Source organism: Populus trichocarpa, chromosome 7 (genome assembly GCF_000002775.5).
Source record: "Populus trichocarpa isolate Nisqually-1 chromosome 7, P.trichocarpa_v4.1, whole genome shotgun sequence".
In the NCBI taxonomy this organism is placed as follows: Eukaryota; Viridiplantae; Streptophyta; class Magnoliopsida; order Malpighiales; family Salicaceae; genus Populus; species Populus trichocarpa.
In genome coordinates, this window is record NC_037291.2 from 4,282,346 (window position 1) to 4,353,509 (window position 71,164).

Consider the following 71,164-nt stretch of genomic DNA (forward strand, 5'->3'; position numbering starts at 1 on the left):
TGAAGAAAGGTGTCTTTGATAGGAGGACAGATAAACATGGAGATGCAGGAGCTTAACAATTCTTAAAAATTATGGGATATGGATTGTGGAGTACAGAGAAAAATGAGAGAGAAAAGAGAGTGGGAGACGCAGAGAGCAAACCAAGGGGAGGGGGCGGCTGTCTTTAGAATGTTACTTTAGGTTTAGGGTTACGAAAAGAACATCTTATTTATACTTGTTTTTTTTTTTAATATTGGCTTGGTTGAACCGGTTCGGTTCGGTTCAATCGGTTTCAGACTTTGAAAACCAAAACCGAACCGAACCAGATTTTTTTTTTATGATTTTTCAATAGGTTAATTCAGTTTTTTTTTCGGTTCGGTTTTTTTTGTTTTTTTTTTTTGGTTTTTTCGTTTTAATTATTCAGTTTTTTTACTCACTCCTATTCGGTAGTTTACTTTATAAACATGTTACAAGGACCAAACAACCTCTAACAACGCTAAAAATTTTCTTAAATGCCATAAAATGTTTTCTTCTTCTCAATGAGTAAGTTATTTTTAAATCCTTTAAGTTGATAAGCAATCTTTTAAGTGTATTAATTTTAAACATTAAATAAATAAAAAATTAAATTAAATTCAAAATTAATTAATTTAATAATAATATCAAATAATTTCTGAGTTAAATATTTTTCTCACCGTAAAAAAAAAAAAATGCAGGCTAATAAACAAAGTATAGACTATGGCTGATGTTTCAATTTCAAAGTATCTCTACTAGGAGAATTGAACGGTATCAATTATGTCGATGTTGCCTTCCAATTAAGGAAAGAATTCGGTGGACCTCTCAATCGATCTAAAATGGAAGTCAGTCAATCCATCATCATTAACAAAATCTGACCACCGAACTCTTTAGAAAGCACAACATTTGTAGTTTTGTGCCGATTAGCCTCCTCCCTTGAATCCTAATCATGATCGTTTTAGGACAAGATGAGGTTGATTTTGATGTTGTGGTGCGGACCGAACACAACACTAACAACTAAGATCATGTTAAACATAAGAACTAACCATGTAATTAAGTCAAGATGGGTACTGTTTGAAATCATATTTACGGGTGGGGGCCTTCTTATGGTTCCTTAGCTAGCATCCAAGCTAACGGTCGAATTAATGAAGTCCAAGAATTCATAATTAGGTAAAGAAAACGAAACTTCAAGGTTGAGATTTAAGCAATTTCTCTCCTAACATTTCTTACAGTCAAAGATGTTGCAAGTAATTGTTCTATCCGGCAGTTTGCTTATATTGTACCATATTAATCAATTTGATTTTACGTTTTAAAAATATTTTTTAAAAAAGTAAATTTTTTATGTTTTTTTTTATCTCAAATTAATATAATTTTTTATATTTTCAGATTATTTTGATATATTGATATCAAAAATAATTTTTAAAAATAAAAAAAAATTATTTTGATGCACTTCCGAGTAAAAAATACTTTAAAAAATAACTGCTATTACATTTCTAAATACCCTCTAAAAATGATCAAGCAATGTATATAGATTTTTTTTTTTAGATTCGAGGAAACCCCACCTCCCGGAAAGCGCACTTTGTGGGCCCAAATGAGCGAGTAAAACCACGGCTGTCCCAGGTTCTTATAAGAGGTGCACGCCCTGACTCTAACAATGTATATAGATGATAACATACAAATTGACATAACATTTCTTCTAATAGGTGTAACCTTATTTGAAAGGGGAAAAAAAGACAAGAAAAACACTTTATATTTCCCATACAAATTGATATTAAAGAGGTTTGCTTATTTTCTTTATTTTTTATATTCAAGCTTTAAGGCTAGATTTTTTTTTATTAAACTCATTCAAATACAATGTATATGGGAAATATATCTTTTATCAAAGAACCTAAAAGAAATCATGTATTGAAGTAGTAAGAGCATCTCTAATGACAAAACCATTTAGAAAAACTAAATTATTGAAATAATATTTTGAATAGGATAAATATGATTTTTTTATGTGCACTGCACTAAAAAAAATCTATTTTAACAATTTATTTGTATTTTAATATATTTAATATTGATTTTTTTGATTTTTTTTATAAAAGCATTGAGAAAAGTTGTAGAGATGGAAGAATTGATATTTAAATAATGTCTTTTAATGCTTTTGAATATTAAGAAATGATTTTTCTTCATTAAAAAGTAAAAAAAAATAGTTTTTTTCTTCTTATAGCTTTCCATTTGGATCCCCCGGGAAGAAAGGAATAAACCAGCCAAGCTCAAAAAGTTACTTTTAACTCTCAGTGCCATTTGCCAACCAAAACGATGAAGAAAAAAAGACAGCTGGCATTGAGAAATGTAAGCGAATGTAACGAAAGTGGGATTAGTGGATCCAGCCAGCTATAAGGCTTGGTGAAGTTATTAGCACGTGACGGAGGCCCCAGAAAGCTGTTTGTTCCTTCGTCTTACGTTTTGGTTTTGATCCTGGCCGTTGCTTTCGGCTCTTTAGGCCTTCCTTTACTATATAAAAATATATATACTTAAAGACTAGTGCAGGTCTCTCGCTTACCGTGATGTTTAAGTGTTTTTTAAATGTATTTTTAATTTTATTCATATTTTTTTAATATTTTTTTGTTAATTAAATAAAAATAAAAAAGAAGAAGAAGGGCGGTACTCTTCTTCGATACCAGTCTAGGAGTGGAGCGTCTACACGTACGAACACCAAGCAGCAGATACAGACAGCCAGAGGGGGTGGGGTTACCTTTTATTGGTCGAAGTAAGCTGTTGTACTCGCTCGCTCGCTCCAACTCACTCCGACTCACTGCTCCTGCTTTTACTGGTAGTAGTAATATAATATTTGTCTGTCTGCGGCTCAGGAGCAGTGAAGAAAATGAAGCTGCAACAACTTGTTCACACAACAAACAAAAGAGGGAAGAATAATTAATGAGTGTTATTAATTGAGTTTAACAGTGATTACCCCATCCGAACAAATATCCCAACCCCGCATTCCTCTTGTCTTCGTTGCTGCTCTATCATTTTCCTCGCCATAATTTCTCTCTAACTAACTAATCTATCTTCCAAGGAAAGTATTTACCTCCTAGCTCCTCTCTCTTCTTCTTCTTAACTGCTTATGGAAATGACACCGTCATCGGAGATTTGTAGTGTTAAGGTTGCGCTTCATATACGACCCCTTATTGCCGACGAGCGTCTTCAAGGCTGTAAAGATTGTGTTTCTGTTGTTCCTCGACTACCTCAGGTGTCTATGTAGTTCTCTAGTTCCCCACTCTCTCTCTCTCTCTCTCTTGTTGTTGTATGAGCTGAATTAAGAATTTAATGTAATCTTTGTTGAGTTTCTTGTCTTCTTTCTTGATTATTAATGACCTGAATCTGCTTACTACTTACCTTATTACCATACCTGTACTGCATGCCATTTTCTTTTTCTGTTTATTGATTTTTTTCCTTCTCTGGCTTTGTTGATAATTCGTTATATTGTTGGACGTGCATTGTCTCTTTATCAATTGTTAGGAAGTTGGATTTTCGGATATTTTAAGAAACAAGGGGTAAGAATGTTGAGGGTTTTGATGATGTCTTAGGTACAAATTGGGACACATTCATTTACATTTGATCATGTCTATGGAAATGGTGGCGCAGAGTCATCTGCCATGTTTGAACAATGTGTTGCTCCACTTGTTGATGGATTGTTCCAAGGATACAATGCCACGGTTCTTGCGTATGGTCAGGTAATGCCTACCCCGCCCCAAATATTACCTCCAATATAATGCCACGGCTCTTGCATATGATTTCTCACGAATGCTGGGTTTTCTAATTGGAGATTGATAATGATACACACACACACACACACACACACGCTGCTGCAGACGGGATCGGGGAAAACATATACTATGGGAACTGGCTTCAAAGATGGTTGCCAGACCGGACTGATTCCTCAAGTTATGGGTGCATTATTCAACAAGATTGAAACACTGAAGCATCAAACGGAATTCCAATTGCATGTGTCCTTCATAGAGGTAGGTATTTCATAGAGAAACTGTCAGTCTCAGATGATTAAGGACCTAAAGATATGCCCTGAGTCGTGCACCATAAATGGTGCTAACTATCTAGTTCAATGCATCATATTTGGTATGTAAAAAGATATTAATCTTCAAAGCTTCCTCTACAGAACTCTGCAGAACTATGTAATTATATGAAAAGGGGAAAATCAAATTTTAAATTAAAATGATATTGACTAACATGTGGTAGGTTAAAATATCTTTCTTGTGTTAATGCCATGGACACTGAGAAGAACTTTTGGACAGAAATCCAGTTTTATATAGTGTATAAATTGGCAACTGATGGATAGGCTGCTATTCTTTTGTCATAGAATGTTCATTAATACATGATTTCCTCCATGTTGAGCATTTAATTATTGGGTTTCCAATTTGAAGATCTTAAGGGAAGAAGTGAGAGACTTGCTGGATTCTGCATCTGAGAGTAAATCAGTGGTTGCTAATGGACACGCTGGGAAAGTTGCAGTTCCTGGGAAGTCTCCAATACAAATTCGTGAAGCATCGAATGGAGTTATAACTCTAGCAGGATCAACTGAAGTAGCTGTCAGTACATTGCAAGAAATGGCAGCGTGCTTGGAGCAAGGATCATTATGTAGGGCAACAGGAAGTACAAATATGAATAACCAGTCCAGGTAAACTGTGAACATCAAAAGATCCATTCTGCCTAATTTAAGATTTCATTCTGACAAACTTTCCATGCCTTCCTTTTGAAGCAATTAAAACTTTTGGTTGAGAAACACTCTTCAATTACTTTTGCTATTTGAAAGTTGATATTAACTATGAAACTTCACTTTACAATTGGGGGTAATCCTTTCTATTTAATAGGTAACTAAATTTCTCAAATATGCATAGCTGTATTTGACAGAAAAACAAGTATTGAATGGAAGATGAGGCTTCAAAAAGAAAAGGATAGTAAGAAAGTAAAATATGGCAAACGATGGAAAATTCACTTAAGGAGTTTGGTAATCATATGGTAATCTTTGTGTGCTGAGTTCATAAAATAATTAGTATTTTTTTTTGTCCATCTACGTTCCATTTTAGCTGCAAAAACGGGGTTCTCTCCTTTTTGCTAGAGATAGGTATATTGAAGTTATAAATGTAGATGCTATGAAGGCTTATTTCATCATTATAACTTGGCAATGTATTTTCATAGTCTAATGTCATGTCGTTCCCTTCTTCATGTTCATAAAAGTCGGTCGCATGCCATATTCACGATCACATTAGAACAGATGCGCAAACTCCATTCAGTTTCTCCTGTTAATGACACTCCAGATGAGGATATGGGTGAAGAGTATTTCTGTGCAAAGCTCCATTTGGTAGATCTAGCTGGATCTGAACGAGCAAAAAGAACTGGTACTGACGGTCTTCGTTTGAAAGAAGGTAGGTAAATGAACTTTAGCTAACACACTCTAGCTTTTCCTCTCACTACTACTCTCTCTCTCTCTCACACACACACACATGGCTGACCTCATCAAGTCTGGGATTGAGGCTTGGTTGTTGTTGTGACAAAGTATCAATTATGTTTACACGAGCAGGTATTCACATTAATAAGGGGCTTCTTGCACTTGGTAATGTCATCAGTGCTTTGGGGGATGAAAAAAAGCGAAAAGAAGGCATGCATGTTCCCTACCGAGACAGTAAACTGACCCGACTCTTACAGGTTAGGCTAACAAAGAAAACTGTTTGTTCATGTTACTAATTTGTGTAGCTAATGTTGACGTGATTCATGCAATTCCCTAATATCTATGCAACCAATGGTTACGCTAATTTCCCATGTTACTGACATCTCATCAGCATATTTTACTATGTTATTACAAACTAAAAAGGTCAATGCAAATTAAATGAACCATTTGCCTTATAAAGCATATGACTTGGTAATTCTCATTACGCATTTGTCTTACAACAAGTTCCATTCAGATAGGTCACGTTACAAAGCTCTCAGTAACTGTTTTTTTTTTTTTTTTTTTTTTTTTTTTTTTTTTTTATGGATGTTGAGTAATTCTTAAGTGGTCAAATGCAAAGTCTGATATTTATGGGCCTCTCCACTTGGTATTTTAAGCTTCAGATGTCTCAATTGTTTTAAGTAGTGAAAAACGTTTTTGCACATAGTATACATTAAAGCTACACATTAAGACTAAATAGGTGCTAATTAGTATTAGCAAAAATGCCAGTAAGATGCTTAAATTTAATACGAGTCTACTTTCTGATGATTAAAATTTTGGGCTGAAGGCTTGAACATGGTATAGGAGAGGCCAATATTATCTTGGTTTGTTATTGTTGTTTCTCCAGGTGCTGTGCACCTCTGTTAGGCTCCACTTACTGTTTTTGTTTCAGCTGTTAAGCATTATGCTGCAAACAACAAGGGATTTAGGATATTAACAAACCATGTAGTTTCATATGGCTGTTCATAGTGTAGGAAACTTTTCACCTACTAGTTAGTCATTTGGTAACTGGCGGGTTAATAATGGGTGTAGTTATGTATGTTAAAATTTAGTTGTTGGGGCTTTAGACATTAGGTATCAGTTGATAATGGTTCTGCATTTTTGGTTTTAAAATTTAATGGAACACAATATCAGAGTGGTGGATTTGTTGGCATCAGAAATGACAAACAAGATCTATTCCAGGTCTTACAAGAATTTAGGAAGTGTTAAAGAGTTTCCTTTTGCCAATTCAATTTCTCTTCTTAATGTTTCTGATTATTCTTTGGCAGGATTCTCTTGGTGGAAACAGCAAAACTGTTATGATAGGTAATCAATAGTCATGCTTAAATTTTCTGTAAAAGCGCCTTTTGGTGACAAGATGCAGATATTTTCAAGATATCTTGATTTAGATTACTATCTATAATGTAATTAGAAACTTATATTGTTCTTCAATTTCTGAAAGTTTTCTTTCTTCCAGCTTGCATCAGTCCTGCTGACATCAATGCTGAGGAGACTCTCAACACTCTCAAATACGCAAACCGTGCACGCAATATTCAAAATAAGCCAGTTGTAAGTTTCTTCTATCACTTAAATATTGTGTGGCCTGCCATACATATCTTGTAGATTGTAAAATTGATCAGGTCTCAACTGCCACCTATCGTGATGCAATGAATCTCTTTTTGTTATACAGGCTAATAGAGATTTAATATCCAATGAGATGCAACAGATGCGCCAACAGTTAAAGTACTTGCAGGCAGAACTTTGTGCTCGCGGGGTTAGAGCTGCTTCAGATGAAGTACAGGTATATGCAATCTTCTAAAACCATGATTCGATCAAGTTAGTTCATTTTGTTTTTAGGGAAATATATGCATTTAGTTGTGGTATGCTTAATGAGTTAAAACCTTTGCTTCAACAGGTTCTCAGGGAAAGGATTGCTTGGCTTGAGGCTACAAATGAGGACCTTTCTCGAAAACTTCATGAATACCGGAGCCGATGTGCTATTACAGAGAAGTGTGAAATTGATGCTTATGTATGTCAAAGGAAATTCTAATTTTTATCTATTCTCTTTTCTTTTTCTGGTTTTGTTTTCCCCAAAATAATATTTCCTTATTGGTACCTTATGGTTTTATTTACATTTTTTTCACTAATGTAGTGACATCTAATTTTAATTATTAGATTCATAGTAATGCATTTTGGTTTTAAACCTCAGGAGGGGCATGCCACTTCTGCAAAAAGTGATGGACTTAAGAGGAACTTTCAGAGTATGGACTCATCTGAGTATTATATGGATGAAGACATATCAGGTAAATTTCTTGTTTACTAATATTGTCCAGCCTGTTGTAGAAGAATAATTTAGGGAGTAGATCAAAGGAGCTGCCACACCTATTAGGGTTATATTATGCAAGTCATGTGTTCCATTTGCCACTTCTCTTACATCTTGATTGCAACTGCATTCTGCAGGTGATAGCTCTGGGGAAATTGATGAAGCAGCAAAAGAATGGGAGCACACACTTATACAAAGCACAATGGATAAAGAATTAAATGAGCTGAACAAACGTTTGGAGCAAAAAGAGGTTCTGTTTGTGGCCTTGTTCTATAAATCTCATACATTGATGATAAGAAATGATTTTGTTAGTTTAACGATTGGAAAAATAAGTACTTTAGATTGAAATTAATTTTTCATCCAAAAAAATAATAATAAAAACTTTCGATCCAGATAATATATATTCACACACACCCATGCATTTAAAATAAAGGTGCGTGTCTTTCTATTTCCATTTTCCATTGCACATCATCCATTTTATTGTGGCTGGTTTGATCTTTTGTGGGACCTACAACCTTTGATGTTTGGAGATGTTAGAGTTTCTAAAGTCTGAGTGCTTACATCTCCTTTTTGTTTTCTTGGAGCATCTTTGTGTGTGTGTTGCCCTGCAGCGCCAATGCTCCTAATAAAACTCTTGGTGCCTCCTGAAACTATCCATGCTGTTTCTTCTATGAAAATATCGGTTATTTGAAACATTCTACAAAATAGGAAGGTGATGCTTTTGGAACTTATTCTATTTTTTGTTGTTTGAAGAACTGGATATGCAGATTTTTGCTGACTTTTTAATAACCTTCTTTTGGGTGGACAGGAATGTAACAATGCAGGCTGGCATATTTTTTAAGTTAGTTGATTTTTAGTTTTAACTTATCCAAGGAACCTATTTTTGCGTTGCTTCTTAGTCAAACTAACTTGATGCTGATGTATAAACATGTTATCTTATAATAGCCAAGCATGTCCAATTCTAGTTGCCATATGAAGTCATACTCCCACAAGTAACCTTAAATGTTGATTATCGATTAAACTTCATTTTTCCCCCCAAGAAATTCTTACATTTTAGTGATCAAAATCACAAAGGAAAAACTTTTGATATCTGTCCAGCATGTTGAGTTTGGGCTCAGTTTACTCTTTTTTTATGCAGTCTGAGATGAAACTTTTTGGAGGGGTTGACACTGAAGTTCTGAAGCAGCAGTTCAGGAAGAAAATCTTGGAACTCGAGGAAGAGAAAAGAACTGTTCAGGTAAATTGTACATGATTGAATATTTGCTGTTTACTTCAGCTTCACTGTTATGGCTGATGATAAGTAAAATTAACACAGCAAGAGAGGGATCATTTATTGGTTGAAATTGAGAACCTTGCTGCCAATTCTGATGGACAAGCACAGAAAACACAAGATATTCACTCTCAGAAATTAAAAGCACTTGAGGCACAGGTGACATTATGCTTCATCTGGTCGTCATTCTGTTGGCATGACATGTTCTTTTGTGTGATTGTAAGCTATATTCCATCATACATATTCAGATTTTAGATCTTAAAAAGAAACAAGAAAGCCACTTCGAGCTTTTGAAGCAAAAACAAAGAAGTGATGAAGCAGCGAATAGGTTGCAAGCTGAAATACAATATATCAAGGCTCAAAAGGTTGGTTTCCACTCAGCTTTTGCAAATTTTTTGATTACCTTAATCATATCTTATGTTTTTGATATTTGTCCAACTCGTGCATTCTTCAATTTTTAGGTTCAGTTGCAACACAAGATAAAACAAGAAGCAGAACAATTTCGACAATGGAAGGCCAGTCAAGAGAAGGAATTGCTGCAGGTGATTCACTATCCAAAAGAAGAAGAAGAAAAAAAAGAAACGACAATGTTGGGCTATGCTTTGTTGCAAAATCATTTTTTTAATCCATCACTTTGATGTTTTCAAACATGGTGTTGGCAAGTTCTGTCATACTTTATTCTTTTTTTTTATAATTGTGTGCTTCTGTGGTTTTGATTTTGGTTTTGCTCAAGCAGCTAAGAAAGGAGGGCAGGAGAAATGAGCATGAGAGGCATAAGCTTGAAGCCCTGCATCAACGTCAGAAAATGGTAAGGAACTATATCTGGCAAGGCATAGTATAAGCATTAGTATCATGAATAACATCTTACCGTTGCTTCTGTTTTCCATATATTTTTTCATGTTTGTGCAGTGCCTGTTTCTTATAGCAGTTCTATAGGCCAAACTAGGTCATGTGCTGGGGTGTGGCAACTAATACCGAGTATTGACTAGGCTTTGTAGTTGATTTGTTTTATTAATATTTAAGGAAGGTTGCATCGGTGTTCTCTTGTTTCAGGTTCTTCAAAGGAAGACAGAGGAGGCGGCAATGGCTAGCAAAAGGCTAAAGGAGTTGTTGGAAGCCCGCAAGTCTTCACCACGTGAGAGCTCAGGTAAATATTTCTTCATTGAATTAGTTTCTTTAAAATTTATGATACACTGATTGTTTTATTGTCCCTTACAGCTAATTCCAATGGACATTTATCGCCTGGGCAGGTAATGATCTAGACTTCTCCAGTTGATTATAGTGTAATAAGTTGATAGAGTCAGCATCTTTTGTTCAAATCAGAGCAACCTCTGAACGGACTGATTGGGTTCAGTTTAGGCTCTAAGTCATAATCAACATGTTCCTTCTCTGTGTTTGTTTTGAAAATATTATATGTTTAACATGATTAGGTTCATATGCTGGATGCCTTTGTCTGCCTTTTAAAACATTATAAGAAGTGTGCTTATTTCAATTTCTTCCGGTGTCTTTTAAAACATTATGAGCTACCTCATAAGGACTATGAAGCATTAAGCTTGACATATTGAAATGACCCATCAGTGAATTGGATCATATTTTAGCCTACAAAATCATTATGAGAAATAAGTTAATTTGAGTTTGATTTTTAGGGCAATGAAAAATCCTTAAGAAGATGGCTTGATCACGAGCTTGAAGTCATGGTGAAAGTGCATGAAGTTCGTCTTCAACATGAGAAGCAAAAACAAGAGTATGTAGTCAATAAATCACTTTTCTTTGTTGCTATCTGTACATGCTTTCTTCAACATGCTATGGTTATTTTATTAATTAGAACAACTCAACAGACATGCTGCACTAGCGGAGGAGTTAGCCTTGTTGAAACAAGTGAACCAGCTCTCTCTAAATGGGGGTAGTCCACAAGAAGGAAAGAATGGACATAGACATACTAGGTATATTTCTAATTAATTGCTCTCATTTGTAACCTGCAAATATGATTGTTCAACCAGCTTCAAACCTGAATATGATTGATGAAACAATCGATGGATGTATTTGGGATTATGCATGAAGAAAATCTCTTATGATGTAAGAAGATGGAAATACAGATATCCTTTTCTTTATTGGATTAATTTAGAGGTTTGTGTTTCTTTCACCCAACCAGATTGATGTTGATGTCACCAAATGCAAGAATGGCTAGAATTGCTTTTTTGGAGAACATGCTGAGAGTATCTGCAAGTGCCCTAGCAACAATGGCTTCACAACTTTCAGAAGCAGGAGAAAGAGAGCGTACCTTTATTGGTCGTGGACATTGGAACCAAATACGCTCAATGGGAGAAGCTAAGAACCTGCTTCAGTATATGTTTACTGCAGCTGCAGATGATAGGTAATGCAGTGAAAACATGGACCTTTTCTTTTGGCAATCAGATTTTGTTGTGATATACCTTCCCAAAGAATTTCAGTCAGTTTTGATTCACGAACTTCTAATTTCAGCCAGTTTGATATACGGAAAATGTAAGGCTAATCTGTGCCCAGTTAAGTAAAAGATTATATAAGCTAAGTGATTAGAAGTAGAAAAGAGCCACTTTTAGATTCACTTTTACATGGACATTCTCCTTTACCAATTTACACTGACATAATTTTCCGTGAAACAAACAAACAGGAGAAGAAAAGAAGATGAAAGTTGATGGTGGTTTACATGGACAAGGATCAAATGTTTTACTAGGATTATTCATTATTTAGACTCTGTACTTCCAATTTTACTTACCCAAATTACCTTCTTCCCTCTGTAATTGGATTAACTGATGACAGTGTCAATTGTAGCTTATATAGTGATAAAATTTGGTGGATGTCTGTTAGAACTGACTATTGTAGCATCCATTTGTCAACAGATGCCGATTGTGGGAAAAGGATATGGAAATCAAGGAAACTAAAGATGAATTGAATGATCTTTTGATCTTACTAAGACAAAGTGAGATCCAGAGGAAGGAACTTCTGAAGGAGCAAAAGATGAGAGAACAAGCTGTTGCAATTGCCTTTGCCTCATCAGCTTCGGTGAGAATGCCTACTCAACATTTCATAGTTTTCATCATCATACGTGCTACATTTGTTCTTCTAATTCTAAGTCATGAATTGTAATATCATAGATTTTGGTCAACTTTAAGCATAGAGATTTGTAAGAGATGATCCATTAACCCCTCAACATAGGCTGAAGAATTTGCCTGGCGACAACATTTTGTAAAGACTTTGTGTAACATTTTGCTTCAATTGTCCATTCATGTGATATCGTAAATGGGTTTCTATTACTTGTGATTCAACAATATTCTGGAATTTGTGATGAAAACACCATTTCTTTCCTGATTCCTGGCTTCTAACCCTAGCACCAATGAATGAGGACCCTAGTCCCTTTTTTATTTTTTGGGAGGAAGGTGTAATTTTCTTACTCTTATGTATCAAAATCAACAGGATAGCTCACGCAGTTCTTCGAAGCATTATGCAGACGACATGAGTGGTCATTTGTCTCCAATGTTGCTTCCAGCGCCAAAGCAACTAAAATTTACACCTGGGATTGTTAATGGGCCTGCTAGAGAATCGGTGGCATTTCTAGACCAAACGGGAAAGGTAATTCCCCTGCTTCTAGCTGTATTTGAGAGTGTGGCTTCCCCTTTGATTAATAAAGGCAATTATGCTGCGAGTTCAGATAGTACCAGTTGGACATTTGTCAATGAAGAAATTGGCAGCTTTAGGGCAAACTGGAAAACTCTGGCGATGGAAGAGGAGTCATCATCAGTGGCTGCTTCAGTTCAAATGGAAGTGGCAGAAACCATGGAAGCTCTCAGAGTGGATCAAACACAGTGATGAAACAATCATGAGGTCAAGGCCTCGCTCACAGGCTCTGGTTGCTATGATATGACCACGACATGCTGTACATATATCTTGCTTGCTTATATGATCTGACTCATGGTTGAGTGAAACTCGTGCGAGTAGAGGTAAGTCTTGCTCTTGTTTTTCATATATTTTTACCATCATACCAGGTGGATTGAAAATTTTGTTAATTTTTAGTATTTGAACATAATGTTCTATACACTGTGCAACCCCATGGTAGAGTTGCAGTGGGCAGATTATTCTTAATACCAAAATTATCATAGAATCATTAAACTTTGGATTTAAACTCGCATAAAACTGTCATCTTTAAACTACCATGAGATCGGTGTGGACAACTTGAGATTCCAATAAATCGTGGCAGCAGATCTGATGATGCCCATTCTGCAGGAAAAGATTGTCTTAATTTTTTCCTTTTACTCTGGTGATTTAAAGCATCAAGAGCCCTTGAATATGGACTGTGGCCCTCTTTTCCTGAGTAACTTTCTGCATGCCCTGTGCTTAAAACGGCTCCACAGATCTGTTATTATGTTGTCATTCTGCCAAGGAATCAAACCCTTGTCATCTTGAGTGATTGGTTTAGCTTTACTACCCTTTAAATTCTTATTTCTCCCTGCAAGAATGCATGACATCTATTTTCCTTGCAACAATACAGGCTGTTGTACATTGGCAAAGAGGTTACTATAGAGAGAGAATGCGAAATTACTGATGCCGTCTTAAATCATGACATCTGCATCTTCTCATGCCGATGGGTTAACCGAAATTTTGGAAAATGGCTGAAGGTTTGAGCAACTGAGCATGTGTGTATGATAAGATTTTGATGCTGTGCTTCAGGATGTGGATTTTTCCTGTTAATCTATTGAGTTTATTGCTATTAAAAAATAATAAGAGGAAATGTTTCCTTTCATTGTAGGTTGTTTCCAGTTTGCCTGTACATGTTACGATTTAGTTAAAGAGATATAAATAAAGAGTAGTTTTTCGTCCAGCAGCTAGCCCTGTTCCTTAGTTCATTCGGGGATCCTAGCGTGGCTTCAAGTCTTGACACATTTTGTTGACTTTGATATAATTCTGGAGCACAAAACACTGTGAAATGGAGGGTTATTGAATTAGAGGCGATTGCCAAAGGGCTGCCATGTAAAAATAAAGCATGGCCCCTGTATGTAACTAAAGTGACCGTCGTATTCTATTATTTCTCCACACTCTATCAGTCCCAGAGACTTTCCATTGTCAGTTTTCGTGAATGCTTACACAGGGAAATCAAATGGAACTGCCTTGAGTTGAATTATTCAAATCAGATCAGTGCTTTTCTTACAGTCTGGGCCCAGTGGGGGTCTGGCTAGACAAAAACTGGAGTTGCAGGCTTCATTGCCTCTGAAAACTGAAAGGGATCCAATTATGAAAATATCACCGATAATGTACTCAGAAGTAGAGCAGGATGCAGCCCGCAGGGCCATCTCATGAAGATGATACTATCTGAAAAGGAGCCACTTTACCATTGTAGGGGTGAAAGCCAACTCGCTAAATGACAGCCTTTGCAGCGCTGCTATGGCATGTTGTGTGCATCTTTGTAGGGCGTGGGATACATTGGGGACAAGTTTCTCATCAACAAAATTATTAGATAAAACCATTGTAGCTATCACAAATACTGTTGATTACTTGGTTATAGTTTATGGTTTAGGTAGGACCACTCCTTTACAGTGAAGATGCCCTTTATGAGGTGGCTTTAGTGGGATGTTTGGATAGAAAAATGAAAGGATGATTCATTAGAGAGGTTGACCTTTATCGTATTCTCACCTCCGATTAGGTCTTGTGAGTGGAGGAGGTCATCTAGGATTCCCAAACGCATTGGTCTAGAGATTGATTCATCTTCGGTTAGCCCAGCTGCATAGTCGTTAACTGTTGAATCCTCCATGGCTGCTATAAGCTAGTGTCTTTACTGATGAGAAAGAATTCAGGTATGATGGCATGGTTACTCGTTTTATTGATGAGATTGATTCATCTTCAGTTAGCTAGCTCCATCTCCACCGTTTTTTTCAACATTGTCTTCACTTCAGTTTCAACTTCTATATCATGAAAATCATGTTACTCGTGCAATCTCCAATTCTCTATCTCTCCACACATCAAATCCATGCCCATGTATGCTTCTGTTCTTTGGCAATAGATGGTGCTTTTTATGTTGCTATTCATCGAGAGTGCTTTGGGCTCTCCTGCTTGAAAATATGTGGACATTTATCTTAAAAAGGACTTTGTATCGACTCGGTCCGAACCTTCATTGGTAGATTTGGCAAGAAAAACAGATACTGCGTAATCATGAAGTAAACCTCAAAAATCAAAATGATCATAAACACTCCATAAGGGGGGGAAAAGAGAGAGGAAAAAAAGAAGCAGCCTTTACAAAATCATGATCTATATCCCACATCCGTGACATCGAGAACGGTGGTTTCAGTAACTTCTGCAGGGGAAGTCTGGAGAAATGAAAATTTTCCCATTTCACGCATAGCTCGCATTGATCATTCCATTCTATAATTCTTCAATGGGGTACATACCTTCCAAAAGGATAGTTCTGATAGCCCGAGTTCAATTCTCCTATGCTTTCAATTGTGTGAAAACAGACAAAGGAGCTATGAATATCCATCAGCTGCATTATCTTCTACCATGACATTGTCCTTTATCTCTTGTATCATCTTTAACACTTGCCACATTGCCGGCCTCTGTTCCGGTGAGGTCAAGCTACAAACACTAGCAACTTCAGTAAGCATTCCAAGCTGGTTGTCATCCCCACTACCGTCATCTCTCACTGTTCTGACCCAGTCCAACATATCAGCAGGCACAAGGTATGGATGTTGTGATGGATGTTTACCAGTCAAAAGCTCCAGTAATAGCACACCAAATGCATAGACATCAGATTTGGAAGTGGCTCGACGGCTAGCCTTGCGAGTCTCAGGTGCTTTACAAGCTGCAGAATCAGGATTTTCACTAGAAGAAGTGTCTGCAAGCATGGCAAGGCAGTAGTCTGTGATGCAGGCCTCAAAATCAGCTCCAAGTAGAACATTGGCGGATTTCAGGTTTCCATGGACAAGGTTTGACGTTTGATGGATGTAAGCAAGACCCTGTGCCACATCTTCTGCTATCTTCAAGCACGATGTCCAATGAAGTGGCTTTGCCCTTGTTGATCTTGAACCTGCACAAATTATTTTCTGTTATAAACTATGTATGAAAAAATTCTTTGATAGCAGTAACAAGGATTGAAAAGGATACAAAATCTGTTCAAACATAAAACAAATTGATGACATTTGATTGGAAGATGAGAACCACATTGACGAAAAGTGATCATGCCATGCATATCCATCACAGGCATCCAAAAAATAAATGATAAAATCCAGACCTTTTTTATTTTTATTTTAACAAAGGCCTTTCATAATCTCAGCTAAAGTTATGACAGCGCCACCATCACAAAATTGTTTTAATATAAGAGTTTTTCAAATACAATTTCTAGAAAACATGCAATTAGAATGGCAATGCAATACATGCAGTATTAACAATTGGGAAAACATAAGCATCCTATGCAATCTACAGATGAGGATCAATTAAGGCAGAACAATAACTTTTTCTTTTATGAAAGTTAAATTGTATTAAGAAAAGCACTAGCCACTACGCTTATGCTTATGCTTGGAAGTGCAGTAGCTTACGCTTTTGGGTGTGTTTCTCTTGAAAAAGCATCAAATTGATGTTTTTAGAAGATGGCTAACACTGCCAACAGAAGGTACCATTACACCCAGGCTTTATATTCAACATTTCTATCTACGCTTAATTCATATGCTAAACAATTATGAGCCAGTCGAAAGATAAGCACCATTAATTCCTCCCAATCATTTGGATAAACAATAAGATCAGTCAACAAATGAATGAACTCTCTGATTTTGTCACTAGAGTGTTGACCATGAAGAATGGCATCATGGTCTCAAAAGATGATAATCATGCGTCTTCCTTACATGATTTTCTTGGTACATTTACTATGAAGATCGTACGTTGATACCAAGAACAAAGACTAAGATTTAAACTTCAAAACACTAACAGCAGAGCAGCATGTAAATGTACCATTCAGTGATTAATGTTAATGTTGATCAGTTGCGGAACCACCCATGCTTTGAGATTGTTTCATTACATCAACAGAGCTGTAAGGACAAAATTTTCTATTCACTTTGACTTGCTGTCTAGCCAACAATATGATTAAAGCCACTACATTTCTTTATAAATAATTGGTTCATTTTGAAAACAACACCGTGATTGTCGGCAGTGGAACATGAACATTAGAATCCAAATTCTAAAAAAGCTGCAACAGTTTAGAGGTTACGAGCCATCCAATGCTAAATAGCACACACGTCCAGACATTACCAAACAGTGACATAACACATCAGGACACTACTCGCAGGTGGGTCCAACTGGATTATTTATTTCTCTTATCTAGGTACATTATAAATGAAATGAACTCTTGGTTGAACTTTCCTTTTCATGTATTCATTGAATTTAACTGAAATGCCAGAATTTTATCTGAGCAAAATTGCCATTGGTTTGCTCTCTCTACGTTGTCATTCTAGCGTTCGCATCATATGCGAGACCTAGAGAAATATAATTTCTCATGAATGTACCGGTTTGGATAAATACTTGTTGCTTAAGGCCTGCCTGTGACCTGAGATGGATTTAGCATCGGTGCTAAAAGCTAGCCCGAAAATACCTTAAATGTTAAAATTAAGAAGAAAAACCATGTAGTGGAGAGGTGGTCCTAACTCAAAAAGTGACGTAATCAGAAACAGAAACAAGAGAAATGTAGTTCTGCCAAGGCAAACTTCAAGAAAGAAAGGGGAAAAAAACAAAGTAATACCATGAATGAGATTGAAGAGGCTGCCATTGGGTTGATAATCAAAGATAACAAGCCTTTCTCCTTTAGCTTGAAAATAAGCAGCGATTGGCACCAAATTTGGGTGTCTAAGCGCACCGACAACATCCATGTGCCTCTCAAACACATCACTACTAGTAATTGCAGTCTTACTAGCATCAAGCCTTTTCACTGTAACAATCAATTGATTATCAAGAACAGCTTTATAAGTAGTTCCAATCGTACCCCTCCCCAGCAACTCGGCAGATGCCCTCATTAACTGCTCTAATGTATAAACCTGTGTTTTCCCTCCACAAAACACTAAACTCCCACTCTTCTCTGCTTTCCTAACTTGTTGAACCAGCCCTTCTTTCGCCTTCGTATTTATAATCTCATGACCCTTCTCTCCAACTTGACTTTGCATTGCCGGATTGTTCGAAGGTGTCCTAACCGGAGAAGTCGTCCCGGTCACCACTTGTTCTTTCTCTTCTTCAGCATGTCTTTCTTGCTTCTGTTTCTTGACCAAAACCAAAACAAAGCACAGCAAAGAAAGTACTAAAACCGAAACCCCAACAGTAAATCCCAAAACAACACCACTTCTACTAGGCTTCTGCTTCGAAGGAGGAGTTATAGATACTACAACCCCACCTCCAGCTTGAGCGCTTTGTCCAAACGGCACTCCTGCCGGCGAACTAGCAGTAGGAGAAGCCGAAGAATCAAAAAATGGAGACCGTGGCTTGCAAGCCTTATTAATAATCTCTCCACAAAGAAAAGGATTTAAGGAGAAAGAGGAAGTGTCAAAACGTGACAATGTAGGGGTCAAAGGAATGGGGCCGGTAAGGTTATTACCAGAAACATTAAAGAAAACAAGAAGTCGGAGGTCTAAAGAAGGGAGTGTCCCGTTAAACTGATTAAACTCGAGTTGGAGCGAGTTTAACCGGTCCAAAGAAGATAAATTTACGGGAAGCTGTCCAGCGAGATTGTTGTACGAAAGATCAAGAATTGTTAATCTATGGAGCAATAAAATGGAAGGAGGGAAAGAAGCAGAGAAAGAGTTATGGTTTAAAAACAGAGATTTTAGGTTAAAGAGTGGGGACAAGTCAGGAATGGGACCGGAGAGGGAGTTGTTTTGGAGAGAAAGGACACGAAGTTGGTCGAGCCGGGAAAGAGTGAAGGGAGGGAAAGTCCCACGCAGACCGAAACCTTGAAGGACAACACGGACAACACGGCCTTGAGCACATTTGATGCCTTGCCATTGACAGTAGTCAAAACGTTCGTTGAGGGTGTAGAAGAGTTTGTTGTCTAAGTCAGCTTTGGATTTGAAAGAGAGGATGGAAACTGCGTCTAGTGGGGGAAGGTAGGTTGTTTGCTCAAGCTGAGAGGTGGTGAGGGTGGTGAGGAGGAGGAGGAGGAAGAAGAGGAGGAGAGGGTTGCTTAGTGGCATTGTGAAGTGGGAAGTGGAGGATGTTTGTGGTTGCTTCATATGGCCGAGTGTTGGTGGGCAGCTGGCTGGGTTTTTAGCGAGTGGGATATTCAGAAAGTCACGTGGAAGTACAGAATGGAGAAAGAAATTGAGCGATTTTTGAGGGTGCATTGTCTAGTACGAGGGTTCTTTATTATTGCGTTCGAAACATGCTTTTTTTAATATTTTTTCTAACTTTAAATTAATAATTTTTTTAATAATTCTAATATGCTAATATTAAATTAACATGATAAAGTTTTTTTACATAGTTAATTTGTTTAATTTAATATGTCATCCATAGTGATCTCACAGGTTAGATGTTGTAGATCTTTGTCTTAATTTTAATTTTTTTTATTATATTAACTTTTATAATGAACTTATTTTATTGTTAAATATTTATTTCTCCAAATGTGTTTTAAATTGCGTAAGCAATATCAAACATTTAAATTATATGTTGCGAGTTTATTTGATATTATAATAATAGTTATTTTTTAAGAAATATATTAATTTTTTTAATATTAATATATAAAAACATAAAAATATAATTTAAAAAAAATTAAATTCTTTTAAAACATGAAAACAAACAATTTTAAAAGTCGCGCGTAGCTCCTGTAGGTTGCAGCAAAGTCCATCTGGCAACACTGCAATGCAGTATCTGTGAATTTTCAGACAGTATTATACCCAATGAAACGCACCCTTTACACTCTGTATGGCTTCGATTTGTAAAATCCACAGTGGCACCCATTTGTCATGGTTCTGTCATGTGTGGACCTATGGTTCTGTGCTCTTTCTGCTCCAAGTTAGTGGTCATGATAAGTGGTGCGTTATACGGTTAGCATCCGTGAGCCCTCAAGCTCGTGACCTGCAGAACGAGGGTGCATCGTCATTGGTGGACACATCATATGATATATATTGTTTTTTATTATATCATAAAAATATATTCTTAAATTAGTTTTCACGTAAATTAAAACAAGTTTTATTTTTCTTGAGGGACTTAAAATGCACTCACATATCACATATCAGTAAGTGTATTTAAATAGTTCTCATAAATGTTTAAGATTTAAACTTAGTAAATCAAGAAAAGGAATATACTTTTTTCTTTTTTTAATTTCCAGACCAATCCTTGAAGTCATGGGAAACTGGTCCCACTTAGTTTTGTGTAAAATATTTTTCACATGTTTTTATATTTGTTTCCAAAGACTATTTTCTAGAAGTCGGTTTTTTTATATTTGTTTTCTGTAAAATATTTTATATAAAAATTGATCCATAAAAAAATATTTTACGATTACTCTTCAACTTAATTCATTTATTAAAAAAAAATTATAACTCATGAAGTTTCATGAGATATTTTATAAATAACAACTCAATTACTATATCATCAAACCATTTCAATCATCACCTTTTTTTTTATTGTTATCATGACCACTTTACTTTCATTTTCATTATCATCACCGTTATCTCACCACCACTACTATTTTACCGTTATCTCCTTCTCTACCAACACCTCCTTTCTTGTTATTATCATGATCTTTTCACCAATATCTCTTTTTTTTTCATTATTATCTCACCAAATCATCACAACAACTATTATTATTATTAAAAAATATTTTACAAGAAAATATAAAATATTTTCCTGAAAAAGAAAAGAAAAGAAAAGAAAAGGATGAGGTAACTTGATTAATAATAGCCAGCTGCTTGGGACAGGAACAGCAGCAAACAAGCATGCTACGATAGCAAATTATTGGTTTGGGAAGCTTCAAGTGTGCGCCAAGACAATCTAATTTGGATTGAGATCAGAAGATTACACGGCAACGAAGGCACTGCTCAATTTGACCAAGTAATGTAATGATGTGGGTTTTGGGCTCTACTGTCCTTTTCGCTCAACACATTTTGGGCACGTCCAGATATATATAATATATGATCATGATAATCGTTGGAAATTTAGTTTCTGAATAACTCTAACTATTTAAGCATTTTCTTAACTAAAATCAGATCTTCATCGGTCGGAGTTATTTATGTCAAAAATTAGACCACAAAATATTTTTTCTCGACAAGTAATTACATCAAAAAACCTGTCGGGCTGATCAATAATTGTTTGATGTTGTAAGAAAAATTGCTCTTGAAACATAAAATTCTAGCAAATCATGAACTTTGGAGTATAGTTTTCAATGAGGTGGGACTTGTAATTTGTCTCAACTACAAGAATTTGGCGTGGGATTTCACTGATTAGCAAATTCTTGGGAGGTAGTTTGATTGAAGATAGCGTCGTGTCATCTTTTTGAAAAGCAAAGCCCATCTGCCCCGTTTTTCAAAGCGAACGCACTTACGTAACATGTCACAAACAATTTGCCCTCTTGCCTTTCTTCTTCTTTCAATGCTCACTTTCCTTGGCAATATTTCAATGAGCAAAGTTGATGCTTTCTTGACCACAAAAGAGGGCATGTTAACAAACTAAAAACACCACAAAATGTCACGTCAGGTGGGTTTTTTAGGCAAATCATGACGCTGATTGGGTCACTAAGCAGTGACAAAGCCCAAAGCATATCGAGGAAAGGCCTTCAACCATCTGAAAACAGTATGTCTTGGTAAAAAAAGCAAACTTGAGAGGTTCTTTATAATTATATACCTCGTTCCACTATACAACTTCTTTTCTCCCCCTCAAAAAAAAAAAAACATTCAGATTTCAAAACAGGATTTCGAATCTACAAAGAACCCACGTATATCCCATTGTTTACACGCACATAAATTCTGATTTGGGCTTTATGCCCATGATTGGATTTAGAGGCATCATTATGTATTATGCTATAGCTATCAACTAGATAGGTGGTCCGTGCTTCGCTGTAAAGTAAACTTGTTTTTTCCTTGTAATATAAAAAAATGATATTCAAATATTACTGGCGTGTGTTTTTTTTTCAAACAAAAATTAATGACTCGAGTTATAGACCATATTGATTTAATAAGATAGTTTCATTCAATAATATGATAGAAAAAACAATGACAGTAAATAGATCAAATTTTAAAAGAAAAGGTGAGAAGAATAGTTAGAGAAAAACAAACGCTTGTTTAAAGGAAAAACTACAAAGTTGAATTCAAAGATAACTCAATATTAAATGATGAAATTAGAAGAAAAAAAATACTCAAGTTACCCGACCAAAGTTGTTGCCTAGGTTATGATCGTGATAACTTGATCAAAAGGAAACAAAATAAAACTACAAAGCTTATTTTTCAAAATATACAATGTGAAATAAAAAAAAAAGTGCAAAAAAAATATTATATTAACTTTTATTAACTTTTCAAACTCGTGATGTAATACACTAAATATAAAGCACTCCATCTCGAAAAACCATGAATCCTAACACTCAACAAATCAAATGCCGAAGAAAAAAGTTGAAAAAATATCAATTACACAAAGGATCAAAAATAAAAAAAAATTGCAATTAAGAGAATTATGATCTAATTTTAAAACTTGAAAGTTAGGGTTTTAGAGGGATTGGAAGAAGGAAGGGAAAAGTGAAGAGAACTTGGGTTATTCTTGCATTCTTCACTTGAATTATCATCCATTTAAGGTAAGAAACTCATTTAAAAAGATTAGTTTCAATGATTGTACTATATATGGAATGTTGAATGCATTAGTGATATGTAAAAATTGAATTATAAAAATTTGTCTACAATGTTTTCTCTATTTTGGTTGAATGTTAGCAAATTTGCTGTTTGATTGTGTGTAATATATATGTTGTTTGCTGAGATTTTAAATGTGTTTGATGGTGAGTTGTTGTAGTACTCAGAAGGTGTGTGGAAATTGGCAGAGTGTGGCTGGAATTATTGCTCGTGGCTAGAAATGGCAAGGGTTTATAAAAGAATTTAATGTTTGATTGTGTGTGGAAATGGTGAGGCATTGAAGATAAATTAATTGTTAAATATTAGTATAGGTGGCATTTTGATTATTTTAAAGGCAATTGAACAAGGGCTATTTTTTTTTAAAAAAAAAGTAAGCAATAATCAAATTTATAGTATTTTTATTATTTTAACACAACACAAACTTTCTAGTTATTAAATAAAAAATAATAACAATTCTATAAACAATCAGATATTTTTATTGATTTTTTCTTTGGCATGAGAATATAAAATGTAGCATGCCCTATAAAATTCAAAATATAAACTGTAATTTTTTAAAACATAATAGACAAGTATAGAAACTAATTTTTCGTAAAACATATTGCAACCATTGCTACCAAAACAAGTATGCTTGTTTGACTAAATTTAATTTATTAATCCTTAATCATATGTGAATCTCAAAACACTACATACCAAAGTTTAGGTTTTTTTTTTTTTTTTTTGTAATTTTCAGGTTTTTAATCTTTAGTATATTTTTTAAGGATGTTTAGAATGCAATGTAGGTGATTTTGGATCAAAAAAGAAAAAGAAAAAAGAGAGGAAGAATGTCTGGCAGTGAGGGTACAGTCACCAAAACTTTGAAATTTCATTAATTCATGAATTAAAACCTAATTGAGAAAAATTTCTATAGTTTGAAACAATAGATAATATAATCTTTTGGTTAAGTATACAGTTGTTTAGCCTCTTACCAAATATTTAGGGGAAATCCATATGTTTTAGTTCTTTTTTCTCCTTCTTGTTTTAAGGATATGTTTTTGTTATAATCACATGATCCACATTTAAGCAGTAATAACTTAGATAAAATGCAATTCAAATAGTATTTTTTAAAAATTTTAATTATTTTTATTTAAAATTATTATTTTTTATAATTTTAAATCATTTTAATGTGCTGATATCAAATATAATTTTTTTTTAAAAAAAACATATTATTTTAATATATTTTTAAATAAAAAATATTTTAAATTATAATTATACCCAATTCTCATCACTTATATTGGAATTAGGATGTCTAATGTCAATGGTTTCGAACTTTTGAGGGACATTATCTTGAACATAGGACAAGATCGGACAAATCTCGTGGCTACTTCAGAATCTGCTCACTATCTTTCCTGTTCTCTTACATAGAAGCTACAGTTCATCGGCTGCCCTGTGTTCTTGTTGCAATACTCTCTCACGAACAAATTTTTTTCCTTGACTACAATGATCTCCCATTTATACATGCACAGGCTTCAACTCTTCAACACAACTAGAGAATATTAGAGAAAATCTTCAATAATTGCAGTGCTTTAAACAGCAATTTCTGTCCTTAATCTCCTACTTCTTTCAAGTAATAATCCATGTAGGTGTGGCATCCTCCAATGGTTGCTTTTGTGTTATAATCTTCTCAGGTCATAGGTCTCTCTCTCCTCTTTGAAGCAATGACATTATATAATTTTAAATTATACAATAGAGGTTCCTTGAGAACCAAAACTAACATGAATAAGGAAAAGCGACTCCTGACTTGTAATTAATTATTTGGTCGCTAGCTAGAGATATACTGCTGCTTTGAGCTAGCTAATCCATCTTTAAATCATTCCCTCTTTACTCGTTTCCATCAAGATTCAAAATCTTTACCATCACAGCACAACAAGAGAGATTTCACCCTTCACCTCTCTCTCAAATTTCTCTGTTTCACTCAAAAGATGAAGAACAGTAGCAATAGCAACAGCAACAGCAACACTAAGCTTATTCTTCTTCATCCTTATATCCAAAAACAAGGAGGCTCCAATCGGTTATGGCTCCTTGCCTTTGTATCATTCTTCACTATTGCTTTCCTTCTTACACTAATCTACACAAGAGAGATCTTACCTATCAAATCCACTACGACCACCACCATGGTCACAGCTGGCTCGGCTTCTAGCTCTACCTTTGGCAATATTAATGCACCACTGCCAACATCAGTAATCAATACTCTCCTCCACTATGCCTCAAGATCCAATGACAGTTTCCATATGTCGCATGCCGAAATCAAACCAATCTCTGATGTACTTAGAAAGTGCTCATCTCCTTGTAACTTTCTTGTTTTTGGTCTAACACACGAGACCCTACTCTGGAAAGCTCTAAACCACAATGGACGCACAGTTTTCATCGAAGAAAATCGCTACTACGCAGCTTATTATGAAGAGTTACATCCTGAGATTGATGTCTTTGATGTCCAATACACAACCAAGATGAAAGAAATGAGAGAACTTATAGCCTCCACCAACAAACAGATAAAAAATGAATGCAGGCCAGTGCAGAATTTACTCTTCTCGGAGTGTAAGCTTGGGATTAATGACTTGCCTAATCATGTCTATGAGGTTGACTGGGATCTGATATTGGTTGATGGGCCTAGAGGGGATGGACCAGATGGTCCAGGAAGGATGACACCAATCTTCACAGCTGGTGTTCTAGCTAGGAGCAGGAAGGCTAGCAATGCCAAGACTCACATATTTGTGCACGATTACTACAGAAATGTGGAGAAAATTTATGGTGATGAGTTCTTGTGCAGAGAGAACTTGGTGGAGTCTAATGACATGCTTGCTCATTTTATAGTAGAGAAAATGGACGAGAATAGCTTCCATTTCTGTCGCAACCATACATCAACTTCACCATCCTAATTGTTTTGATGATCCTCTTGATCATGATAAGCAAAGTGCCGATGGGTCAATGGTGGTGTAAAGAAGGTAAAAAAAAATCGTGGTTTATTTATGATCATTTGAAATTCTTATACCCTCCTTTTCCTTTTTTCTTTTTTCTTCTTTCTTTTTGTTTGGTGGGGAGTCTAAAAGTTATTCTTTTTTGGCAATGCAAGTTGTAATTTCATGGAATTGGAAGTCTCCATTGTCATTTTTGTGTTACTTACTTCTCCTTGTTCATTGTTATAGCAGCATCACGTTTAAATGTCAGAGATAAGTCAATATTGCAGATGGAACAATTTAGTGCAGAAATTGATCTCATATTGCACATGGTTTCAAAACCAGAAAAACAGACATGGGATTTTCTGCAGAGGCAATCACAATATTGCCTCCAGGCAAAATCATGAATGAGAAGCACAGTCAAAGTATTGTATAATTAATTGTTTGATAACGTGGTTGAAATTAAAAAGATATTAAATTAATATTTTTTTAATATTTTTATCTAGAATATAAAAAACATGTAAAAAAACTATCCAAAATAATCAATATATATATATTTTTTTAACTCAAAAACACTTCCAACCACGTAGAAAAAATACAGCTTCTGGTATCCAAAGAAGCATAGTGCCGAAGTGCTAAATATTCGATATAATCTTCCTCCCTCAACGTCATAGTGGGATCATACATAATTATATTTCCAAATTATTGAGCTCAATAATGCATGATCAAGGTCATCAATGGACAATTTGGAACGACTAGATTCCTTTAGTACGGCTTAGAGTCAACAATGTGACTTGCCCTGCGCATAGCGATGCCTTATCCACTAAAAAACAAGAGAGCCATCAAGCCGGCTTGGCTCTTGTTAACCATTAAACAGGAGGGTCTTTCACAAATTTAAACGAGTAAATATGTTTACTGAGTGATATCATGAAGTTTATTTATTTTTGAAGAATGGGAAAAAACTAAAAAAAATATTCTTATCAAGACAAACAAAATGTATATATAGTACGTAGTTCGTTTTAAATAATTTATTCTAACCAAAGGATATTCATTAAATTAACTGAATAAATGTAAATTATTTTCTAGCTAAATTTGTTTAAATTAAATGTGAGTGGTTAGCAAGGATTTTTTTGCATATTTACACTCTCTTTTTTTATCGTCATATATCTTCGAATGATATTCCATAACAAGTTCATGTCATGTGGGATTGTGGGAACATTTTAGGGATTTTTTATTTTATTTTTTATCTAATAATCTATTTTATAAATAAGAACTTTAAGATACATTTGTGTAGTGTGTGTGAGATTTAATAAATTTGAAAAATACAAAAAATATATATATAAATTTAAAATTCAATTGTTCTTGGTATATTAATTTCAAGATTAAACCAAATTTAAAACAAACAGTTATTGGTTTAGTTTGGTCCTCTTTTCTATTTAAAAAACCAAATTAGTCCGCCTTTTTGAGTTTTACCTAGAGGTTATAATGTAGAGCTCGTTTATTTTTGTATTTCAAAAATATTTTTGAAAAAATTAAAATTTTTTATTATACTTCAAATTAAGTTTTTAGGTGTTTTCAGATCGTTTTGATGTGTTGATGTCAAAAATAAATTTTAAAAAATAAAAAATATATTATTTCTATATATTTCAAAGCAAAAACATACTTTGAAAAACAATCACTACTATAACACCAATATAACACCAAACAGGTTCATAATGGACCTTACTGTTTTTTTTAAAAAAATATTTCTTTTGTTTAGTTTAGTTTTTTGTGTTTCTCAAATCTAAAACTAAATCCGAATTAAATTATTTTTAAAATTTTCTTAATTAGCTTTTTTGGTTTGATATCCCAGTTTAGTTTTTTTCTATTAATTTATGTAATGTTTGTTTTTGAATAATTTGATTATTTAGTTATTTTGCTCACTCATAATTCTTAGACTACTCACCCTAACTCATTAGCACAGTTAGTGATGGTGTTCTTGAAATTCATGTGAGTTTTAAGGATTAATAAAGATAGGGTATGGGTCAATTGTGCAATTAAGTCTTTTTCAGTGTCCATACTTTAATTTTATTACATTTCAATCTCTAAATATAAAAAGAAAAAAGAAGCGACGAGAGAAAGCATTTATTAATGATGGTTAAGGGTCCTTACATGGTGGGTAAATGAGATTAGATGTAACATAATACCTTGAACAAATTAATAATATCATTAATCATTTCATAATGGCATAACGTGTAAAATAAGAATTTTTTTCACATTGTTGAGGTTTTAAAAATATTTATATTTTCTTGTTTTAAAAGTAATGTTGCCATCATAGATAACTTTGCTTCTTGAAAGCAATTGACTAGATAACTAGAATAGTAACTTAGATGAGTATTGACAAGGCATTTTTAAACCCAACAATATAAATTTATAAAAATAAAGAGTCTTGTAAAAGTATGTTTAAGAATCTCATACTAATTACTTCCATTGCCCGTTAAACAATGTTCAAAAGAGAAGGCTTGACATCGGACCATATTATTATGGGTTGATCGATGGATAATAGAAACAATTTACTCATAAATACATGTTTAAGATCTCATATTGAAAATGATTGTGTATTAACTGACCTATTATATACTAAGCAACATTTAAAGGATATGGCCTGATATTAGACCATACAATTATGGGTTATTCAACTGATAATAAAAATAATGAACATATGAAAACAAGTTTAAAACTTACACATTAAAAAGGAATGTGTACAAATTGACTTTATTATCTACTAAGCAACACCTGAAAGACATGACCTAATATCAAACCATACAATCTTGGGTAGATCAATGAATAATAAAAACAATTAACACTTAAAAACAAGTTTAAAATCATATATTAAAAAGGATTATGTACTAATCAATTGCATTATTTGCTAAGCGACATCCAAAGAATAGAGTCCAGCCATACCTTCCTGAGTTGATTAATAAATAAAGAAAACAATTAATATACAATCATAAAAATGGCATATATATATATATATATATATATATATATATAACCATATTTCTTGAGGATTTTTATACACACGTAAAACAAATAAAAACAATATTTTTATTTTTTATATAAAAATAATTTATCACTACTTTATTAACACAAACTCATAATAAACAAGCATACATAAGATTTTCAATGTCAAGACTAAACCATTTACAAACAACATCTACACATAAAATATAAATTCTAAAAAATATCAATATATAAATTTTATACCAAGACCAAACCATTACGCTTAGAGAAACCTATCACAACCGAATCCTACCAACCCCATAGCAGAGTATTGATTCTGGTCTTATACCACCTTAAGAATAAATTTCTAAGTGGCATTATGGGGGGTTTGGTCACATTTTGGTATGGACCCCAACATTTCAGGTATTTCTCAATAATAACAATAATATGCAATAAATTAAAAATTATAAAAAATAATCAATATTTTTATCACAAACATTCAATACCATGTTGAAAATTATTTAAGAATCCATTTGGGATTTGAAAATCAACCTTCTAGAGTAAATAAAGTCGAGTTGAAGCTACTTGAATAAAGGGAGGTAGTGTCGGCATGTGCAGTTCACACACTGCCATGATTAGTGGCGCATGGATCAACATTTTAATGGCTTGAGAGGCACGTGATTGACTGGATTGGGTAGCCCTCTTTCTCTTCTTTCTTTCCACGCCAACAATGTCGCTAACAATGACTTGAAATGAGAGATTAAGCATGAGAAGTTTCAATTTGGTTTTTTTTTCTCTTCCTTTCTCTGGGTTGTCGGGTCGGTTAGACTATAGTTGTCTTGTATATTGCTACTGCTAGAGAAGAGGAGGCTAGTAGGTGGTGAGTTGGCTTGGTCACTCTACTTAAGTGAAAAAAAGATTGTGATAATAGAGGGTTCGGTTCTAATCTACTAGGGAGAATAAAATGGTATTCTTAATGTGAATTGGCTTGGTTTTGGAAGGAGAAAGGGTTGTGGTGGTTGGATTGGTTTGTTCGGTGGTAATGCTAGTTTGTTGAGTCTAGTAATTGACAACATTAAAAGCAATTATGATTGTGTGACAACCTGTTATTAGCATTGGTTAGGTTAGGCCTCGTTGTTGGTTGTTGGGCTATGGTGGAGGTAGCAACGATGGTATGGGGGAAGGCATGGTGGCAAGGGTTGGTCTTGGGTTTTTGGTTCATAGGAAAGAGTAGGAGGAAGACGAATATGGTTTTTCCTCTCTTTTTTTTCTCTCTCTCTCTCTACTTTATTGTTCTCTTTTTCTTTGCATGTTTTTAACCTTTTCTTTTCTTTTCCTCTTCTCTAGTATTCACCCCTTTTTATACCGTTTAATTTTTTTTCCTCCCATGTATCCCCCATTTTATTCCTTGTTCTCTCATATTTCATCTCCTTGTAAAAATTTTCATACATTTCTCATCGTATCACCTTTTTTTTTTCCATATTCATGTTTGTCTCTTACCCCTTCTTCAACTATCATTATGCTCACTAAACTTTTTATTTACTTTTCTTTTTCTTTTATAATTTTTTTCAAAATCTTTTATTTTTTTGAAAATACATCAATATGAAAACAATAAAAGAAAAGATTGAGAATTATAAAAAGGCCAAAAATTAGCTTTAAAATATATTGAAAAACAGGGGGTAAAAACGAGAGATGACAAATTAAAAAGAAAAGTCAAGCTTAAATATTTGTCCAATCATCTGTCTTTTGCTTTTTGAAAAAATATTAGCCTTTTTATTTTAGTATTTAATTAGCATTAACATTTTTTTCAATTTATTGGTTGATATATTTTTTAAAAAAATTATTTCATTAAGCGTAAATAACATTTTTATATTTTTTAATTAAAAAAATCATGATTCAATAAAATACATTCATAACATTGGTACTTTTTTCTAATGCATTAAGAATTAACTTGTAATTTTTTTTATGGCATAGTGTCGGTTATAATACTAGTGATTAACTAAAATCTGGTTTTGCTTAGACCCCGTTTGTTTGCTGGAAAGTAGTTTTTTTTGGAAAGTGAATTCCATGATTGTGAATTCCGAGAAAGTGAATTATTTTTTGATATTTGGTAGTGTAATGAAAAATAAGTTGAAAAATATTTTCTAGTGTTTGGTTATGTCTGTAAAATAACTTATTAATACTTTATTTTTTCAAGTTTATTAAAATAATGAGGAACAAATCTTACAAATTAAAAAGTTGAATGAGAATGAAATTGAAAAAAATATATAATTTCATAAATTATCTCAAATAAAATAAATAATAGAGATCAAATATAAAAAATTAAAAAAAAATTGAAAGATGAAGAAATTAAAATAATAATAATAATTAATATTTCATAAATTATTTCAAATAAAATAAGTAACTATCAAAAGAATGAGGACCAAATTTAATGGATAAAAAATTTTAATTAAAAAATGATAAGGGAAAAGTAAATAACAGTGATAAAAATGAGAACCAAAATTAATATAAAAATTAAATTATAAGGGATGAAATTGAAAAACAAATATTCAAAATAATATATATATAACAATTAAAAGTTTGAGGACCAAATTTGATATAATCAGCAAATAATATGATATTTCTAAATTTTTCACAACTTTCAGAAAGTGTTTTCCACCCAAAATAAAAGGAAAACACTTTCCTGGAAACCAAGCTAAATTTTTTTTGACTGGAAAGTATTTTTCATTGACCGAAAAGTGTTTTCCGTTAATTATTTTTTGTAATGGCAAATAAATAAATAAAAAATTAAAAAAAAACTTTTTTAAAAATTATTTTTTTGATAAACAAACGCAGCCTAAGCCATCTTCAAATTGCTCTGAAAACTCATCACCCAGAAGATAATGTAAAAATGAGAGAAATATATAACTTTTAATTTTTCCATGCTTCTTCTTCAGGTTTGTACTTACAAGCTTTTCTTAATTATTTAATTTGAAGCTTCATTCCTTTCATGTATTCTTTTTAAAAGCATTTCTTTTTTTTTTTCTCTCCGGAGATTATTCTTTACAGGCATTCATGGCCACTGACTTTCTTTTTGTGATGTACACTTTCTTGGGATGTTCTGCAAACGTAACCATCAATTCGACATTTCAAGATGATCAATAATTGCGTCAAACATTATTGCTTGTCAAATTAAACGTACATTACCACTGATATTTGGTACCCACCAGACAGGACTGATTTTTGCTGGTCTTCCTGTACTTGACTCGATAAAATTACAACAGAAAACTTTTTTTTTTTTAAAAGAAACAGAGTTGTTTAAAAGATGTTAGAAAAAAATCTTGATCTGAGGTGTCAAGAATAAAGTTGTTTGATCTCGGATCTAGATCTTGGGCTGAATAGATCCTCGGATTACATGTTATAGCTTTGTTTACAACTTTATTTGATGTAATACTATATGATTAGTTTTTTTTAATGTAAAAAAAGAATATGCAGATATTGATAATGTTTTTTCCAGCAATAATAGAAATTTTAATTACCAAATCAAATTTAATACATGTATTTAATAAAATAGATTAAGAATTATATTTGTCTATAAATATTTTAAAAAAATATTAACACTAATAACTAAAGAATATGCCATCACGCTAAGAAATATATACCGATTAGATTTTTAGGATTTGAACACATAAAAGAATTGTATAAATATGATAGTAATTTTGCTAATGTTTACATTGTTTGTGAAACTTCAACTTTTAAAAAGTTTTATAGACTTGATGAATATTTGTTTAAAAAGAGTCGTTTGTGTGTTCCATTAAGTTCTATGCGTGAATTGCTTATACTTGAAGCACACGGGAGCGGATTGATGAGGTATTTTAGTATTGTTAAAACTTTGAATGTATTGCATAAGCATTTTTATTGGTCTAAAATGAAATAAAAATGTGCAATGCATATATATTAAATACATAACTTATAAGAAAATAAAGTTTAGGACTCAATCACATGACATGGCTTGTACATTTCTTTCCTGTACCAAATAAATAAAATATAATGTTTGAGCAATTTACAATAAAGTTTGGTATACTCACGTAAAAACATTATGCATCATCCCTGAATAGTCTTGAAATTAAAAACTAAAATAAATGATATCTAATTGAACCCAAAATTAATATGGGATGCAATTAGGACCCCAGTAATCCGAATATCAAAGTGGAGCTAATTCCGAGTTAATTTCGTCCAATTTTTTCTTGTTTAGTTTTCTGAGAGAGAAACCAATTAACTGTTTTTTGAACGAACAATTTTGAACTTGCAATCTCTTTTCCGACTCAGTCAACCGATCACTGAGAGGCTGCCCATCCATGGCAACCGACTTCAAATCAATCCCAATTATAGGTAATCCACATCTTTTCTACTTTTTATTAAGACCCACTTTACATACGTACAAAAATATAGTTTTAATTGTTTTCTTCATTATCTAAACATGACAAGATTCAAGCTTTCAGTCATTAGTTTTAGTTATCCTTCTGAAACCGAAGCCTTCTTCTTGTCAAATTTAAGATTGTGTGTCATCTTTTCTCTTGCGTTATGCAGATATTAGTCCATTAGTGGCAAAGTGTGATGATCCGAAGAGAGTTCAAGACCCAGATGTTCTTGAAGTTGTTGGACAATTAGACCAGGCTTGTAGAGAAGCTGGATTCTTCTATGTGGTACTCTTTTTGTTCTCCTCTCTCTCTGTGGCTATTTTGTGTTTTATAGTTTGGTTGAATTGCTATAACTAAGGATGGGATGGAACCATTAGAAATCAAATTTGGTCTCTATCCATATTTTTTTAATGGCGTTTCTTCCCATCTTCTAGGAGGGGAAAGTGACAACAGCTATTTAGAAGGATAATTCTTCCTCAAACACATTTTTATGTTGCTTTTCTGGATAGCAATTCTTTGGGGGGGGGAAATTGCGTTGCCTTAATCGGTTCTATGCTAAATTGGAAAAAGACACCGCCTTTCTCCTACTCTAGATGATGTGTTGTCTACAAATAGTCAGAAGGAAATGTTCTTTGTTTATTTTCTGGACTTATTTTCTGGTTTTTTTTGTTGTCCTGTTACCTTGTGGTTCATTAGAAGGGACATGGTATACCCGATTCCCTCATTAAAGATGTTAAGAATGTGACACGCAAATTTTTTGATCTTCCCTATGAAGAAAAGTTGAAAATCAAGTTGAGTGCTGCTGCTGGATACAGGTTTGCTCCTTGAAATAGCCAGCCATATCTTTCTGATTATGATTTACGTGTAGGATTCTAGGCTATATTCAAATTGCGAGGTCTCATTTTGAATGCAGGGGATATCAGAGGATCGGAGAAAACATAACCAAAGGCATTCCTGATATGCATGAAGCCATCGATGTATGTATTAGTTTTCTAGTGCCATCCTATGCATGTGATCCTTAAGTGTTAATGTCTTCTTAAATTATCTTGAAATTAATAAAACATGTAAATAAATATAAGAAAGGAACAAAGGTTGTATATTGTATGCGATTCCATATTGAAATTATTTATTCTTTTTATCTGTCTGAACCATCATTGACCAATCAGTGACATGGCTTAAGAATGTTTATCAAGAAGTACTTACAATTTGGTTCAAACAAATTCTTCCAATTACCCAATATTAATTTTCACAGGCTATGATGTTAGTCACTTTATTTGTGTCCGTTTTCTGAAGATAGTTACTTTGGCATACATGTGAGATATACTTGGATGTTCTCTCTCGTAGTATGTGTTTATGTCAGCTTTGCTCTTGCTCTTGCTCTTGCTCTTCTATGTTTTTTCCACAAGATTATAATTGCTCTTTTTGGTTCTTGAGGACAGTGTTATAGAGAGGTAACACCAGGGATGTATGGAGCGCTTGGCAAGATCATTGAAGGAGTTAATCAATGGTATGCAGAACTTTCAATGATTCCTGGAAATTTCCCCTATCATATTTTTCTTGCTTTATATTTCAAAATTTTCAGATCTTATCCCAGTAAGTGCTTTCCACCATATTACTTAAGGTTGACTGGTTAATTGACCATCATAGTCTAGGAATACTTGATTGCCTGTTGAATTTATATTGATGATGCTTTTGGATAAGTGAAACTGGCTATATGTTAATAAGCTTTCTATTTCAAGTTTCTTCTGTGCACCACGTCATAGCTTTTAATTGCTGATTCTTTTGTTTTAGCATTCATTGTAAAGCTTAATGTTGATTCTGTTGTTGAGTTTGTGTTGATTGGATGGTTAGGTTGCTTCTCAACACTGATCTTTTGTTTTTTTCATTTTCTGTGCTCCCTTTTGCAGGCCACATGATCCACCTTATTTCAAAGTACTGATGGAGGAGTATATCAGCTTTTGCACAGGCACGCATTTCTGGGATTCTTTCTCTTTATCTATCACACTTTGTCCAGTATGAAACTCTGTTTTTCTGTGCACTGATAGACTTGTCAAGAAAAATTATGCGGGGAATTGCTCTGGCATTGGGTGGATCAGCTGATGAATTTGAAGGTGAACGAGCTGGAGATGCATTTTGGGTGTTGCGTGTCATTGGTTATCCAGGTGTTTCCAATACAAATGGCCAAAATGCACCTGAAAACGACATAGGATGGTAAGAAATCTTATTACTCTTGGTGCTCTTTGGCTTTTTAGCCTTTTGCCGCTTTAAGTTGCTGGGTCTAATGCAAATGTTGTTCTTTTCTTTTCTTTTCTTCTGCCCTCTTCTCAATTCTTCTGTGCAAATCATTACAGTGGAGCTCACACAGACTATGGTAAAGTTTATGAACCTTAAGCTGATTACTGGCTCATAAATCTATTTTGTGGATTAATTCATTGTGTATTGTTGCATGATAGGTTTGATGACATTGGTCAATCAGGATGATGGTATTACCGCACTTCAGGTAAATCATGCAATTAAAGTCCTGATTTCAAGGATAGCTACTGTTACTATGATCTGCTATATGTTAACAAAAAAAAAATCAATTCTGAATCTCTAGATTTTAAGAGTATTGTAAACATAAGAAATATAGTTACTCTATTAAGCTGCTTATTTTGTCAACCCTCTGTCCACAACTTGCAACCGGGTTTTATCATGCTCTTTATAGAGACAATAATTGTTTGGACTTCGGTGTAGACTGTTAGACATGCTCTGAAATTTGTCTGTGATCAGACTGTTTTCCATTTTTATCGTGTAATGAGTACAATTGAAGATTGTTGAAGGCTTCTGTGGCAATTTTTTTTTTTTGGACATTTAAACAATTCCTGTACAGTTGTTTTGTTTTTGTTGTTCCATTCCAATGATCACATCAAAATACGTTGACCTTTTGGCTGTAGGATTATTGAATGTGCTTGAACACCAATAGAAAACATCTCTTATGGTTTCTAGCTGTAAAACAACTGTAGAACTAATAATTGCTTATACCAGCTCATGTTATATCTTTTTACAGTGCTTAATGTGGCTTCGGTTGTGAGTGCAGCACGCACGACCTTCCTTATTAAAGAGAAGAAAAAAGAAGAGTTAATATTTCTGTTAGCTAAGCGAAAAGTAGAAGCATTGATATCAGTACGGGATTTTAGGCATCATTATATCTTGGCTATCTACCTCTGTAGCCTCAAACTTTGAGTTCATACTGCTGTTTTAAATCCCAGCTGTGTCATGTTCTTTAGTTCCTAATTTAGATTCGTTGGTGAAGGTGAGAAACCTGTCTGGTGAGTGGATATCTGCCCCTCCAATTCCGGGAACATTTGTATGCAACATTGGAGATATGCTGAAGGTACGCAAATTTGGACAAAAATGGACCTTAATGTTTGTTTGCTTTGGTTTCTAGTTAGTCATTATCATGAACCTTGGTAAACTGCAGATTTGGTCTAATGGTATGTATGATTCCACTCTGCACCGAGTTATCAACACTTCTCCAAAATATCGGGCCTGCGTAGCTTATTTCTACGAGGTTAGTCCCACATATCCTTTCTATGCATTGTCTTCTCTTGCTCCAGGAAATGACCCTCACACTGTGCCTTCGTTGCATGAACAGCCCAACTTCGATGCTGCAGTGGAGCCTTTAGATATTTGTAAGGAGAAGACTGGAGGTATTAAGAAGTTTGGAAAAGCCGTTTATGGAGAGCATCTAGCAAGCAAACTTGAAACCAATTTTGTTTGAGCTCTAGATCTTGTTATTATCTTGTATTTGCTATCGAATAATCCCAAGTTGCCGCAACAAGGTTTACTTTGAATGAAAAAAAGAAGAAGAAGAAGAAGAAAACACAGTACGCAAATGTTGCAATCTCAACATTGAAAGCAACCTCTCTGTTTTTACCCTATTGATTTCGTAGGAATTTCATCCCAGTGAAAGTCTACTCTCAACAATGTGGCACTACAAAGTAACCTCTCTGTTTTTTTTTCTAATGGATGGAATGTGGATGCAAAATTTTATTGTTTATTTTATTTAAGATATTGTTTTGTTCCCAACTATATTTGGAAATAGTTGAAAATTTAATTATCTGCAGTGGTCCCTCCAATAGAAAAATAAGATGATTTCAGATTTTTGTAGGTTTAGGAGCTAACCTAATCATAACAATTATAAACTTCAGGCAAGAGTGCAGTGAGTGTTTTCCCTTGAAGATATATTTTTGACTGGCATGTCTCATGTTGTTTAGAAGGAGTTCAATTTTATATGGAAAATAAAAAAGGCATTGTATTAAGAAGAACTGTCAAAATACTTCTCCGGATATGCTAACTCCTACTATTGCAAGAAGTATAATCAAAGCAAAACCCATATCATAAAATGATAATAATCCATGAGAGAATTGAAACTACTGGCATAAATGCCTATATCCACTGATATTGAAGGAGGGAACTCTGTAAATTCTTATTGGGTAGGGGTGAAAATGAAGCTATGATTCCTCACTTTGGAGGTGGGAAGAAAATTTCCTCATTCACTCTCTTGGAACGGAAAAGCTGCTCGACGTCAGGAGATACCTTCAAGGATGCCTCTAGCACTTGAGGAGATAAAGCCTTCCACACTGAAGTCCTTCCAGCCAAGTGAGTGAATATAGGGCTGCAAGTGATCATGCATGGAGTTGTAATGTCTTTACAAAAAGCTAGAAACATGCATAAATATGGAAGTGTGACAGAAGAGTAAATATATAAAAGCAAAACTCACTTGGGAGTGGTGATGATGGAGAACCATGACATCCCATCAGGATCGCAAATCTTTGAAACGACGAAGAACCTTGGAACAATGAACAAATGACCAGCCTTCACCGTAGTTTCCAGGACCCTATGACCATCAACACCGACAATTTGAACACGGCCACTGCCACTGACAATGTATGTCACTTGTAATGCCGAGTCGCAGGAAAAACCAGGAGAGCACATCGCACTTCCATCCAACATTACAAGATCAGCACCGAGCCCAACCTCAGCAACCAAAGGAAGGTTCTTGGTATTCAAAACAACCACCTTTCCACCACCCTTAATATCAACATCTAGTGGAGCTTCCTCGCAATTGTACACAAATCCCTCGCGGTGTTCTTCCTTCGGTTCAGGCATCCCAAACGATTCATCAAGCTTGACGATGCCCTCGGCTGTCTGGTTCCCAACAAGGGACTTCACAGCCTCCTCATCTACATCCCATGCTCGGCTCACGAAGTCGGTAGAGAATCCAGTGAAAATGCCATTGGAGCCAGTCAAAAAGAAATCAGTAAATTCACCAGTTTTGTGGGCTTTAGAGGTGTCGCCCAACAAAAGAACAACTAGTTCAGTGTCCTCTTTGTTATACCACCATGTAACAACCCCAAAAGGAAGGGCAATAGCATCGCCCTTCTTAAGGGCAACAACCTTCTCTTCCTTCTCTGGAAGAACAATCCCAGCCACTCCATTTCCTGCAAAATGAATAAAAGGTAAGATAAAAACATCTACAGGAGCTAAGCAAATTCTTCCCCAGATATTGTTTTGAGATCAGCATCTGCAACACAGTATATTTCTTTCCATTTTATTCTTTAAGTTTAAAATTGAATCTATACCCCAATCCTTTAAGCTCCATCAAATTAAGAACAGATTTAGGAAAATGATACTACTATGTTGAAAGTAGGAGGAGAATTATTACTACCATCAAATAATCAGCCAATCATCATGGATTAAATAGCATAAAAAAAAAAACCCATGTCGAAAGTAGAAGGAGAATTATTAATATACCCTGAAGAACATAAGCAACCTTGGCAGAATCAGAGTAACGAGGAAGAGCTAAGCCATTCTTCTCAAGGGCAAGCTTGGCTGCACCTATGTTCCCTTCTCTTAGCATTGCTAAGTCAGATGGGCACCAGGCACAGTAAGACCCGCCATCTCCTCCGTATACTTTCTTTGCCACCTTTGGTGATAGATCAATCGCCATCCTTCAAACAAACAACAAAAATATCACCACAACTTTATCTCTAACAATTGATTCGATCCTTTGTACATAGCCAGGGCCCTGGTATTTATAGAGATTGAATATTGCATTAAATGTCACAGTAGTAATTGCGGAGATTATCCATCATTATTACTATCCATTATCACTAAACCGATAAGATTATGCTTACGGAGAGAACCGATAAGATTATGCCATTATCACTAAACCGATAAGATTATCCAATGGGATAAAATCGTAAATGATGAATTATAAGATTGTATTATACGAGTTTGTTGCCTGTTTAGGCACTTGAGAATTATTGTTTGAGTTTTTTTCCTACTTAGGCACTTCACTTCCCTAATATATTATTCTTTATCAATGTCTTCTTTGAATTAATTTTTCCCTTTTTGTCTAGAAAAATTACTCACACCGATAAATATTTTTCAGTCCTTGAACTCTTAAAATTTAATCAAATAGAACCCCACTTCAAGTAATTTGATGGGATCAAAGCTCTTGTTTTTAATTAAAATGTATACATGATATCGCATACATCATTTATACTTAAATATGTAAAGAAAAAGTTATCATTTCTTTTTTCATTCTAATTTACTTTGAAGACAGAAAAAAGATATAAAACAATTTGAGAATTAGATATTTTGTTCTCTTACAATGTATAAAAAGATATAAAACAATTTGAGAATTAGAAATTTTGTTCTCTTACAATGTATAATTATCGATCAACAAAATATTTGATAAAACTTTTTAATTTTAATATTAAAAATAATATTAGTGTTTGGTTAAGCGTAGAAATAATAAGTCTGACAACTCGTTAGACCCATAAATATTTGAACTTTAATACTTGACTGAGTTCAAGGATAAAATATCTTAATCTTCTCATAATTAGTTCTTTGAAAAGTACTTTCAAACGAACAATTAAAAAACAATAAAAGTTGATTCATCAATTGAAAACGTGAAACGGTGTTAAACTGATTAAATTAAAAAATTATAATTAAAAATAATAATTCTAAAATCAATAAGTGATATGCGGATTTTATTTTATATAATTATTGGGAATTCTTTTATATCTTTTCTAAACAATGAGTAAACCCATTTTAGTTAATGAGTTCCATAAATAGAATGTGTTATTTTTTATATAGAGATAATAGTCTAGTGTTCTTTTATAAATACTAATTTAGATTTTATTACCTTTTAAATTAATTTATATTTTCTTTGAATCTACTTGTATTTTGGCATATATTTTATTAATTTTCTTATTTATATTTTTAAATTCAAATGATGTACAGTACAAGGCAAAAAAAAATAGAAGATTTATATTTTATATTTTTAAACTTTGAGATTGATAAAATTGGAGAAACTAGATTATTATTATTATTATTAATATGGGAAGCCAAAATTTTAATTTAGAAGAGGATCTAAATAATCAAAGGAGGAAAATATTAAGAAAATCATGGAATATAGATCATATTCTAGTAAGAAATTAAGGTCACCCATGTAAAAAAATTATAGTTTCAAAAATTATATTTACCCATAAAAACAAAATTTTAAAATCCCTGTAGATTATATTCGTGGACTTACATCTAGTATATGCATAAAAGATAGGTTTTCTTCATTTTTAACCCCTTGTAAATGCAAGAAGAGTAGAATTTATGCATGCATTCCATAGCTTTAGATTCATTTTTATCCCCTAAACAAATCACCAAGCTGTACAACCCTCTAAAAACCGGATCTAAGCTATAAACTTAGATGAAATTTTAAGAATATGAGCTTTTATAATTCTATTTCTTTTTCTTTTTTTTGTGACTTTTTTATTTGAAAACCAAGATATTTTAAGTGTATTATCTTGATTTCTCACCAGTCATAATTATATTATTTGAAAAGAAAGTATAATAATTTTACATTTTATGATTTTCTAAATTTTTTCTCCTTTGATTATTTGAATCCTCTTTTCAAATTAAAATTTAACTATCCATGTCAAATTATCTACATCAAAACTAGAAATTAATATAAGATAAGATACTTATAAGATGAGCCGGTTTGTTTTTGCGTTTCATATTTTTTTTTGAAAAAATTTAAAAATATTTTTTTTTGCTTTAAATTATTTTTTTTTATTTTTTAATCGTTTTAATATATTAATATCAAAAATAAAATTTAAAATAAAAAAAAATATTATTTTAATATATTTTTAATTAAAAAAAAAACAACTACTGTCCTTCAAACAAGATGTTTAATGGCCACTGTAGACATGATCATTAACTTTCTAGATATCCATGTTAATATAAAAAAAAAAACCTAGAAAAAATGGAGTACATTGGACGAGACACAAAGCTTTACTTAAATGAGACATGCCTGAGAATCGAGTACATTGGACGAGACACAAAGCTTACTTAAATGAGACATGCCAGAGGTTTAATTTTCCATTGGCAATCACGGAAGACACTTGATTCAATCTATTATCAAGGAGAGACAAGAAACAAGAAAGTGTCTTTCCCATCTGATAAATAAGAACCTAAAAAATACTGTTACATCTCCCTGGTATTCAAAACAATGCTTTTTAAAAAATCGAAACTCAAAAGTAAAGGGAGAACTAAGACACTTGCCAAGAATTTACTATGGAACCAAAAGAATCCAGTGTAAATCTGAGGTGCCGCTTTTTGACAGCTAAAATGCCCTCTGCACCCCTCACTCCTAGACGAATGGATTAGCTTAATTGGGCATCTAGAAATTTAGCACAGATCTAACGACAAAACAATCTGTATAAGTCAATGATAATCTTCTCAGTGTGCTACAAGCATGGAAAATAAGCACCTGCAACCCGATTAACTTGTATGATAATGCTTCAATTGGCCAAACCATCTTCAGGAACTCCTTGTACATGACTATCCTTTTCCTTCAAATAAAGTGGAATCCTCACACCCAGCTCTCTAAGTCGATTCACCATATCATATAGAAATTCAAAGGTCAATCTGGATTGTGCATTCAGATCCTCTCTTACTTGAGGATGAATTCTGAACCACTCTCCTAGCATCTTGTGCACATGAGAACGGATCATCCTCCATGGCACAGGGTGCCTTTCACAAAATTTCAAATACTCCACTAACAAATCTGCCTGGTCCAGCAATCCATCTTTGTTGCCTTCTTCACCATCATCTACCCATTCTGCAGTCCGAAATCCAGCAAAGAGAGCCGGATTCTCAAGAAGGGTCTCAGCTGAAAGCACACCATCAGTACCAGTCTCTTCCAAACAGGTCTTAACATCGTCCATGTGCCGTATGTTCCCATTGGCAAGAACTGGAATTCTGAGAGCACTTTTTACAGCCTTGATGGCCTTCCAGTCAGCACGAAATTTCTTTCCATCTTTCTCATCTCTTGTTCTACCATGGACAGCTAAAAGTGAGCAGCCAGCTTCCTCTAGCATTCTAGCATAATTAATTGTGTCTTCCAATTTGGGGAAGACCCGGATTTTGCATGACACAGGGACATTAAGATTGATAGCTAGTTTTTCAACTAAAGATTTCACAAGTAGAAGATTATCCATCAGGAAAGCTCCGTAGTAACCTCGCCTGGCAATCCGCTGAGGACATCTGCACAAATCCCATCACCAGAACTCTCATGAAGTCAAGAGTGATTAAACTAGTTTTGTTATTAGAAGACTTTAAACAGGATCCTGGCAATGTGACTAAGATAGTTCTAAATATCGGTGGCAAGGGAAGCAACTGGGCTGGAAGAAGCTCCCATATAGGCTGGAAAGCCATAACATGGTCAGGAACAATTTTCATAGATTTTGTCCCCATGTCATGTTCAACTTTCATCCAGTCATAAGTAGAATTTTTTTGTTTCTGTAGCTTTTTCCACGTTTCAAATTCAAGGTAATCTACATGGGCTTGAGTGTAAGAACTGAAAGGAAAGTTATAAGTCTTTAATGCCGCTATTGTTTCGAGAAAAAACAGTATATCAACCACTCTTACGTGTAGAAATACATGGCTTATCTAAGTACTTTTGAACTGCTTCGAAAGTGTTTGATTTAGTATTCCAATATTCACTGCACTTGACCATTTAATCACTGCAGCATTTAAAGTCTTTTAAGCCAATTCATGACATGGAAAAAGCTTCATCATTTTATATTACATAATATTTCAACAAAAGACTGTCTCAATTCTATGGTGCTGATTTCATTTTAACATATTCTCAGGTGGAGCTCAATCATATTCTTTTTATCACAACAACATTGAAGGAAAGGATGGATCTTGAGAGCCAGGCACCAACAAGAATAGTATGCTAACTAAACAAAACCAACACTTTATTTCACTTCAAAGTTCTATGCAGCCAGAAATATCTTTAATCTAACAAAACACTTTCATACAAACCAGAGACACTGGAACTTAACCTAAAACTTGATTTGCAATATGGAAAGAGAAGCATGATCTGCTAGTAAGAGTCTGTAGAGATGTTTGAAAACGGATACTTGGATCAATCATTTTTTAAAAGAAAAAAAGAAAAGAAAGAGAAATGCACATATTTCAGTACAACAAATACCAAGTAAAGATGCTAAAAAGTAGATGATTGCTTAACAATATTACCCTAGATTGATATCCACATAATCACAATAAGGTTCCACCCTCCGCGCTGCTTGCAATAAAATATCAGGATCGTTGGCGCAAAATTGGACGAATAGGGGGCGATCTTCCTGCAATTGTTCTCAAAGTCAGGCAAATAAATAAATAAATAAAATATTAAGCAAGAAATCCCCTGCTGCATACTCCATGCTCCAAAGTTGCAGTGATTGAATCAAAATTTTAGTTCGATTTATTCCCTCCCATGGACACAAACAGTAGCATCTCGAAATTAGGGTCAAGCAAGAAATTGACACAGTTGCTCCAAAATTAACAAGTGTTAAAAAGTTAGTTTACCTTACAAGTGGTGAATTCCTCTCTTCTATACTTCTCATTCTCACTAAAAATCCTGGAATGCAACATAGGAGTATAAGCAGCCTCAGCTCCATACTTCCTACAAAGCATTCTAAACGGCAGCTCCGAATTATCCACCATAGGAGCCACTATCAACTTGGGCCGACCCAGTTTACTCCAATGACCCCATGCACGCTCCACACGAGCCTCTCCGCTCAGGTACCCCCTCGGCTCACCAAGCAATGCCGTTTCTGATGAATTTTCATGGGTTTCTGTTTGTTGTTGCTGGGGATTGGAGCAGGGAGAGTCGTCGTTTAGGTCTAGAGAAGTGGCCATAAGAGACTCTAGCGGTGTTGAAAAGAGAGATTTAAGACAAGGGTTTTGTGGAGAGAAGATGGATTTGGATTTCATGAAAAGGCAACGATGGGAATTGAAAAACAACCCCGCCGCCGCCGCAGCTGAAAGATGTTCTCTTATGGTTGTAAGATCGTGGCTGTAAGCAAAGTTATCAGGTAAGCGTGATAAAACCGCATTTTTTAATTTTTAAAAAAGTTTTTCTTAATTTTTTTTTATTTTGATATTATTTAAATATACGGATAATAAAAATAAATTTTAAAGAATAAAAAATATATTATTTTATATTTTAAAAGTAATTTTTATTATATTTTAAACAATTCATATTTTTAAAAATTAAAAAATTAAAAATATTATCATTTATTTTATAACAACGCACGCAACATCGTTCAGTAGCTAAATATTAGTTTTCACAAATTCCTTCTAGTTTGTCGATGATGATCTTTTTTTTTTTTTTTCTTCTTCCTGGATTTTTGTGTCTAGCGTGTAAAGTCTCAAAATAGCCTTTTAATTTTCTTTTCTTTTCACATTTGGTCTATGATCTTTTTATTATTTTTTTTTTATTTTAAATAATTCATGAAATTGAAAATTTTTTTCAATTTTATCCTTCTTTATTGTTTGTATCTTTCACATCTGGTCCTCGTTCTTTTTATTGCTATTTTTTTTTATCATTTTCTTAATTGAACTTGGTTTCAATTGCATCCCTAAATATTTTATTTTAATTTTAGATTTATTACTTATTCTTTTAATTACTATTTATTTTGTTTTGGATCCTTTTTTTATAGAAACTTTCTTTTTCGATTTCATACCTTGATATTTTGTTTATCAGGATTTTGTTGATTGAGAATTTAACTTGCCCAAGTTGACATGGGTTCTCCAAGTCTATTTTTACAATTAATTTTTTTATATTTCATTTTTTTATGAGATTATCTCAATATCATGTGTCGTGTTCCAGGTTTTGTGGTTTAACCAAAGTTGACTTGGGCCAAGGTTGTTTTGTTTAATTTATTTGTTGTTATCTCATGCCAAGTTTGTTTTATTTGGGATGGTTTTAAAATTATTTTTTACAATTTCATCCTCATTCGATTGTTTTTTATAGATTTGATCCTCATTTTTTTATTGTTATTTTTTTATACTTTGACAACTTTTTTTTAATTTGTATTTTTTTATTTCATCCTTAAATATTAAATTGGTTAGAAATTGAGTTTCTTGATTGCATCCGGATCTAGGATTTCCTTGGTTATAATTTGATCATCTTTAAGTTTTTTTTTCATATCAAATTTGGTATTTATTATTTTGATTGTTTTTTTTTTCACTTTGGCAAATTTCTTAAATTAATTTCTTTTTTTCTATTTCACCCTTCAAAATTAAATTGATGGAGAATTGAGCTTTTTGATTGAGCTCAAATCTAGGATTTTACAGGTTGCGAGATTTTGAAATCAACTTAGGTTTAGGAGGTTTGTCCAAGTTTACTTGTTTTGTTTTTCTCTTATTTTAAGCTTATTTTTTTTTAGTTTTATATTTCAGCATTTATTTAATTGGAGTTAGGCTTCATTATTTTTATTTATTTTTGTTCTATAAATTTTTTCACTGGTTTTGAAAATGATCTGCGTTATCTCGGTTCATTTTATTTGTCATTCTTTGTGGAATTTACTTTAGCAAATTTTTAAATTAATATTTATTTTTATTCTTTAATATTAGATTGGTTGGTAACTAGTTTTCTATTTCAATTCCATCCTTCAAGGTTGGAGTTTTTCAATATTAGGCTTCGTGATTTTCTTTGACTCCTTTCTATTCATTTATCTTGATCACATCACTTAGACTGTAAGTTTGACAAGTTAACTTTGGTTGTTTTAAAATCAAGCTTCATAATCTTTATTTTATTTATTTTTCTTCTATTGGGTTATCTCATCATATAATCTGGGTCACAGGGTTTTGTGGGTTGATTTTTTTTAATTTGACGTTTTGTAATCCCATTCTTTTACGTTGGATTTTTTTGGAGCTGGACTTTAGGTTTTGTTTTCATTTTGTTAGCTTATCTAGGTCTTATTACCTGAATTTTATATTTGACATGCTTACTTTGGTTGGCTCACGTCGTTTTTTAAAATACTTTTCCTGTTTTTTTTTTCTTTTTGACTAGTTGGAATCTTAGTGTTTTCATTTTGGTTAATATTTTTTTTACTTTTCATGATCTTTTTATAATTAAATTGGCCCATTTATTATTGTTATTTGGTCTTTTATTATCTAATTAAATTAAATTATTTGGATTTCACTAAACACTTTGTAAAATCATATTTTAATAAATTAGTGTAGTAAATCATATATATATATATATATATATATATATATATATATCATGTTTAAATTATTAATATGTAATATAATTTAAAAATATAGAATTATATCCTTTAACGTCATTTATGATTTGTACCAAGTGTAAATTATTAATAATTATGATTTAGAAATCTTCATCAAGAGTTTCATAATTTAATAATTATGCAACCGCATAATTATTAATAATTTAGAACGTCATAAAAGATCAATCAGGTCGATAATTTCCATTAATGTAATTTAATGATTATATTATTTTATTCCAAATCCAACTATAGTGTATATTAATTCAAACACTTAGTTATATTAAAAATCTTCATCAAGAGTTTCGTCAAAAAAGTTTTTTTTTAACATTAATATAATTTTCATTAGCATAAAAGTCTTCTATATTCATCTATTCAAGTTGATATATAAGGGTTAATTAGTTTTTTTTCCTGAAAAAATAAACATGGTTGTTATGGATATTACAGTTAAAATTAATCATATTTACAATTAAAAAAACTCTAAAAGAAAATGAGTTTTTACTACGTGTCTGTCTACTTGGCATTGCGGTTGCGTGCGAGGTTGAGAGTCGGCCACAATGCCAAACGTTTGGTTAAGTTTTTTTTTAGTTTTGTTTTGGTAGTTACCATAAAAAATTGTGACTAGAACGCGGTTCAACAAAAGCACAAAAATTATGCTTTGCACAAACAGCAGCAGCAGCTCAACCTCAGTTTCTTCCACCACCGACCACTAACAATAAGCGAAAAAAAAAAGCCGTTGGAGGAAAATCAAACTTCCCAGCCTCCACGATTCCTCTAAAATTTTTGGTGGTCTAGAGTGTTGGATTGAGTTTGATAATGCTCACTAAACTTGACTGGATGATCCATTTTCTTGATGGGTTTCTCTTTTTCTCGAATGATTTACTTATAGATTCGCATTGAAAATGAAGCTGAGAGGTATATAGTGAGGGACGCGGGGGTGTCAAAATATTAGAAAGACTTTAAAGAAGAGAGAGAGATTCTTTTGAGACTGGACACGAGGAGAATAAAGAGAAAGAGGGGGTAGGAAGTGATGTAATAATAAATAATATTTTATATAAAATATTATTTATTTTATGATATAATAGTAGTTGTTAAATTTATAATATTTCAATTAAAAACTATCAATATTAATATATGTTTTTTATAATTATTTTATGACCTTAATTTGAACAGCTTGCCTGTTTGGGATTATAGTAGCGATGATGGTTCAAAGTATTTTTCACTTAAAAATACAGTAAAATAATATTTTTTTTATTTTGTAAAAATTATTTTTCACATTGACACATGAAAAAGATTTGAAAATATAAAATAAAAATATTATTTTTAAAAAAACAAAAATTTTCAAAATTTTTGGGAACGCGGTTTGCGCGTTCCCAAATAGTTACCAAACATATTAAATAATTTTTTTTTTAACCTCAATTTCAACCATGGTTTTAGCCAAATATATATATTACCAAACTAATCTTAACTAAAAGTACTTTTTATAAAATAATTTTTTTTAAATCACAACTACAATCACATTCTCGAAACTCCCCCTCACATGTCAACACGGACTACCTATTCACCAAGCAAATCGTAAAAAAGAAAAAGAAAAACAAGAAAAAATAATAATTATTGGGTGGTGTCAAAACCTTTATCATCATATCTTTTAACAAAAAAACCACCTCTTTCACTCAACACGTATAGTCGTGCTCTTTGATGAGTCAATGTCAAGCTGATTGTGTTCGAGGGCGTTGATGGCATCATCAGCAGCGTGGCCTAGATCTCTCTAACACGTTGCTCTCTTCCATGATCCAGCGGGGGAGATCATGTTTAATAACACTGGCTTTAAGGCTACAACTTTAGGGCCTTTGCTGGGCTACATGGTAAGCTGAATATTAGTCTTCCACCTACGATTTTTTGCTAATTAACTGTATGAACATTCCTCTTGAGTGCATGGAATATGAGGTTGCCTTTTTTTTTAAAAACATTTTTCTCATCAATTAATTGTATATGTTTATTTTCTTCCTTGAACTGCTTGTTTTTTTATACAAAATTGGTTTTCACTCCATACCATTGTTGTGTCACGAGAGAGCGTGTGGAAATATGGATCAACCCGTGTTTCTAAAAAATTTAAAATTTAAAATTTAAAATTTTTGTTAAAAATTAATTTTTTTATATTTTTTGGATAGTTTTGATACGCTGATCTCAAAAATAATTTTAAAAAAATAAAAAAAAATTATTTTGATGCATTTCAGAATGAAAAACACTTTGAAAAATAACCGCAACCACACTTCCAAACAAGCCGTCATATTTTTATGCAAAAGATAGCTAGTATATATTAGGTTACAACGTTGTCACTACGCTTTTCTTTTTTACCTGCTTGTTGTTTTACCTTTCATTTTTGCTTCAATTTTAAATTAATTGGGTGTTTGACCCTTTTTTTTAATCTTTCATTTCCATCTTTCTTCATTTGTGTTGTTGTCTTTTACCTTTGCCTCTAATTTAAGCTAAGATCGATCCTTTCATGGCTTCTTGTTCACATAACTTTCCTTGCTAGTTGCATATATATATATACCTATTCTTTCTCTTTGTAGCTTTTGGTGTTGTTGATGTGAAAGTTTTTGGATCTCTCATTAAATTAAATGTGCTCTTTTTTTAAGGAATTTCTTTCTCCTCCTTGCTCTTCCCATTTGCTGTTCCTTTTTTTTTTTTGTTTTTTAACTTTCTTTTATGCTTGTTATCATGCAAGTTTCAAGCCCACATTTGGATTAGCAAAACACACACACACGAGACCAAGTTTGAGGCCGGTTTATATTTGTATTTTAAAAAAAAATAATTTTTTTAAAATAATTTTTTGATGTTTTTAGATTACTTTGATGTATTAATGTTAAAAATAGTTTTTAAAAAATAAAAAAAATATTATTTTGATGTATTTTCAAGTGAAAAACACTTTAAAAAATAACAACTATAACACTCTCAAACATCTAAAATATTTCCTTTTTTTTCCTTCTCAAATCACTCAATTTATTACTATTTTTTCTACTTTTCCCTTTGTTTTATTTTTCTCAGGGGGGCGATGTTGGATAGCTATCACTTTGTTATTTTCCAAGGCATACTCTCTTTTTTTAATGTTTTTTTTTATGTATATACTCTTTCGTTCTTTTACATCCTTTTAAGAATAATATATGGTTTGTTTTAAGGGATTTTAACCTTTTTCCCTGGAAAATACACAATAATTATTTTGACTAAAATAAAAGTTGTTCATGCATAAGCATATGCATGTAATTGTCTAGTAGAAAACAATTTAACAAGGAAGGACCTGAGAAAAAAAAAGTTGTGGAAATTACATTGTTCATAGTATTAAAGTAATTTAATGGGAAAAGGGAAAGCCTATTATGAAATTATAATTATTTAATTGATCCTTAAATATTATACATGTCATATATATTATACATGTTATATATGTACGATGTTGTGACGATCATCCTTTTAGATAATTTTTTTTTAATAACTTGGCTATATGCACAAAAAACTATATATATATATATATATATATATATATATATATATATATATATATATATATATATAAAAGGCTAGAGTGAACATCTTCCTGTAAAACTATTTCTTTTTTTCTATTTCTATACAAACTAAACCTTTCTAGCATATAGCTGCAACCAACAAAAGAGATAACCCCTCCCTCTCATTTCACATGTTATGGGCACCTCCTTCCTGAACGTTAATGTGGGAAACAAGCATACTCGAGTGAATGATATTCTCATGTGACTTCAAGCAGAGAAAAAAAAAATGCTACAATAATCCCTCACGCATCTATTGTCTAGAAAGACAAATATCAAGGTTTCATGGTAAAAGGATCGAGTTATATGAACAATATGTTGTTATAATATTATGGAAAATTCAAGGAACCTGTGAGAGCAGTGATTGCTTGGAATGTCTCGCCCCATATGAACAATATGTTGTATAAGATTAAGGAAAGTATAACATGCAAGAAGGAGAGTGAATTAAATATATAACTAATATTAATAAATAATACAAATTAATTCAAGTAAGCACAATCATCAATAATATAATTAAAGTGTTTAAAAATAAAGAGATAAAGGAAAGAATATGCAAACTTATTTTTAATGTGATTCGGCAAACTTACATCCACACCTCAAGTACCAAACTATACTTGAGTATTGTATTCTTTAACTTGTCCAAACTTTAGAGTACTAACCACTTGATGAATCCAAACTAAGATTTTTACACCACTTGAAGATATTCTCTCTTCAAAAATTTTCTCTCATTATCTTACCAAAACCAAAAGTTTTTTCCTAACTCTCAAAGGTTTACAAGTGTGATTTTTATTATCACAAATTACTATTTTAATAGAGTGGATATTACAATTGAAATTTTTAGCATCTTAATATATTACAAGTTAACATTTTTAGGATTGGAAAATGTTTAAGTATAGTGAGAATGAGAATATATACCCATGTGCTAGATTATGCAGGTTTGATTGTACAAATTTGAGTATAATCAATGATTGATATTTTTATAGTGTTTTTGTGCTTATAATAACTTTTATATGTACATGTTCAGAGTCCCTCTCAAACTTTGCAATGAGATAAGCTATATATATGCTCTTATTTTGATTGATTCTCCTTATCAGCTAGTCTTAACCTTTCTCCTCCTTGCTATTTTGAGGGAAAAAAAATAATTTAAGCTATCTTTTTCATTCTTGTTTTTGTTAATTGCTTCTTCTTTTTTTAATTTATATATATCATCTCTTGGTTTTTGCGCTTGCCTTGAAAATGGTTGTTTGATGCTTTTTTTTTTTTCTTGTTTGCAATTGTATATGAAAGGATTATAGCCCTCTTTTTTTCCATCTTCTGCTTTGTTTGAGGTGTTTATACTTTTTAACCCCTCTAGCAATCATGAGAATTACTATTCATTTTGAGTTATGTGTTTGGCTATCGTTTGGTTTTCTCTTTTAAGTTGTTATCTTGCCTCTCATTTCTTATGCTTTCTTTCCTCTTTTACATATTTGATTTTGTCCATTTAACTTTTACTTGGGTGATAGATTGATTGAGATTTTTCTTTTATTTTTTCATTTAAATTTTATTTTTTACATTAATCAATTAACTCTTTCAGTTCTACTATTGTTCTTTTACTCTGTCTCTACTTTCAGTATCATGACAAAAAAAAACATATTTATTTGTAAGTGTTAATTTTTATTCGGCGCAATCTTTTTTTTACAAAAAATTCGGCAGAATTTCCCCTATAACAGGACCATACTAAATTATCGACATCTTCATTTCTGACACAATTCATATCATAATTATGGTCCAATCATCTTCTCAATCAACACATCACAAAAATAATAGACATGTATTGTCCGATAATAAATATGCAATCAATAAAAACAAAAGACATAAATAATTCTAAGGTTTACATAACTTCAAAATTAATAGATTCTAAGAAAAACAATAAAAACTTAAATTATAAATGTAACGCTCCCACTATTTTATCCGAGACAATTTCTTAGTTGAATATAAAAATTTGGGGTAAATTCTTCTTCTTCTTCTTTTTTTTCTTCTTCTTCTTTTATCATTCTAACATTTCTAATCCTATAAGCAACAATGATAAAATGCAATTACTTAATATAACACAAAGATATTTTTAAATATGACATTCACATTAATTACATATAACAATTTTGTTCTAAAAATAAAAAGTTTCATTCAAGATCTTTTACATCATTCATTAATTTCAAAATACATGTTGATCAATATAAATACACAAAAAGTGTCATCTATTGAAGTAGGATCTATTATACTGCTGCGATGGTCCTGAAAATAAAATTATCATTTTACAACATAATTATCAATAAATGCAATGTATCATTTCACTACACCCATATAAAAATATTTCTCTTATATACTTTATTATGAATCATTAATATCTTACACCTCCATATTCATCCAATTAATTCCAATCTTAGCCATTTCACGGGGGTACTACTTCCTCATTAGGGACACTAATCCATTCGCCCAAATATCGGACACCAGTTCATCCACCCAATTACCGGGTATTCGTTCATCCGTTCAAATGTGTTCATCAGCCCAATTACCGGATGCTAGTTCACCCGTCTAATTACCGGGCGCTAATTCATCCGTTGACATCAAAACATAAATTATAGAAATTCTAATTAAAATTAACACATGTTTTTCAATTAATCTCCCTATAAATATTCAAGATGTCGGACACGTACCTACTAGTAACTCTCTGTTAATGTTTCGAGCCTCCAACCTCTCCTGTTTCATTTAAAAGATCACATGATTTCAATACTTCATCATCCAATAATTTACTTAAAACTTCTCCATATAGTAAAATTTTTTATTAATACAATTTTAATGCATGAAATTATTCTAATTATTTTTTCATGTTCTTTAATAATTCCACAAATAATTCTTACAATGTTATGTCCACCTAAACTTTTAATTCACCATAATTATAAGGGAATCTTATATTATTATAAAAAATTTCCAATAACTATAGGAAATTTAATTCCTTTACACCTAATTCAACACATCATTTTATTATTATTTTTATCACTATTTAAATGCAATTAATTAATTTCTTCAAGCTTGGAGTTTTATTTCTCATATTTTCTATGGCCAAATTCACCTTTTTAAGAGGAAGATAAATTCTCTTTTACTCTAAATTTTAATCCATCATCCAAACTCATTCCATCCATTTAAGTCATGAAAAATCTCTAATTACATCAATTCAATCCATCCCTCAAAATTCTTTACCCTTGCCGAAAATTCAAGTAAAAATGGTGACATGATTATTCTTCAACTTTTCACTTAATTAACTTTAACCCATTTATTTTATTTTATTTTATTTTTTCATGCCAACATATAATACTCTAGCACAACTTCACAAATTACATCCACCATTTCTATTTATCTAAGAGTTCCATAATCACATGTAATAATAACTAAGCATTAATGTATAAAATTTCACTAATCAACATAATAAGGGATCAACAACAAATCCAAGATGGAAACCACTCTTTATCCCCCTCAATCTTCTTTTCTCTTCTTTTTTTCTCTTCCTTTTTTTTTTTACAAATTAACCAAATTAATGACAAGCCCAAACATTTATTCCCTCAACAAACATATAATCAACATAAATCCATGCATTCATACCACCTTAACATCAAGAACTCACCTTCAAATAATACCAACTCTACTCAATTCATGAACCAACATGAAAAACAATACAATGGATCATCATGGAGAGTTTTCTTACCCTTAAGGAATGAATAATCAAAAGCTAAAAGAAGTTTAATCAAGATCTCCTTCACACTTCCCTCTAAGCTCAATTTTTCCTTCTCTAAAAGCACAATTAAAATTTTTAAACTTCTTGTAGGCTCCTTAATGTATCAAACCCTCTCTTTAATTACTTAATACTCTTTCTATCTTACACTTTTTTTTTCAAGCAATTTCCATGAAAAATGATAAAAACCCTCTTTTCACATTTTCTTCTCTTGGGCGGTTGCACACTCTCTCTTTTTCCTCTTTTTTTTCATTGCTGGCAGCTTATAAAGAGGGTTGTATTGGGCAAGTTTTCAATTTGGTCCCTAAAGAAATTTCTAGACACTCATTTGTGCTATGAATTTATTAGGTACTAGATCGACCTGTCAGGCCAGTCCGAGTTTTATAACTACGGTTATTATAATATTATTAATTTTAATATTCAATAAAAATAAAAAAATAATATCTAATTTAATTTTTTAATTATATAAGTTTGATAATAATATATATTAAGGGGAAAATAGATTTTTATGTATTTTACCTTGACCTTATATTTTTTAATATCGTTTTTAAATTTCAATTTAGAAAACAATATTTATTATAATCTACACTTCAAACATTAGACAAGATATAAGTATTATTATTATTATTATTAATGTATGTTGTTCTATCTTGTCCATTGTATACTAAACACAAAATAAAACAAATTATTCAGTCTAGTCCAATACACACCAAACACAAGACATAACAGGTATTTATTTAGTCCAGTTCAATCTCGTAGTTCAATCAATACCGTCTAGCATATCAAATACTATCTTATTTTTATTTTTTAGCCAACTACTATTTATCAATATATTTAATTAGAGAAAAAAAAACAAATATATGCAGACCTCTAAACCCCCAAAAGAGCAAGAGTGATAGTGAGAAAAGAACGTTTGGAAATAATAATAACCAAAGGCAACATCGCAACAACTTGATGAACAAAGAGGAAAAAAATAAAACCCCACAGTTAGATGAACATAAAGTTTTGAGATGGTCTACAGGCTAGCAGTCTGCTGGCTAGCCGGCTAGAGTTGCGAGATTCTCTGTGCTCGTACGCAAAGAGACAGGCGTCATGAACACACCCAAGATCTTTTTAGCTTTTGCCTTACACAACACGGTGAGGGGAAACAAATCCACCATTTCTATACTTATTTTTTCCTGCTTTCCAACTTACATGATTTTTTCTCGCGGTTGAGAAATATTTTGTAAAAAAAATTAATTTTTTCATATTTTTTCATATTTTAATATACTAATATTAAAAACACATTCAAAAAAATTAAAAAAATATTACTCCAACGTATTTCTACATAAAAACACTCGAAAAAAACAATAAAACAATAGATAAGGAGCATTTACGAAACGATAATGATGGGTGACTTTAGGGGGGACCATTCAGCACAGCAACGTTGACGTTGAGCAAAGGCAAAGCAAAGAACAATTTAGTAAACATTGTGGGGCCCTCGATGACAAGAAAATTATCAATTCTCCCACCCACCCATTTTGACTTTGCCATCTTGATTTCTCATCACATTAGTGTGTCGTTCAGGCTTCAAGCCCTTCTAGAACCATCCCTCCTCTTTCCTAACTCCATCAATCTAATCTTAATTTTTATTCTTTATTTTCTATTTTAAATTAACTTTTTATATATTTTTAAATCATTTTAATATATTAATATAAAACAACCATAGGCATTTTGGATGGAATTGAATTTTGCAGGAGAGTTGCTTGTCAGAGAGAACCCACGTGATGGACACAACAAATTTCTTTGAAGGTCTAAAGATTTTCTGGCCGTGGCTATAATAATGCAAAGCCAACAAAGGAGAAGTTGCACTCGAAACTCCCTCTCGCTCTCCCTGGCTGGCTGAGCTAATAAAATTATAGGTGTGTACGTCTACGGGTGTAAATGGCCGTCCCAACTGGAAACTGCCTACCTCTTTCTTATGGTCAACCGTCCCAAACACGACATGTTCGTCCACTTATTTAGCTATTGTTTGACTGTGTGCTTTACTTTTCTTTATAATAATCCAACTACGATGTAAGAAAAAGTAGCAAGTACGCATCCAGAAGGCAGAAACCAGAACCCGAAGCATAAAGCAAGCAATTTTTTTTTAAAAAAAAAAATTCAGAGGGAATAGAACCCCCCACTACCTAGCTTTCTTTTACAACGATTGAAATCTAATACCAAATCCACCATCTTGATCCCTTCCTCTTTCAGATTTTAAATAATCATCAGATGGGTTCAAAGCTGTTCAAGAGTGGGGGAAAAGGAGGGCTGCAAGAATCCCATAATTTACAGGCAAATGAACAAATGAACTGACCCACTAATCTCCTTCGAGAAAAAAGCCGAGTTGATCATCTGATTGATTCCACAGTTAGCTAGCCACTGCTGATCATACCATTTAGAAGTGCTGTTTGTTGGGCACTTCTTTCGTTGGCTTTGTTGTTTGGTAGGGATCATCTAGTTAAGAGGATTCTAAGATGAGATTGGATGTCTCTGCAACTGAGATAGTGTGGTTGTGATCCCCTTCATAGGTAACTACTAGCATTGATGGATCATCTAAAGCTCTCTCCACATGCTTACGAGCTGGACATCCTCTTACGCTGCTGCACTTGTAGTAACCTCTGTCGAACAAATCAAAAACCAAAAAGAAATATATATTCTCATCAGCACGACACCTCTGCAAACTGAGTATTGTTAAAGCATATTTATATTATCTGGCCTCTGCCCAAGAATCTAAACTTCAATATGCGAGTCAATTATATTCTTAATGTAGGCATTGATTCACTCAGATTTTGTGTGAATTGTAGGAAATCAATGGTTAGAGACAACTATTATTTGGAGACTCAAGCATAGCATGGATAGAACTAGAAAAACTTAAAACAAGCATATGAAAAAGAAAGAAGCATACCTTGGATGTGGAGACCCTTTAATGGGCTTTTGACCGTACTTTCTCCATGAGTAGTCATCAGGTGGAATATCAGACATCTTCAAACTGATTGCTGGAACCCTCACCACTCTTTTCAATCTCATCTTTCTGCTATGCAAAATACATATATCCAACAACTGAATACAAATCCAGGATAAATAACTCTAAAAATCCAGACAGATGAATCATAATCATGAAAGAGAGAGTTATATATATATGTACCTTTTCTTGGAGCAATGGCAGCGACCAGGAGAGCCACACTTGCCAGCAGAATCCAGATTTTCAGAGCTACACTTTCTTTTCAAAGAAGATGTAGATAAAGGAGGCTTTCCAGCTGAAGAAACCTGAGAAACGTTTGTAAACTGAAAAGCTGATGAAGATGATGGCTGTTTGCTATCAGTATCACCAGTCAATGAAGACACAAAAGAGTTCCCAGCTGAAGAATAAGAGAAATTTATAGTAGTTGTTGCCGAATCTTTCCTCTCCATCACCCCATTCTTTGGCACAAGAATAGGATAATGATTTTGGTTAAGAACTGGAGGAGGAATCTGCTGGATTGGTGTGGCATAATAAACCTTAGTGTTAGCTTCAGGAACTTGATAACTTAGTTCTTGTCTTTGGTTAATTGGAGGAGTAGAAACAGGAGCTCTTCTAAACCGAGCATGACCAGTTCTGTTACGACCCAGAAGAGAAATGACTTTCTTGAACTTAGAAACGGCCGCATCGGCAACAGCCTTGCAGTCTATTTCCATATCCATGGAAGTTCTTGAGGTAGAAGTTGAAGATTGATGAAGATTTTGTTGATTTTTCTGTGACAATAATCTAATTAGCTTGTTAACACTCTCGAGCCCTGAAGCCGCTTCTTGGACTGCGTTTTCTTCCATTTTACTAGTTATTGCAAAACCATCGTTCCTGTAACCCATCACGAGCTCTACAGCCATGATCACTGAAACCACACCATCGAACAGAGAGAAAGAGAAGAAAGGCAAAGTTTTGTGAAAAGAAAATGCGAGGTGCTTGGGCTGTAGATAAAGGATGAAAAAATTATGAGGGATCTATGCGGTCTGGTCAAAATTATTGACCTCGGCTTTCGAAATTATAGAGGGGACACAAATTTTCTTTCTTGGTTTTCCTCTCTCTCTCTCTCTCTCTTGCTCCCGCAACGGTCCTTTAGAGGGCGGTAAGCAAACGAGCGTTTTTTCCCCTTTTTTTTTTTTTTTTTTTAGCTTTTCTTCAAAACCAATGAAAAATATGTTAGGTAAAATTAAAAAAATTGTTTGGTCAAAAATGAAAACCTATATAATTCAGCTTTTGAATTTTAAGTATGTTATAATATAAAATCTCCATATATTATCAACTGTAAAGAAAAACTATAACTTTATTAAATAAATATCTTTTTTTTTCTTTTAAATCATCTTACTACAAAGCAAATCCTTGTTTATTTGTCAAAAAATACTTTTTTTCTGGGAAATATTTTCCTAACATTTCTATACTTAACTTTATTTTAGAAAATTAATCAACATAATTTATTAAAAATTAAGCTTTAAAAGAAGGAAAGTGTTTCCATTTGCATGAGAACTTTTTCCATGAAAGATTAGGAAATTTAACTAGCATAACACTTCATTGTTGTTATATAAATAAATATTAATAAAATAATAAAATACTTCAAAATATATAATATTATTATAAACTAACAAATTAATATGTGTGTTGTCTACTGGTGTAAAATATATTAATTAGGATGATGAAGAATTTTTGTATCATTGCTAACTTGTCTAATTCAATCTTTTAAAAATCCTACAACCAGAAGCCCAAGTCAAAAGTGGATCTCTAATCATCCCATCTGAAAGTCTAGTTAGTCTTTTTTATTATTATTATTTAAAAAAGTATTATATTTCTTATTTCTTTTCTTATATGTATTTTTGTACTACTATATTTTTTTTACCTAACTATTTCCCTGTTTCTTATTTCCTAATTATATCTCGAATGTTCATTTTTTAAGGATATTATAGTCCTATTATTAGAAAGGGTTGTACATCTATTAACTATATATCATTAGCCACCACCTGAAAAAAAACATATCACTTTTTTTTCTTTCTAAAATGATGCTTTGTCATTGGCAATTTATATATTCTTGTATTTATTTTTTATTTTTTTTATATATGGAATAAGTGTTAAGAGTGTATGTTTCGATACTTATAACCCACACGCTGATTGTGGCTTTTCTAAGTGGAAAGGAGAAAATTCTTCTCATTTTTCTCCTTCTCCGTCATGATTGTGTTTTTGAATTTTCATTTAGCCAACATTTAAAGCCCCATAATTTATTCATCATTTCATAATTTTACTTTTTAAATATGTTTATTTTTTTTATTTTCATTTTATTAAATGAGCGATCCTCAAAAGAGTCCTTCTAGCTTGAAGGATATGGACCTTGATCACTCTGCCTTTAGCTTCCTTCTTCTCCTTTCATTCCTTCGGGCGATAATGATCTAGACTTTTGACAAATACCTATAGATCATAAGCTTTCAATTTTTTTTTTGAATAAATTCTTTATTTGGGGTTCATAGATGAGAAGCTTATAGATTGTATTGATATTCTACTGTTTTTTCTAACTATCGTTCCTTTAATTTTGATCGCTTAGATGATGATATTAAAACTTTTTCTATGAATGAATCCCTTATCATTTCTTACAAGCATGTCATTTTTATTTATGTCTATAACGTTTTAATAAGGCATATTTCTATTTCTTGATTGTCGTTGACTGATAAGATGATCTAATTCTTAAAAACTTCTTTTAAAGATGGTGTTTTCTCTCTTTATAAGAAGACTTTGGATGGTAGGGCTCTGTTTCCTCCTCCATCCAATAGTAATATGATTTTTAAATGAGTATGAACCAATTCCCGCTTTATTAGCCTTAAAGCTTTGGCTTTTTTTTTTCTTTGTGTAATTTTATTTTGTCACCATCTCGATCATCCATGCTCCCTTCACTTAATACATCATTTCTATCATCTTATTAGTTTTAGAAATTGTTTTAACTTTTATTATTTCTAGGCTAAAAAGATAAAGGCCAATTTACTCCAAGGAAGATTCTCAACTTCTTTAATTTTTGGAAAATCCATCACATTTTTATTAATCAACTAGATGGAGAGTGCCACTTACCTTTAATTTAGAGATCCCTAAATATATATATAAAAAATTAATAAAAAAATTATCCTTACATTGATTGAAAAATAAGTTATAAAGTTGATTAAGATTAAGAGAATGTTGTTTTTTTTTACCTCAGTGGTCAATATAGATAATGTGTATTTGATATAATTTGATGTTTTTCCAAATACACTCCTCATATCTTTTCTATTAACCATAAAGTACAAATCCTATTATATTTTATTCTTTCACTTTTTTTTATTTGCTTTAATCTTTTCTTTATTTTTTGTTTGCACCTTATTGTTTGTGTTCTGTTAATTATAATTCTAGACATATTTTAGATAATATAAATATAAGGTTTGATCATATTGTCTTCATTATGGATGTTATGGATATGAATCATGATCCTAATGATCATACAATCCTGGCTAACCATATTCTTATGGCTTCCAACAGAAATCATTTAAAAAACAAAGCTTAAAAGGCATGTGGCAAATAAAAAAATCCAATTGTTGGCTAATGTTAGTGCTTTTTTTTTTCCTCTCATGAATAGGATAAAGGAGTAAAGGAAGCTTTCTTCCCTTCATGGGACTTACTAATCAATGGCATGATTATCAAACATAAAACCACTATAATGTTTTTATTGAATGCCTTTGCACCATGTAATTGAGTCATGATACATTGTCAAACATAGTTTAACCTGAGCACTAACACTACCAAATTTCTTACTTTGGTAAGCATTTTCCTCTTCTTGTTTTTATTACTACTATTTATTTATTGTTTAATTTACTGATCTAGTTTTCTTAGAGGACACTAAATGTTTTTAATATGTACAAGCATCAAGCCTTTTTGGAAGAACAATCTTATACTCTCAACTATTAGGTGGAATCCTTACAAGATTAGTTGGGGGGAAAAAAAGAGTATTATTGTTTGGATTTAGAAGTTGGCTTGGAAAGTTCATAGTCTGCAGTCAATTATTACAAAGTCCAAGCACAAGATTACAAGAAAAAATTATCTAATTTGAAAAATGATCAATTTAGGTTCATAACGAAAATCATTAAACATAAGACTGCTTGACATAAGTAGATGAATGTTTTTAAGAAAAAGATGACCAAGTTTTCTAGCAAGGGCATGATTTGGCTTCTTCACCAAGTATTTAGTCTTTACCATTCAGAATTCCCCATCTAAGACTTGTCTTCCTTGTTTTAAGCCTTACCTCTTATTCTAACATTAATTTTTATACCCTTCTTTCCTTACTAGGGCTATAACTTGAGAGTAGTCAATCATGCTAATGAAAGTGATGAGAACATCATAGATGATATGAAGGATTTGACAATTCATGATCCTTTTTTCAAGATTGGCTAATCAAGGTAAAAATAAAAGAGATGATGAAGAGAAGAAAACATCTTATTCGTAGTAGCAGGAGGTAGGTGAAGGGTGAAGATAACATAGTTGATGCCTTATTATCATCATTTTAATGTAATGTTTTACTCTTGTCATAAATTATACTAGAAATTTTGTATATTTGTATTTATAAATATGTCTTGCTTTAATGACTTACTTTATATTATTTGCTAATATAGTTTTTTTTTTGTCATTTTTATGTGCAGATTTTCTAATGGTTGTTTTTTTTTTACCATCTATTGGAAATGAAAATCATCATATGTAGGAATAACATTCAATAAAAGTTGTATTGTTAGCTAAGAATGTCATTTAGTGATAATCAAATAAGTTATTCCTAAAGATAATATTTAGAGTAAACCGAATGTTAGGGCATCATCCAATAAGAATCAGATCGATAGTCAATGATATCACTTAAGGAAAACCGAATTAGTTGTTTATAATATCATTTGACAAGGATCAAATTGATGGTCAATAATTTCATTCAATGAAGAATAAATTGATGGCTAATGATATTTTATGGCAAAGATCAAATTGACAAGTAGTAACAACATATGTTTATTATGAAAGATTTATTTATGAAATAACTTTTTCATTATATTTTTCTATTTCATTCACTTTCATATACACAAATACATTGCATAACATCTACTAATAGTACTACTACAAGCTTTGTAAGTTTTATAATCAGAAAAGTATTACTTTTAAAAAATATTCTACCCGGTTCTTCATTGCTTCAAATTTGGTTTTCAATTCATTCAATATTTGTTTATTATTAGCTAGCTTCAACTCATTTATTTACCCAAGGATGTGAGATGAACTTTAGTTAAAGATCTATTTTTCATTTGCTATAGAAACTTTAAAATTATAATTATCAAATCATCTCCCATTAACAACTACCAAATACAAAGGGCACTTAAAATATGCATATTATGTTCTTCCTCACAAACTCTTTTGTCTTCTTTTCTATAATTTTACCTACAACCTTGTCTTATACCTTTTTAGTAAAATAAACAATCATTACCATTATAAACTTTTTTTTACCCAAGTGATGATGAGAAGAGCCTCAATACATTTATCCCTTATTATGAAAAGTGATATGGTACTTTTAGACTTTGTAGCTCCTATACGGGGTTGTGATGTAAATTTCTAAACTTTTAGCTTATCGAACACTTTCTTACCTTTTCCAAACAATATTTAACCATGGTTAGCCAGTAAAAACCTCATTTAATAATTTTCTTCACCAAATTTAGTCTGCTAAATGATTACCACAAATACTCTTATACACCTTACTCATGGTATAATTTACTTATTTTTTGGTTCAACAATGCAACAACGATCAAGTAACTAATAACTTATACAATATATCATCTACAATCATATAATATGTTATCTTGAGTAAAAGCTTTTTAACATGTTTTGTATTCTTCTTATCTAGGATTTCATTTTTTAGGTAGTTGTTAATGGGATCAATCTAGCTTGATCCTTATTGAATTTCTGCTGTCAACCTTCCTTCTATGCTCAAGAACAAAACTCGTTCTACCATTTTAGGTTTTTGAAAGTTGATATTCAGTGCTGACATTAACTTTTATGCAACTATTTATAATTTTTTTTATTTTAAGATTTATTTTATACTAAAAAACTTTTAGTTCTTCATCATATCTTCAACTTTCATCAAATAAATGTTTCATTCAACTTTATTCATTACCAACTATGATTGATTTATTAAGATCCTAAATACTCCATTCCACTAAAATCATAAGACTTGTAAGTAACGTCTTATATTATGCTTTATTATTTAATGTTTTGAATCCAAATCATAGCTCATATTATATCGGGGGAAATTTCTACCTAACTGAAATAATTTCAACTCCACTAGTTATGTGACTTGATGACATATTTATAAAACTCCCTAATGTTTGGCATTCATTTATGTTATGAACTTTACTAGTGTCTACACCTTTATAATAGCTCATGGCTTATAATGTATATGGATCTCATTCAATTCTATAAACTACTTTACAATGCACTTGGCTACATCCAATTTTTATAGAGTTTCTTTAAATGGATAATTGGTCAACATATGTATGATATGCGCTTGAAAATAGAGCTTTAGTTTTCTTAATGTTATCAAGAGTTCTAACACATTATTCGGTCAGTATATCTTTTTGTTTAAGTCTCATTATCATCTCACTAACCTAATAAACTAGATTTTTATTCTCTAATACCTTTTCAAACCAATACCACATTAATAACTTTAGTAGTCATTGCCAAATAAATGTATAAAACTTCATTTATTACTAGCCACTCCAACATATATGGTTTTTCTAAGTATCACTTCATCTTTTCAAACAACTTTTGGCAATTTTTAAACCATTTCAATTTCGTAACCTTTCTTAATAATTTGGAAAATGGCAAAAATCAATTGGCTAACTTAGTCATGACATTGTTATACTACTTGTTAACCTTTAAACCCCATTCATTGTTCTCGTGGCTGCATCTTATGTATTGCTTTAATCTTTTTAAGGTTGACCTCTATTTTTTACCAGGTAGACATAAAACCCAAAACTTTTCCCAACTCCATATTGAATGCTTATTTTTTTATGTTCAACTTCATATTATATTTTCTTATAATCGAGAATACCTTTTAAATCTATTACATGATTCTTTACCCAAATGCCTATGACTACATGTCATCCATATATGTATAAAAAGTTTCTACTAATTTTTTTACTAAACATTCTATTCATAAGCCTTTTGTAAGTCATCCATATATTTTTCAGATAGCATAACATTACTTGGTAATAGTAGGTTCCCTGTTTGTGATGAATGACAATCTTTTCTAATAAGCTTTTTATATTTTTATCTAGTGACATCTTGAAAATGCATATAGGAAACTCATCAAATCATGTCCCATGGTGGCATCTATTAACTTATCAATTCTAGGGAGTGGGTGTTCTTCATGTATACCTCATTTAATTAGTGAAATATATATATATATATATATATATATATATATATATATATATATATATATATATCCTCCATTTGCAATGAGTTTTGTTTTTACCATCATAATGTTTAATAGCCATTCAGAACAATCAACCTATCTAATAAAACTCACACTTAATAATTTGTTAACTTCCTCTCTAATTTTTTACCTTCTATCTTTTATAAACCAACTCTTTTTTTTTTTTTGCTTTACTGATTTGTACCCTTCTCTAACATTTAGCTTATGAGTGATTACTTCCTTTAGAATTCTAGGTATATCTCCCAACTCCAATGTCAATCTCGATTTAAATTAGGGACTTTAACTTCATTTCCAGTTTCATATATTTTTCTGGATTCTTTTTATATACGAGTTACACTATCAATTCTTCATCGAGGTAGATCTTTATGGGTCATCTTCTTATCTTACATCTAATATGTTAATAAATGCTACTTGTCCTTCTTTGAGTTTGGTAAATAGAATTATTTGGAGGTCATTTGAATGCTCATAAAATCATTTATCCCTCTTTTGATAGGGAACTTCATCACCTCATAGTACGTAGACAATATTACTTTTAGGTAATCAAGTGACATTATCCTCATATCATGTTGTATGATGATGATTTTTACACCATTAAAAAATTCAACATTATTGTATTCTATCATAGGTGTTTACATATTCATTGTTACTAGTAATATGATGATCATTATCGGTATGAATGTTTCTCTTGTAAATCCATACAACAATACACTAGCTTATTTGATCTATACTTTACTAATCCTTATATGTTCAAAACATTTATAATAAAAAAAAATATCAATAGCATTATCATTGTCTATTAGTATTCTTCTTACTGTGAGTTTGTGATGATGAATGAAATTATAATCAAATTATCATGCGATGATTGAACTTTTTTTTATCTTATTCTTTAAAAATGATTTCTGACTCTACTTTTGCTATCTTTCAAACTAGGCACTGGAGTTGGCTATTGTACTATTTTCTTCTAATCATGCTTCTATTCTTCACTTCTAAGCCACCAATAATTATATTTATTTTTTTTTTTACTTTTTCTCCAGACATTTTTCTCTTTCCCTTTTCATTCAGAATTCTATCCTTTTTGTTAAATCATTCACCATCCTAATTCTAGCCATAATAACCGTCTCTATACAGTGGTTGACCTTTTCAAGCTTCTTTTCTTTCATCTCTTTAAGTGTTTCTCTCCTACCTTGTCTTTGAATATCATGATTGATAAAGTTTTTGGAAAATTCTCAACTAATCAATTTTTATTTATTTCTTCCTTTAGTGATGTACAATGCTTTGTTTAATGTCTAAACCTTCTATATAACATATAGTCCTCATCTCTCTCCTTTCCTTTCCATGTTATTCTGGCTAACCATTAACATTTTTTCTTTCTCTATTCACCAAAAACATATATGTTTGGCTCACATTCTAAGGCGTTTGTTTTTTTTTAATGATCCTTTATATCTCTTCATAGTCCTTATATTCTAGTAATCTCTCCTATATAAGAGTCCATTGCTCTATGAACTTCTCCTTCTTCTATCCAAACATTTTTACCCTAGTGTTTCTCCTTTACTCTAGCCCTTATCAACCCATTATTTTTTTGATGTGTATGTAGCATTTAAAAAAAAAATTCTTGTATTGTTTCAGGCTCTTTTAATGCTAGAGGCTTTTGAAACTCATTGCTACTTGTAATAAAGATTAAAGCTCACATAGTTATTAGCGTTATCAAATCTTTTATCTTAAGTTTTTTTTCCTATAGAATATGTCATTAACTCTTGCAATAATTCTTCCTTTTTTGCCTTATACTCGTAATAGTTACATAAGCTTCCTCTGATCTTCTACTCGTGGTAAAATGGATTAAAAATAATTCAAATAGATCTTGAAAGCTTTTTTATGCATCGATGTGGATTCTCTTCAATGTCCTTCCTTTCAATATTGCAAAAATACCCTATATAAAAGGACATTTAATATTTTATACAACACCATCATTAACTCAAAATGGCTAACATGATCGCTTAGATAAGTCAATCCATCATATGACTCAAGGATGGGCAACTTTGTATAGGGGTAAAGCCTCTAATACATGCTTTATAAAAGGAGATTCCCTCTTTAAACTATTTTCTTCCACCTTCGTCCATAATGCTTCCTTAATTTTTTTTGATCGGCCATCTTTATCATCGTGCTCATGTTTTTTTCATCCAAGCTACAACTATGGTCTTTCATTTTTTATGCATGATCTTCTATCTTTTTCTTACCTCTCTTAACCTCTTTCTTCTTCACCTTCTTCACATATTTCTTTTCTTTTATATTACCTTTGTAACCCACAACTAACTAAGCATTATTTTTAGCCATAAGTTTTGCAATTGTTTGAGCAATCGTTTATGAAGCTAGTCCATTGTAAAGAGTTGTTGGATCTTAAGATGCTATGTGTTTTGTATCTCTAGACCACCTCGTTATTCTGGTCTCCTTTCCTCAACTTGTCCATCTGGTCGATCATCTAATTGTTTCTTTTTTTAATTATTCTACTTCCTCAAAAATTTGCTTGAATAGCATACCCCCACGAGTAGATAATATGTTCACTTTTTTCTTATGATCAATATATCAAATCGTGTTCCTAACTTGATATCTTTAAAATATAGAAAACAAATCTTTTTTTTTTTAATTTAAGATAGTGTTTGAGATTGTGATGACAATTGTTTTTTATTTGGAAATAGATTAAAATAATATATATAATTTATTTTTAATATCTCTACATCAAAACAATCTAAAAAAATTTTAAAAAAATAAAAATTTCAAAAACACTTTAAAACCAAAAAAAACATAAAAATTCACTGTACACAAGAACAAATAAACTGTAAGCTTGAATAGTTTAACTTCAAATTACCTCTTTCGAAAAAGGAAATTTGTGACTTCAGCTTTCAAATCTCTGTTAAAAGTAGGTAGGTCACTTGCATGTTACTTTAGTATTTGCCGTCAAATGGAGGTAGGGATAACCCAATAGATCCAACAACAGTCACGATTTCTTCTTTTATTTTTATTGCTTTTAATATATTTGTGGTCTCTGGTAGTTGTGAACTTACCAAAATATATTCATTCATTCATGGGTTTTAAATGCGAGACTGATGTGTCTTTGTATGTATATATATTGACCTCATCTGATAAGTGGGGTCCACGCATGTTAATTTGGTCCGAGGGACGTGGGGACACAGCAGGAGATCAAGTCAAAGGGGCGTCTTATGCCGTCCGATTGAAGAATTGATGTACAGCGGCATGATAAAGTTGACTTTTGGTCCTCTCTTCTTGAAGTAACAAAAATGAGTTTCTATTTCATTCATCGGCCTTGCCAATTGCCAGCCTACACAAAGCTCGTGCGTCGACAAAACAAATTCACTTATTAAATTTAAATGGAGACAAATTTAAAAGTTTAAACAGTAAAATAACATTTAATATTTAATATTCGGTTGGCTACTACTTTTAAATATTTTTTTTATTAAAAAATACATCAAAATAATATTATATTTTTTATAAAAATTTATTTTTAATATCAATACATTAAGACAATCTAAACGCAAATAAAAATAATAATTTTTTTATAAAATATCATTTAGACGACGTTCCAACCAACTTCTTCAACTAATTCATTAATGCATGTTTATATATATATATACTATTTTTTCTGCATGAAATATTATCTCAAAATAATAAAATATACTTTTCAAAAGAAATTTCAATTGAAATTAATTCAACATTCAATTGAAATATCAAAATAATATGAATTTTAATTAAGATGAGTATATTTTGAGTAATATATATAATAATTGACTGCTAACCGAATTATTTTAACACACAGTCACAGTCAAAGGAGTATTGTTGTAGTGAAAGCAAGTCCTAGACTTTGAGTTCATAATTTGATGAAATTTCTTGTGTTTTTCTTTACCTAAACCAACTACATGTCGTCGGTCTTCAAATAATTTTAAACATATTCAAAGGAATCTAATAACTTTCTCTGTGAGTTGAATTTTTAAACCTAAAAGATTAAGAAAGAGAATAAAATTTCTTATCAACCAGACAAACTCTGTGATAGGCTGAAATCCTGACCCTATATAAATCTTGATAATTGCACAATCATGATCTTCGCATGCAAATTTAGCACATTATCTTCAATTGTTATCAATACTGAAAAAATAAACCAAAAACAAGAGTAGAAGAACTTAAATAATAATAATAATAAAAAAAAATTAAATCTATGAAAGCTAAGATGTATAATTACAAAAATATCCCTTCACTTCTTACCCTCCCTTTGATTTTGTTTCTATTTTATAACACAAGATTAGAATAAACTTTCTTTAATTTCTTAAGAGGGATTGCTTTAAGAAATTTGTTGACTCCTAGCTATTTATTTAAATGGAGTGGGGGTATAAACAAATATCAAAATTTCATGAAAAACATCTAGCTAATAACTTTCTTTTTAATAAGAACATTATCAAATTAATTTGTACATTAATTAAGATTAAATTTCTGTTTAAATAATTTTAAAAGCACATACTTTACATAGATCTGGTACTGTTTTTGCGTTTCAAAAATATTTTTAAAAAAATAAAAAAATTATTTTTTATTTGCTTCAAATTAAATTTATTTTGATATTTTTTTATTGTTTTAATGTGCTGATGTTAAAAAAAAATAATAATATTTTAAAACACCCCTTAAATGTTGCTTCCAGGAATTATACTTAAAAAATCAGAGAAAAATGCAAAATCCCTTGATCACCAAACCAATCTCTTAAAATTTATTAATTATTTGTTTTTTTTTAAAATAAAAAAACAACAACTTGTAAGCTAATAGTTATTGCAGCCCGCAATAGTCAATAGATTCGTTTAACAATGAAGGAGGTTTGTCAAAGCACGTGTGGTGATGAATTCGTGAGGACTGGAGCTCTACCAAACTATGCACGTGAAAATTAGTCAAATTACACAGCCTCTGTCCTAACAGCGAACTTTGACTATTATAGTCACCGACTGTGCATAAAAAAGGGTCCAAAACTTTATTATAAGCGGACTGTCCCAAGATTTTGAGCGCATCGTCATGATTAAAAGGGAGACGATGGCTTTAATTTCGATAAATTAGAGGCATGAGATCCATATCATATGATCCAGCTGCTCCACCTAATATGCTGCATCATGTCGTCTTCATTGACAACATTTAACTTCTCCCTCCCTCATTTTCTTTGATGTCTTACGTAAAGCAAAAATCCATGCACAAGGGAAACATGTCATTTTGTAATTCAGAAGTTTTGAGACCAAATGGCAGAAGTTTTGAGACCAAATAGCATGGAATAACTATTTTTCAAAGGTTTTAAATAAGGGTAGGAAAGATAACAATCACGTTATATATCTTATTTAAGATAAACTGTTTTATATTTATTTTTAACAATAAAAGTAGTTATTGTACTTACATGCTAAGAGTTTACCTAAACTAATATAGATGTATTTGTTGTTAAATGTAAGAGACTATTAAGACCTAGGGCAATGACTTGGAACTTAGACTAATGACAAAGCATAATCCTAACTTTTAAAACATGAGTGTTGAACTTGAAAGGATACTGATGCTTAATTGGACATCGACCCGCTTCATTTGATCATGTTTAAAATGGGCTTGAAGGCCTTTACACCCTGAATAAACCCATGAAATCGTGTCGATCTAGCCCAAGTTCACTTATCATATCAAAAAGATAACATTAAAATAAATCCATAGACATCAATCATGGATATAAAATCAACTTGTTTATCCTTAATATGACATTCGAGGAAGGACCTAATTAAGGATTTACAATTCATAGGTGTAAATCCATAGGCCAATTTTGAGTGAAATGAGGAAGAATACAAATCACTTATCATATTAAAGAAAAAAAATAAAAATAAACTCACATGTCAATATTTACATACTGAATCAACTTTTTACCTTTAATGCAACACTCGAGGGAGGACCTGATTAAGGATTTATAATTTCTAGACTAATTGTGAGTGAAACGAGAAATAATACAAATCACTTATCATATTAAAGAAAAAACAAAAACAAATTCTTGCATGTCAATATTTACATATAGAATCAACTTGTTTACCCTTAATGCAACATATGAGGAATGGCCTAATTAAGGATTTGCAATTCCTAGATCGACTTTGAGTGAAACAAGGAAAAATACAAATTACTTATCATATTAAAGCAAAAACATGAAAATAAATTCACACATGTTAATATTTATATATAGAATCAACTAGTTTACCCTTAATGCAACATTCAAGAAATGACCTAATTAAGGATTTTCAATTCATTGGCCAATTTTGAGTGAAACAAGGAAGGATAAAGTAAAAAACACAAAAATAAATTCACACGTGTCAATATTTATATATAAAATCAACTCATTTACTCTTAATGCGACATTTGAGAAAAAACTTACTTAAAGATTTACTACTATTGGGCTAATTTTGAGTGAAATGAGGTAAAAAAAAATTTTTTGGTAGA

General features: G+C 32.1%; 7 protein-coding genes across 9 annotated transcripts; 3 read left to right on the plus strand and 4 right to left on the minus strand.

Moving 5' to 3' along the window:
• The first annotated feature begins 2,597 nt into the window (after window positions 1–2,597).
• LOC7483099 (kinesin-like protein KIN-4A) lies at window positions 2,598–13,906 on the plus strand. 2 transcript variants are annotated; one of them, XM_002310676.4, is made up of 26 exons: window positions 2,598–3,226; window positions 3,564–3,710; window positions 3,849–3,998; window positions 4,416–4,669; window positions 5,230–5,417; window positions 5,573–5,697; window positions 6,748–6,784; window positions 6,936–7,027; window positions 7,149–7,259; window positions 7,374–7,487; window positions 7,668–7,761; window positions 7,919–8,031; window positions 8,920–9,018; window positions 9,097–9,210; window positions 9,300–9,416; window positions 9,513–9,593; window positions 9,788–9,859; window positions 10,105–10,198; window positions 10,270–10,301; window positions 10,698–10,795; window positions 10,890–10,994; window positions 11,204–11,425; window positions 11,931–12,093; window positions 12,505–12,660; window positions 12,740–13,028; window positions 13,577–13,906. In XM_002310676.4, the coding sequence occupies exons 1-25, from the start codon at window positions 3,101–3,103 to the stop codon at window positions 12,950–12,952; spliced, it is 3,117 nt and encodes a 1,038-aa protein (XP_002310712.2). In that variant the 5' UTR covers window positions 2,598–3,100; the 3' UTR covers window positions 12,953–13,028; window positions 13,577–13,906. The 2 variants fall into 2 exon arrangements, with proteins under 2 accessions (XP_002310712.2, XP_024461603.1); XM_024605835.2 differs by lacking the exons at window positions 2,598–3,226; window positions 3,564–3,710; window positions 3,849–3,998 and having other exon boundaries at window positions 4,522–4,669; window positions 5,310–5,417.
• Window positions 13,907–15,237: 1,331 nt separating this feature from the next.
• LOC7462597 (probable inactive receptor kinase At5g67200) lies at window positions 15,238–19,398 on the minus strand. The gene is made up of 2 exons (XM_024605836.2): window positions 17,804–19,398; window positions 15,238–16,102 (listed from the first exon to the last, which is right to left on the minus strand). The coding sequence occupies exons 1-2, from the start codon at window positions 19,389–19,391 to the stop codon at window positions 15,543–15,545; spliced, it is 2,148 nt and encodes a 715-aa protein (XP_024461604.2). The 5' UTR covers window positions 19,392–19,398; the 3' UTR covers window positions 15,238–15,542.
• A 5,164-nt stretch (window positions 19,399–24,562) lies between these two features.
• LOC7462596 (protein IRX15-LIKE) lies at window positions 24,563–26,032 on the plus strand. Its single transcript, XM_002310675.4, has one exon. It carries the CDS (start codon window positions 24,836–24,838, stop codon window positions 25,790–25,792), a length of 957 nt encoding a protein of 318 aa, XP_002310711.3. The 5' UTR covers window positions 24,563–24,835; the 3' UTR covers window positions 25,793–26,032.
• Window positions 26,033–32,864: 6,832 nt separating this feature from the next.
• Window positions 32,865–37,297, plus strand: LOC7483098 (probable 2-oxoglutarate-dependent dioxygenase At3g50210). Its single transcript, XM_024605542.2, has 12 exons — window positions 32,865–33,163; window positions 33,362–33,477; window positions 33,889–34,007; window positions 34,106–34,169; window positions 34,632–34,699; window positions 35,100–35,158; window positions 35,238–35,403; window positions 35,544–35,563; window positions 35,646–35,692; window positions 36,485–36,565; window positions 36,653–36,742; window positions 36,827–37,297. Exons 1-12 carry the CDS (start codon window positions 33,130–33,132, stop codon window positions 36,950–36,952), a joined length of 990 nt encoding a protein of 329 aa, XP_024461310.1. The 5' UTR covers window positions 32,865–33,129; the 3' UTR covers window positions 36,953–37,297.
• A 252-nt stretch (window positions 37,298–37,549) lies between these two features.
• Window positions 37,550–39,404, minus strand: LOC7483097 (glutelin type-D 1). The gene is made up of 3 exons (XM_002310088.4): window positions 38,989–39,404; window positions 37,955–38,675; window positions 37,550–37,849 (listed from the first exon to the last, which is right to left on the minus strand). Exons 1-3 carry the CDS (start codon window positions 39,182–39,184, stop codon window positions 37,696–37,698), a joined length of 1,071 nt encoding a protein of 356 aa, XP_002310124.2. The 5' UTR covers window positions 39,185–39,404; the 3' UTR covers window positions 37,550–37,695.
• A 2,106-nt stretch (window positions 39,405–41,510) lies between these two features.
• LOC7483096 (uncharacterized) lies at window positions 41,511–44,649 on the minus strand. The gene is made up of 3 exons (XM_024605779.2): window positions 44,110–44,649; window positions 43,780–43,886; window positions 41,511–42,783 (listed from the first exon to the last, which is right to left on the minus strand). The coding sequence occupies exons 1-3, from the start codon at window positions 44,515–44,517 to the stop codon at window positions 42,039–42,041; spliced, it is 1,260 nt and encodes a 419-aa protein (XP_024461547.2). The 5' UTR covers window positions 44,518–44,649; the 3' UTR covers window positions 41,511–42,038.
• Window positions 44,650–56,252: 11,603 nt separating this feature from the next.
• LOC7462595 (probable WRKY transcription factor 7) lies at window positions 56,253–58,231 on the minus strand. Of its 2 annotated transcripts, none has more exons than XM_002310086.4 (3): window positions 57,313–58,231; window positions 57,073–57,201; window positions 56,253–56,785 (listed from the first exon to the last, which is right to left on the minus strand). In XM_002310086.4, exons 1-3 carry the CDS (start codon window positions 58,029–58,031, stop codon window positions 56,626–56,628), a joined length of 1,008 nt encoding a protein of 335 aa, XP_002310122.1. In that variant the 5' UTR covers window positions 58,032–58,231; the 3' UTR covers window positions 56,253–56,625. The 2 variants fall into 2 exon arrangements, with proteins under 2 accessions (XP_002310122.1, XP_006380693.1); XM_006380631.3 differs by having other exon boundaries at window positions 57,073–57,198; window positions 57,313–58,229.
• Window positions 58,232–71,164: the final 12,933 nt, after the last annotated feature.

Coding starts and splice junctions, on each gene's coding strand:
- LOC7462597 (XM_024605836.2), bottom strand. CDS start 19,391: ATGCACCCTCAAAAATCGCTCAATTTCTTTCTCCATTCTGTACTTCCA. Junction 16,103..17,803: donor CCTCTTCAATCTCATTCATG/GTATTACTTTGT, acceptor TAATTTGTGCAG/GTTCAAGATCAACAAGGGCA.
- LOC7483099 (XM_002310676.4), top strand. CDS start 3,101: ATGGAAATGACACCGTCATCGGAGATTTGTAGTGTTAAGGTTGCGCTT. Junction 7,488..7,667: donor AGTGTGAAATTGATGCTTAT/GTATGTCAAAGG, acceptor TTTAAACCTCAG/GAGGGGCATGCCACTTCTGC. Junction 9,594..9,787: donor AAGAGAAGGAATTGCTGCAG/GTGATTCACTAT, acceptor TTGCTCAAGCAG/CTAAGAAAGGAGGGCAGGAG.
- LOC7462595 (XM_002310086.4), bottom strand. CDS start 58,031: ATGGCTGTAGAGCTCGTGATGGGTTACAGGAACGATGGTTTTGCAATA. Junction 57,202..57,312: donor TGCCATTGCTCCAAGAAAAG/GTACATATATAT, acceptor TATTTTGCATAG/CAGAAAGATGAGATTGAAAA. Junction 56,786..57,072: donor AAAGGGTCTCCACATCCAAG/GTATGCTTCTTT, acceptor TTTGTTCGACAG/AGGTTACTACAAGTGCAGCA.
- LOC7462596 (XM_002310675.4), top strand. CDS start 24,836: ATGAAGAACAGTAGCAATAGCAACAGCAACAGCAACACTAAGCTTATT.
- LOC7483097 (XM_002310088.4), bottom strand. CDS start 39,184: ATGGCGATTGATCTATCACCAAAGGTGGCAAAGAAAGTATACGGAGGA. Junction 38,676..38,988: donor GGTTGCTTATGTTCTTCAGG/GTATATTAATAA, acceptor TTCATTTTGCAG/GAAATGGAGTGGCTGGGATT. Junction 37,850..37,954: donor TCCATCATCACCACTCCCAA/GTGAGTTTTGCT, acceptor GATCACTTGCAG/CCCTATATTCACTCACTTGG.
- LOC7483096 (XM_024605779.2), bottom strand. CDS start 44,517: ATGAAATCCAAATCCATCTTCTCTCCACAAAACCCTTGTCTTAAATCT. Junction 43,887..44,109: donor AGGAATTCACCACTTGTAAG/GTAAACTAACTT, acceptor GAACAATTGCAG/GAAGATCGCCCCCTATTCGT. Junction 42,784..43,779: donor TATGTGGATATCAATCTAGG/GTAATATTGTTA, acceptor GGATTTGTGCAG/ATGTCCTCAGCGGATTGCCA.
- LOC7483098 (XM_024605542.2), top strand. CDS start 33,130: ATGGCAACCGACTTCAAATCAATCCCAATTATAG. Junction 34,008..34,105: donor AGTGCTGCTGCTGGATACAG/GTTTGCTCCTTG, acceptor TTTTGAATGCAG/GGGATATCAGAGGATCGGAG. Junction 35,693..36,484: donor ATGGTATTACCGCACTTCAG/GTAAATCATGCA, acceptor TCGTTGGTGAAG/GTGAGAAACCTGTCTGGTGA.